This window comes from Pinus tabuliformis, chromosome J (genome assembly GCF_031772625.1).
Source record: "Pinus tabuliformis cultivar Carrire ecotype Pingquan chromosome J, CPIR1, whole genome shotgun sequence".
NCBI lineage: Eukaryota > Viridiplantae > Streptophyta > Pinopsida > Pinales > Pinaceae > Pinus > Pinus tabuliformis.
Window position 1 is genome coordinate 116,383,202 of NC_142295.1, and position 72,089 is coordinate 116,455,290.

At 35.7% G+C, this 72,089-nt stretch overlaps 2 protein-coding genes and 1 pseudogene across 2 annotated transcripts; 1 reads left to right on the forward strand and 2 right to left on the reverse strand.

The window, feature by feature from the left end:
* Positions 1 to 37,843: 37,843 nt before the first annotated feature.
* Positions 37,844 to 40,739, reverse strand: LOC149225815 (amino acid transporter AVT6A-like). Its single transcript, XM_089380022.1, has 6 exons — positions 40,670 to 40,739; positions 40,386 to 40,526; positions 39,174 to 39,368; positions 38,657 to 38,860; positions 38,076 to 38,541; positions 37,844 to 37,988 (listed from the first exon to the last, which is right to left on the reverse strand). Exons 1-6 carry the CDS (start codon positions 40,737 to 40,739, stop codon positions 37,844 to 37,846), a joined length of 1,221 nt encoding a protein of 406 aa, XP_089236148.1.
* LOC149225816 (pentatricopeptide repeat-containing protein At1g73710-like) lies at positions 39,290 to 45,080 on the reverse strand. Its single transcript, XM_089377320.1, has 3 exons — positions 40,670 to 45,080; positions 40,335 to 40,526; positions 39,290 to 39,326 (listed from the first exon to the last, which is right to left on the reverse strand). The coding sequence occupies exon 1, from the start codon at positions 43,791 to 43,793 to the stop codon at positions 41,382 to 41,384; it is 2,412 nt and encodes an 803-aa protein (XP_089233446.1). The 5' UTR covers positions 43,794 to 45,080; the 3' UTR covers positions 39,290 to 39,326; positions 40,335 to 40,526; positions 40,670 to 41,381.
* Positions 45,081 to 48,096: 3,016 nt separating this feature from the next.
* LOC149225817 (putative aspartic proteinase GIP2 pseudogene) lies at positions 48,097 to 49,845 on the forward strand (annotated as a pseudogene).
* Positions 49,846 to 72,089: the final 22,244 nt, after the last annotated feature.

The following is a 72,089-nucleotide window of genomic DNA, read 5'->3' on the forward strand; positions in this document are numbered from 1 at the left end:
GTCCCTAACCCCATTTCCCTATTCATTGATCAGTTGAGAGGTACTTCCTATAAGTCCCAGACTGCATGGGTAGGATGCCTCAACAGGAGAGCTAGTCATCCTGTCCACAAGAGAATGAATCATCCTGTCCCATAGTCGCCATGGGAGAAATAATCATCCCGACCCACAGGAGAAATAATCATCCTATTCCACAAGAGAACTAATCATCCTGTCCCAAAATCGCCTTGGGGTATCACAAGGGTAGGCTGAGCTATTCACCCTATACATAGCGCACCACTAGGGGAGGGTGAGTCACCCTATGGTCATGCGTTGCTCCAGTAAGTACCCGAAGCCCCCCAGAGCTCCCAGAGCTGAATGCATGCAACATGTAGGACCCTTATATGAAGGCCTCTCAATGACTCCAAGTCATTCAGGAAAGTCACAAATTTGACCTTTCCCCGGGGCTTTGACAACATGTCTGTGACCTGTACATCAGTCTCAATGTGATGGAGCCTCCTCGCTCATCAACTTACCATATCCTAGACAATGTAGTATCTGATGTCTATCCGCTAGAGTAATCATCGAATATGGGATACCTCAACAATCAAATCCCCCTTGGTTGTGACATGGAATCACAATGGTATTCATCATGTGTACAAAAACCTCACTGAAAAGCTTCCATAACCAGGCAGCTTCAAATGAGATCATACTCATATGTATTCGGTTTCATCGGTGCTCAAAGCAACCGTATTCTGCTTCCTGCTCATCCAGGATATCGAATCAGAACCCAAAGAGAACCAGCACTGAGAAGTGCTCTTGTGAGCCTCCACACTGCTGATCAGGAGCTCAAGACCAAGTGTCAAAAAATGCTCAAATTTGAAAGTGCTAAGAACTGGTTCGAACCTGAATGACCAGATAGATCTCGTCCTCCTGATTCCGGTGCCGTGAATGGTTCAAAAAATGGTCTCTGTATGCAGAAGTTATGCCAAAAAGAAAATCGCCCAATAACCCTTAATTTTTGAATTTTTTCAAAAAAATAAAATAAAATAGAATATTATGTAGAATATTCCATGGAATATTCCAAGAATATTCTCGAAATATTCATTTTAGGCATCCAATGGAGAGATGCCACGTGGCAAGCTCAGTGGCCGCCACGCGGCCCCAAGGTTGGACGAATTGGCATATGTTTAAAAGTTTTGGAGGACCAATGGATTGAACACGAGACCTCCCACATATCAGCGCAATGCTTTACCATTTAACCACTGAGTTGTTCATTGTAATGCATACGAACTAAACTATAGTTAAAGGTTTAAAAAGGTTTGGGCAGGGCCTGTAGGGGGCCAACCCCCTTATCATATGCCCTCACGCCCCAAACCTTGGGCCAACCACAACTGGCGGTCAACGAAATGTAATGGTTAATGCGAAATTAAAAGTGTGGTCACATTCATGGCGGAAACCACGGTTATATAACCGTTACCCCAAACCACTGGCGCGTACTCCGAGGTTGACCACCAAGCCCAAAATCTGGTCACATGCAGTTAATGCAACTAACATTTAGTCGGCAGTTAAGGTTAAGATGGCAGAGATTCTGGCGGTGGCGCCAATTTTGGCAGCCCCGCCAACTTTGGCGGGCCTAACTGGCCACCAACTAAAGTTAACTGGAGTTTTTTCAGGGCAAACAGGAAGTTCAATGAATGAGCCATAAATTTGGCTAGGAAAGTCCTTTTTGGATGAATTATTTTTTGATCTTGGGTCTCTTCGACCTTCTGAAGCCATTGGCACAGGTTTCACAGCCAATAGAGGTCATTTATAGGTGGTTTTACTTCATGGAAGTTCTAGGAGCCACGAGGGCCATATCAATTTGGGAGCTACATTAGGATGTGTGCAGCCATTGAATGTGGAAAAAAGGTCATTTATGAATGAATTCAGTGTTTTGATTCCATTTCTACAGCTCGTTTTGCCTGTTGAGGCATTTTTCTCACTGTTTAGCTTCAGGGAAGCTTTCAAGGCCACTAGGGCCATTTCAGTGTTTGAGCTTCGCTGGGATAGATTCATCTGTTTGAGGTGAAACAAAAGCCTATTTCTGTTGTAATGAACCTCTGAAATCCAATGAAGGTGTTTTCATAACCATCTGGAGACTTCTAAAGGCCGAGATGCTGAAGGGAAGTTTCAGGCAGCCTAGAGCCATCCATGAAGGAAGGCCTAGATCGGGGATTCAGTGCTCATTTTGAGCAAATGAACAGTAATTTGTTTATTTCAGATATGTGCTGAAGACATTAGAAGAGGTTTCAGAGACATTTGAAGAATTCTGAAGGAGTTTGTGCCATTAAGAAGCTCAGGGAAGCTTAGTGCACCTACTGAAGGAATTAAGTCCAAGGAAGCCTAAATCTGCTTGCACAAAGAGGACAGCCATGACAGAGATGTATATGGTTTTTCTAAACCCATAGGTTCAATCAGTAACCTTTTGGAGTTGAGTGTGGAACTTGTAAAAGAATTCAAGCCATAATCCCAAAGAGCCAAGTCTAGTTGACTAGAGCTCACAGGAGACGTAGCCCACGAGATTGGGGTGAACTCCTTATTAAATTTGTTGTTATGTGTGATGTTTATTTGCTGCCTTATATGTCTGATATATATGTTTAATATCAGCTGAAACAAATCAAGTTAAAACACATAAACAGAAGAAAATACATACACCTCTTTCAAGCTAAAATTCTGCATAACGTCAAGTTCAAGCAAGGTCTTTTTTTAATTAAATCTGAGTGTTTACTTCTCTTATTTCTTTAGGCAGAGTCTGTAGAGGGCTAGGTAGCTTCTGGATCTCATCCTCTCTTTAGAGGTGACATATCCAGTAAATGCCCCTACAGTCTATCTCTGTATTAGAAATAAGAAGTTCTCACATTTTCATATTTAAACTTGGAGTATGTGTGCACTCATTTACATAAATGAAAATGGATACCTTGCACCCTTTTTCAAGTACATTCCATTTTCAGATCAGGTTGGTATCATAGCACTTTGTTTTGCTTGATTGTATAGCTTGAAAGGTGTTTAAAGTAGTGTAGAAGATTGACTGCTTTACTATTTTTCAAACTACATGTTCTTTGAGTTTGCTTGAGCTCATTTTGGGATAGCTAGTGTTAAACCACTCCAAGATTTTCACTTGATTTGTGTATTGTTGGCTGCTTGAATATGTGATGGTTGTAAAGACATTTGGGTGAAAAAGCTTTGTCATTTTTTTTTTAAAGCTTTAAGAACATTGTTGAAGTTAATTTGTTCATTGCCATTATAATGACAACTTCATCAAGTGAAGATTCCTCCTTCACAAGGTTCTTCGATGAGGATATGAAGCATGAATTCCTTATCTTGAAGGATATGGTGCAGATCCTATTTGAGGATAGAAGAGAAAGCACAGTACTTCATGAGAAATTCTTGGCCATGAAGCAGGAGAAGGAAGAAATTCTTCAAAGATTGCATGATATGGAGTTGCAGCTTCATCAAGCCCAAGAGGCTTTTACCAAGAACATGCGTGAGAAAGACGTAATCCATTCTGATTTGTCTTCAATTTCCTCTTTAGAAAGATGTGTTGGATCTTTCGAAAAGCATACAAGGGGAGTAGGATCCAAGTTAATGATTAAGATGGGTTATGAAGGCAAAGGATTAGGAAAACATGCTCAAGGCATGATTGAACCCCTTTCTGTTGAGGAACAACCCAAGAATCTTGGACTTAGTTATGTGCAATCTAATGGCGAAGACTCAAAAGCCATGAAGGCGTGTGAGGTTAATTCAAAGAGAACTTTTCTTCCAAGTTCCATGAGGCAAATGTGTCAAATTTGTTTCAAAGATGATTGTCATTGCTTTAAGCCTTTGTTGCAGCAAGAAGATGGTAGACATGTAGCTTATGGCAAGCATGCAATTTTAGGCAATTTTCAAGACAAGAAAGATGATGTTATTTTGCAATTGAAAGTTGGAGCCTCTACTAGTTCATCTCCTCATGGAGGAAAAAAGGATGAACATGCAAAGAAACACAAGAGGTATACATCTTCTCATGATCAATTTGATTGTGTTTCTGTAGGGCGTGATAATTTTACATGCTTTAATGGAAGAAAGATTTGTTGTACATATTGTGGTCAATTTAACCATCATGTTTCAAGATGCTGGATGAGGAAGAAAGCACATAGGAAATAGATGAAGAAAAGACTACCTTCAAAGAAGGTGTATAAGATTTGCACTTTTTGCCAAAAAAAGGGACATGTTGTCTCTCATTGTTGGACTTTACATCCAACTCGTCATCCCACACACATGCAGCAAGAGGACAAGAAGATTGGCAAAGGTGGAACCATAGATTCCATTATTGATGTGGAAAGGGAAGTTTCACATGAAGAAAAGTTGCAGCAGCAAAAGTTGCCATGGAAGTGGCTTGGTGAGAAATGGATGGACTTCTTGACACAGTAAGACGTACTCCTTTTGTACATATGTAAATTTTGGATGTATGCATGTATTCTATGTTGTAATATCTTGTTTGTTTGAGCCACCTTAGATCATTGATCAAGGCAGTGTTGTTCAGTTTCATTCTATAATTTTCTTGCCGGAAAATTTCTGTGTGAGTGCAAGAAAGACAGTTGTGCACAGGAGGACAAGCGCATTCAGAAAGGGAAATGTCAATTTCATTCCATGTGTGGTTCAAAGTCATTTGCCATGCAAAGAAAATGTTTGAAGGGTTGAAGTGAACATGATATTTATTCTCTCATTGTCTATACTATAGTTCAGTTCAGCATTTTAGTGAGCTTTTGGGTTCCAAAAGCCTCTATTTTGGGAGGTGTGATCAGGAGCTCAAGACCAAGTGTCGAAAAATGCTCAAATTTGAAAGTGCTCAGAACTGGTTCAAACCTAAATGAATAGATAGAGCTCATCCTCTTGATTCCAGCGCTGCAAACATTTCAAAAATTGGTCTCTGTATACAGAAGTTATGCCAAAAAGAAAATCGCCCAATAACCCTTAATTTTTGAAAATTTTCAAAAAAAATTTAAATAGAATATTCCATAGAATATTCCTTTTGAACATCCAATGGAGGGGTGCCACATGGCCCCAAGTTGAACGAATTGGCATATAAGTATTCCTTTTGGGCATCCAATGGAGGGGTGCCACGTGGCAAGCCCAGAGGCCACCACATGGCCCCAAGGTTGAAGGAATTGGCATATCTTTAAAAGTTTTGGAGGACCAATGGATTGAACACAAGACCTCCCACAAATAATTGCAGCACTTTACCATTTAACCATCGGGCTATTCATTGTAATGGATACGAACTAAACTATGGTTAAAGATTTAAAAAGGTTTGGGTGGGGCCCGTAAGGGGCCAACCCCCTTATCATATGCCCTCACGCTCCAAACCCTAGGCCAACCACAACCGGTGGTCAACGAAATGTAATGGTTAATGCGAAATTAAAAGTGTGGTCACATTCACGGCGAAAACCATGGTTATATAACCGTTACCCCAAACCACCGGTGCGTACTCCGAGGTTGACCACCAAGCCCAAAATCCAATCACATGTAGTTAATGCAACTAACAGTTAGATGGCAATTAAGGTTAATATGGCGGAGATTCTGGCGGTGGCCACCAACTAAAGTTAACTAGAGTTTTTTCAGGGGCAAACAAGCAGTTCAATGAATGAGCCATAACTTTGGCTAGGAAAGTCCTTTTTGGATGATTTTTTAATTTATTTTGGGTCTCTTCGACCTTCTAAAGCCATTGGAATAGGCTTCACAGCCAACAGAGGTCATTTGCAGGTGGTTTTACTTCGTGGAAGTTCCAGGAGCCATTAGGGCCATATCAGTTTTGGAGCTGCATTGGGATGTGTGCAGCCATTAAATGTGGAACGAAGGTAATTTCTGAATTAATTTAGTGCTCTGAGTCCATTTCTACAACTCGTTTTCCCTGTTGAGGCATTCTTCTCACTGTTTAGCTTCAGGGAAGCTTTCAGGGCCATCTGGGCCATTTCAGTGTTTGAGCTGTGCTGGGCTAGATTCATCTGTTTGAGGTGAAACAAAAGCCTATTTCTACTGTAATGAACCTTCTGAAATCCAATGAAGATGTTTTCAGAACCATTTGGACGCTTCTAAAGGCCATGATGCTGAAGGGAAGTTTCAGGCAGCCCAAAGCCATCCATGAAGGAAGGCCTAGATCGGGGATGCAAAGCTCATTTTGAGAAAATGAACAGTCATTTGTTTATGTTAGATATGTGATGGAGACATTAGAAGAGGTTTCAAAGAGATTTGAAGCATTCTGAAGGAGTTTGTGCCATTAAGAAGCTCAGGGAAGCTTAGTGCACCTACTGAAGGAATCAAGTCCAAGGAAGCCTAGATCTGCCTGCACAAAGAGGACAGCCATGACAGGGATGTATATGGTTTTTCTAAACCCATAGGTTTAGTCAGTAACCTTTTGGAGTTGAGCGTGGAACTTGTAAAATAATTCAAGCCATAATCCCAAAGAGCCAAGTCTAGTTAACTAGAGTTCACTGGAGATGTAGCCCACAAGATTGGGTGAACTCCTTATTAAAATTGCTGTTATGTGTGATGTTTATTTTCTACCTTATATGTCTGATATATATCTTTAATATCAGCTGAAACAAATCAAATTAAAACACATAAACAAAAGAAAAGACATACACCTCTTTCAAGCTAAAATTCCGCATAATGTCAAGTTCAAGCAAGGTCTTTTTTTTAATTAAACCTGAGTGTTTACTTCTCTTATTTCTATAGGTAGAGTCTGTAGAGGGCCAGGTATCTTCTGGATCTCATCCTCTCTTTAGAGGTGACATATCCAGTAAATGCCCCTACAGTCTATCTCTATATTAGAAATAATAAGTTCTCACATTTTCAAATTTAAACTTGGAGTATGTGTGTGCTCATTTACATAAATGAAAATGGATACCTTGCACCCTTTTTCAAGTACATTCCATTTTCAGATCAACTGCCTACCTAGTCAGCATTTGAATAATCATGTAGTTTCACATTTCCGGCAGTTTATCTCAATCCATGAGAGATTGTGCCCCGAAGCTATCTCAGAAGATTCTTGGCACCAATCCAGTGAGGCTCAACCATGTATGAGCTCATCATTCTAACTGCAGAACATATGTCCAGACAGAAGTTCACCAAGAACATCAATGCGCATGAGTTTATGAAACTCCGAGGAATTTCCAAAATCTGTTCTGAAATTACTATCACATAACTTCTAAAAGTTAATCTCCATTGAGGTAGTCACGAGCTTGTAGTTTACCATTCCAAATCTGGAATCCAACTGCCTCTTACGTCTGCAAATGAGAGGGTTTGCACCTGTCAAAAAGAGGCCATCCTCAGAAGTTGTCGGTATGAGAGGTCTATCATCCACAACCTTCAAGCAAAGGTTTGGATCAGCTTCACTCCTAGTGAATCTCAACTTCATCAGACAGCTATCAATCCTCTCATACTATGCCCGGGGTGTTTTTCTTCAAGCCAAGAGGGCTTTCTTCCATCTGTGTACATGAGATTCCTAATCACGAATCTCAAAAATCCTTGGGTTGTTCCAAACCTGTGGACCTAATATATGAGGGGAATGGTCCCATTATAGGATTTTCCTTTAGTACATTTTAGACATGTACCTTCATGCTCTTCTTGAATCTAGGCATCCCTGTCACCATTTGACTCACATTGGGTAGGGCCCCATAATAAGTAGACCTATGGTGCTATAGATGTGACAACTGACATGGTCCTCAATGGACCATCCTCCAACTTGATACAAATTTCCAACCCTGAACTCAAAAGCATCTTTGAAAATTCCATTTTCAAACACGTACCTTTCCATCAATGAATGCCACCCTGAAACCTTTGACTTCCATTGCCAAAATGCACACCAGGTCCTTCTTGCGATCAGGTACATAAAAGAGATTCTCTAAACAAAACGAGTCACCCTCTTTCACTTGAGGGGTAACATTCCCTACACCCTTTCCAGGATTGGTGGCCTTGACTCCAAGTATAATCCCACCATTATTTCCATCTCTACCAGTTTAGAGAGAGCACCCTACTATTCGATGAAGTTCCTTGAAGCACTACAATCAATAAGCCAGATTCCCAAAGAGTTTGAAGGAGAGGGCCAATACAAGATAACGCTTCTTTATCTTATCTAAAACAACATTTGATTCTTCATACCTAGGGTACCTTGCTTTCTTTGAAGAGTTGACTATTTCCTTGATGACCTACATTAGCTGTCATTCCTCCAATCATTGAAGATGTCCCTGGAATTATTTTTATCATCATCAAGTGATGTGTCCCTACCATTTGGACACTCCTTCGCATAATGGCTAAACTTATTACAAACAAGGAATTTTCCTTTCCTTCCACCCTTAGATCTAAACTTCCAATTGAAGTGATCTTTAGGTGATCAGAAACTTCCATTGTACCATTCTGATAATATTCTCTGCTTTGACTTCACCCTCGGTGAAGTTGAAGAGGGATGAAGAATACATTGATCCTTTTGTCCTTTCGCAACTGTCTTTGGTGATTGATCTTTCAATCTTACTTGGGCTTTGTGTTTACCTCAGCTCTGATACCATGTTAAGTTTAGGTATGTTCTATGCTAGAGCAATTTATTTCAATTTTCACAGTTAGCTCAATATCTTTTCCATATTAGCAATCACATCAGCATTAAAGTAAACTGCAGATAGAACATAAATATAAATTGCAAAAGACAAGCCAAGACAAGAGGACACAAGAAGTGGCGCTAGCTAGGGACAAACCCCAATGTGGGGAAACCCTTGATAAATGCTTCGTATATGTTCTTCAATAGTTCAGTAGAGAGAGAGATAGTACATCTACATTAGAAGTCAATCCTTTGACTTATCTAAATAAGAGCAATGATCTTCTCTAAGAAGATAACATATAAGGTAGCTGATATGAGATGAGTAGAAGGCATACTACTTTCACTGATCCAAGGTGACTCCATCACCATGCTACTCACATCATACTGTTGCACCTTATCATCATGCTACACCTATCATTGTGCTACACTCAATCACTGAGTTTCTCTCATCATAGTGCTACTTCCATCACTAAGCTGCACCCAATGTTGCATCCATCATGTTGCATCCATCATGGCGTCCAATATGCTGCAACCATTATCCCATTGCGCTCACCAATCTTAGTTGCTTGCTATGTCTTATAGCCTAGCAGAGCACCTAGACTCCTTTAAAAGGTCTAAATTGCAGTCTCCTAAGAGTCCTTAAAATCTGCCCAAATTTGACTACAATTGATCTCCAAGAAATATCATTTCCTTTACAATTCAGAGTAGCCTTCAAGCCCTAAACAATGACTGAACTATGTCTATGCTCACTTCTTATCCAAGTGGCATACAACAATCCTTAGAACATGATTATGAAAACCTATAGAGTGGTTGATATCCTTCCAGAAAGAGCTCACTCAAAGCTCCTACTAGCAAGCAGTTCATCCCTTTAATTTGACCCCTGAAACAACTCTCAAATGTACACGCTGATCAATCTCTTTCTTGCTGTGGTTGAGGTTATTTTGACTGCTAAAATAGGCCTCCTATGACTGCGATCAGACTTTCCTTTCACAACAGCTATACCTCTCCCTTAATGGCTGTTATGACTTTCCTTCTACTGCCGCTAGAACATATTTTAAGGACAGCGTTTAGGGCTGCCATGATTTAGATCAGCAGTTTAGGCAATAGGGCTTCCTCATGACAATGAAGTATTTTAAAAGTTAAGACCTCATTTGACTATGTCCTTGATTATTTTAGCATAGTGGATGAGGGCATGGCATATCCCTCTTAACAGTGTCCATAGGGCTACAAATGTCCTCCTAATTTCTGTGGCTAGGGCTTCCTTTATGGTTCATTGGATAGCATTGAAACTCCCTTAGACAGAAGACCCTTTTCTTGGCTGTGTTGAGGGCTTACACTTTTACTGCCCCTCTTGACTATGGCTAGGGCACGTCCAAGACTCTAGCTTCCCATGGCATCATTTAGATCTAGGGCATGCCTTCTTCCATGACATCGTTAAGTTAGGGCATCCTCTCCATGACTTATTTTTGGGGCATCATCTCCATTACTGCATTTTATGGCATTTTCTCCATTAGGGAAGCATTGTCTTCTTGGGATCTCTCCTCCCAGCAAAACCCAAGACAAGTGGAGAGGAAGAGATCACAATAAGTGTGTGTACAAATGACCTTCAAGGCACCTCTATTGATACTAAAACGTTGAGCACAAGTGGAGGCAATTTGGTTTCTCACCGACCTTGAAAAATTGTCCCATAAAAAAAAAATCATATCTAAATGAATACTTTTCGGAATCGGTCCATCGGATGATATTTAGATCAATACTACACCTCATATCAGCTGCCATTAATAAGATGACCCACATGTAGTTTGGCCCTAGTTGCCAATATGAACACTCTCCCCTCCCTATGTCCACCTCTCATATCCTTCCCTCCCTCATTCACTCTCTCTCTCTCTCGCTCACTAAGCCATAACCCCTCTCTACTCCTTTCCCTATCCCTTTAAATCTCTCCCCCTCTGGCCCATCCTACTTTTTATCTCTCCCTCCCTTTTCGTATTCCCCGCACTCTCCTTTTTCCTTTTCCCATATCTCTCTTCCTTTCCTCATCTCTTCCTTTTCCCATATCACTCTCTCTCCCCCATCTCCCTCCTCTTTCTCCTTCCCAATCCCCTTTCTCTTCCTTTCCCAGTCTCCCTCTCTCTCTCTCTCTCTCCCCCGCCTTGTATGTCTTTTTCATGTATCCTACCCCCTCTCTTTCCCTCCCTTCCTATATGCTCCCTCCTATATCCCACCCTTTACTCCCCTCTCTCTCTCTCTCTCTCTCTCTCTCTCTCTCCATATTCCCTTATCTATTTCTCTCCTCCCTCCCTCAGCCTTTCCCTATCCCTCTTTCTCTCTCCCATTTTTTTCTCCCTCTATGTATCCCTCCTATGTCCAATTTTTTCTCTCTTTCCCTGAGCATCCCTATCTCACTACCCCTTTTCCTATCCATTTTTATCTCTCCCCCTTATCCCTATCCCTCTTTCTATCTCTCTCCCTTTCCATGCCCACCCATCTCTATTTTTCCCCATTACATGTTGTCTCTAAAACACAATCACTCTCTTGAATCTTGCTCTCTCTTTCCCTCTATCTCCCTTTGTCTCTCCCTATCTCTCCCTCCCTCTACCCCCCTCCCTCCTTTTCCCTCTCTCCATATCAATCTCTCTGTATCTCCCCACTTCCCTAAGCCCCCCTCTCTCTCCCCCTCTAATTCCCCACTCACTCTCTCTCCCCCTCACCCTATCCTTTCCTCTCTCTATGTTTTCCTCTTATATCCCTCTCTTTTTCTCCTTATGTCTACCTCTTATATCCATCTCTTTTTCTCCCTATGTCCACCTCTTGTATCCTTGCTCTCCCTACCTCCCTATGTTTTCCTATTATAATGCTTTCTCTCTTTCACTCTCACTAAACCACCTCTCTCCCTGTTTCCCTATCCCTTTCTCTCTCTATCTCTTTCTCCTTATATTTCCCTCTTTCTATCTCTCTTTCCTTTCCATATTCCCTTATCTCTCTTTCTCTCCCTCTCCCTCACCCTTCCCCTATTCCCTTGTCTCTATCTCTCTTTCTTCCTTTCTCCATGTCTTCTTCCTCATTTTCCCTCTCTCTTTCTCTCTATAAGTTTCCCTCTGATAGTTCAATAAGATCAAAGCTAAAAAAACAGGAACATTCTCACATTTATGTGTATGCGTTCTTGAAATTTTTATGCTTGCATGCTCCTATTGCACCAAAATTGGTAGCATTGTTGTGTGGGCACCCTTTACTATGTATTTAAAATTACATATTTTGCATTTGGCATATCTTTTATTTTATATAACAATAACGATTAAATATGAATGATTTTGTAAATTTTTAAAAATAGTTGATTAATTAATAAAAACCTACAATTGAATACGAATGATTTAATAAATTAAAAACAAAAATAGTTAATTAATTAAAAAAATCGTTAATTAATTAACATAAATAGTTAATTAATAACATTTATGTTAAAATTTTAAAATTGTTAATCATTTTTTTTAAGATGTTGATATTTATTATAATTTAATTGTAATTATTAATGATGAAAATAATTATTATTGGTCAAGTCACAATTTAACTTATCGATAAAATGAATTTCTCCATTGGAATTCCACTATATAATTTTAAGCAAATTTGTGATTTTTTGTTATTTAAAATCAAATAGTCTATAAGTGCGACTTTTTGGAAATTTTACCAATTTAATTTCTGATATTATTTGTCTAGAATTCAATAGAGATTCATTGAAATCACAATTTTGACAGGTGAATTCTTCACAATCGAAGTGCCCCAAGGGTTTTTGAGGGTGTTGAATCCGTAGAAGAAGAGGGAGAAACCATTTTAACATCCACAAGGCTAAAGATAGCCCATGGGACAGATTGTTTTGCCATCTGATTCATGTATTTAGCCCTTTTCCTATGAAGCCTCACAATAAATGCTCCAACTTCTCTACAAACCCCTTGATGAATAAATTATCCCAAGAGATACATGCCATAATATTTGCATAACTTTCCTTCTTGCTATGAAACCAGCTCACAAAAAGATATAAAATATAGATAAAAGCCTTCAAAATAAGCCTCTTCGAGGGGGCAACCTCCTTTACATTACACAAATGAACAATTCTTGGATGATACAAATGACAATACCTCCTTTCTATATATAGGAGTCTACGGGGTCATAATATAATCAAAATCGACATAACAATAATAATGTAAGGGCACAATAATAACAATAGTGGGCTTCTATGGGGAACAACAATAATAATATGGGGACTAAATGGGCACAAAAATATAATAAGGGGGCTGCACTAATAACAATAAGGGGTTACACTAGTAGTATAGGGACCTAACATGCCCCTCTCCTTCAAAAAGTGTTGTCCTCAACGCTTGAGTAGTTCTTGATGCTTCTGTATAAAATTCTTGTCCTCCCTTGTGGAATCTTTAGTGGGTAAGTTCTTCCACTTGATGAGATACTCTGAAATTGATCGATTTCGTAGCTGTCAGTTTCTTGTTTCTGTGACTGCTCTAGGTTCCAATAAGATTTTTCCTTCCTTGTCAAGTTCTAGCAATATTGTTTGAACTGGGATCTTCTCATTATGTAAGGTTGCCATTTCTTAAGTGCATGCAGTCTTGCCGATGTTTCCTTCTCATAAATAGCTTTGTGTAAATACTTTCCTTTGATTGGACGACTTTTGAAAGAAATGGGTCTTTCTTCTTGCGTTAAAACATCACCAATTCCATTTCCTGATGCATCATATTCCACAATAAAGGTTTTTGTGAAGTCTGGTGTAGCTAAGACCAATGCTTGGCACATTGCCTCTTTAAGATGTTCAAAGGCCTTCGTTGCTTTTGGAGTCCATGAAAATGCATCTTTCTTCAATAATGTTGTTTTCAGAATGTCTTCAGTCTTCATTCTTATTTGATGATATCCTGAATGAAGATCCAACTTGGTGAAGTAAATTAATCCATGCAATTCATCCAATAATTCATCAATGACAGGAATGGGAAATTTATCTTTAATAGTGAGTTTGTTGAGCTCTCTATAATCTGGACACATGTGCCATGACCCATCCTTCTTGTGCATCAATACTACTAGAGTAGAGAAAGAACTTTGACTAGGTTGAATTATACCAGCCTCTAGCATTTTTGCAACCATATGTTCAATTTCACGAATAGGTGGGAGGTCTTTGGAAGTCTCAAATACTTTTGAATGATTGTCCAAGACTTTTTGGGGATTTGGAGAAATAGATGACTTCGATGTGGGAACCTCTAGCGAACATAATTGTGCAATTATGCCTCATTTTACTTTCTTTAGAAGCTTTGTCATTCCGTTAGAGCTGATTATCTTTCTTGATTTCCCTGTGATACCCCTTAATTCAACTTCATTTCCTTTCGAAAAAATTTCATGAAAAGTTCTTGAAAATTAAAATCTATTGTACCTAAGGATTGTAGCCATTGGACTCCCAGTACAACATCAAAAACACCAATTAGAATGGAAAGAATTGGGCTATTCAATACATATTCTCCCATGGATAGCTTGATATTATGGCACTTTCCAGAGCAATTTATGGTTCCTCCACTTGCAACCATCACTTGACACTGTAGTGCTGGATATAGGAAGCAATTCAATTCTTTGGCTATCTTACAATGAATAAAATTATGTGTACTACCCAAATCAATCAACACTATTACCTTTTTCTTCTTGATATGTCCTTCTATCTTGATAATTTGAGGAGTGCTAATTTTGGCCAATGCATTGCAATATATGGTCAGATTCATTTCTTCTTTCTCGATGTGATCTTTCACTTCTTTAACCTTTTTCTTCTTGATATGTCCTTCTATCTCGAGAGTTTGAGGAGTGGTAATTCTTGCCAATGATTTCCAAGATATGGTCGGATTAATTTCTTTTTTCTATGGGGTTGGTTCCTAGTGTATATCCTCTTCTTTTAATGTTTCTTAATCCTTTTCTTCCTCCTCTTCACAATCTATGTAAAATAATTTCTTCTTAGCACACTTAAGACCTTTAGCGTATTTTCTATCATAAATGTAACAAAGCCTTTTTCTCTTTTTTCTTCAAACTGTTGTGGTGTAAACCTTGTAGGTTGTGGAAGGTTAGGATAAAAAACGCTTCCATATTTATAGTTGTGAGTGGTGGGATTCCTTGTTCCCATAATTCCTCTTTCAATTTTTCTTGCCAACCTGAATGCCTTCTCCAATGAATCAAGTTCCCAAAGATGAACCTCATGCTGAATGCTATCCTTTAAAGTCCCTATAAAGACATCAATCCTTTGCTTCTTTGGAATATCATTTACCCTTATATTCAATTTTTGAAAGCCCTCAATGTGCTCTGCCATTGAAACCTTTTGTTTGAGATTTATCAATTGGCTAAAGAAGGTGTTCTCTTTGTATCCTCATAATGTGCTATCATTTCCTCTATGAAAATTTCCCACGCGACAAGTCATTTACGAGAACAAAGCCCTTCATACCATAAAAATTGATTCGGTTCTAAATATAAAGATGCAATACATACCTTTTGTAATAGTTTCACCTCATGTAGATCAAAATATTGCTCCATCTGTAGTATCCAATTTACCGGATCCTTGCCATCAAACTTTCTCATATCGCCTTTTCTTGATTTTAGAATATCAATGTTGAAATGATTGTAACTATGTAACCTCGGATCTCCTAGTTCTAAAATTACAACCTGCGGTAGTCCTCTGCATCCTCTTTCCAATTCCACCAGGCCGATCACAATTGGATTCTCCAAGAAATATTTATGCACAATCTCCCAAGATGACCGAATTATATACCTTCTCAGCGGAGCGAACTTGTACGAAGTGTCACTTGTCACTGTTTCAACCTTCATAGCTTAAACTAATACACAGAAATCTACAGGCCGTCTTCTTTTTGTAACTTCTTACGAAACTTGAATCTGATGCTCAGAAGGAAAGTTATGATGATTGTCCCAAGGTCACATATTTGGGATGTAATTCAGGATATTACAAAAACCATAAATTGCTTGGACTGTATCTCTGAACATATAGCGAAACAAGAATTGCAATTCGAGCCCGAGCTTCACCACGATCTCAACTCAAATGGGTTTTAATTTCTGAATCTAAACCTTCGTAGAAAACAAATTATAGCGAAAATTCCACGATGACCTATTTGAGATGGAATTATAGAGCTTGCAAAAACCCTATCATATCTTATCTTCGAAAATTTAGCGTAACAAGATGTGAAATTCGGACCCAAGGTTCAGTGCAATTTCGTCTCAAATGGGTTTGTTTTTGAGCTTCTGAAACATTGCAAAAAAAAGTTATAAGCAAAATTCCATGATTACCTGTTTGGAGTAGCGAAACCCTAGAATCCAAACCTCTCATACCAAATGTTATGAAATCGGCTCACAAAAAAATAGAAAAGATAGATAAATGCCTTCAAAATAAGCCTCTTTGAGGGGGAAACCTCCTTTACATTACACAAATGAACAATTATTTGATGATACAAATAACAATACCTCCTTTCTATATATAGGAGTCTAAGGGGTCATAATATAGTCAAAGCCGACATAACAATAATAATGTAAGGGCACAATAATAACAATAGTGGGCTTCTATGGGGCAAAATAATAACAATATGGGGACTAGACGGGCACAAGAATATAATAAGGTGACCGTTGCACTAATAACAATAAGGGGTTACAAGTGCTAATAACAATAACGGGTTACACTAGTAGTATAGGGACCTAACACTTGTTGTCTTTGAAGGCCTTACATTCTAAAATGAAATTCTTTTCTGTTTCCACTTTTCCGAAAGAACAAAAAATACATACTCTTTGTTCCCACACTACTTTCGGCCTTTTCCAAAACTCTGTTTCAAAACGGAGTTGATGAGAATTAGTTCTTAACGAAGAAATAAGAATTTTGGCTCTCCAAGAAATATTTACCCCTATGTTTGCTTTTTGTTGATGATTATGAGTGGGATTAAACTCTTCAATCTAGTACTTTTTATTTCTCCCTAGCTCCTTATCCCAAGTACGCTTGTGGAACTTATCCATAACAAAAGCTTTAATCTCTTTACTATTTTTGGGACACATGTTGAAGTAAATACCCCATTTACTGAACCATTTGTTATTTTTCCGCATCCAAGTCTTCTTTCGTTTGCACAATATGTCATTCAAGATAACCTTAGGTCATCTACCCTCTTCCATTTTATCAAATTTTTTTAAATACCTTAGGCCCCGCACTATAACAATTGCTTCAATACGAGCATCCCTCATCTCTTTCACTTAACAAGATTGCATAAGAAACTGCACTTTTAATTTTGAATTTGTTTGTAATCAAGCGCTTCTGAATTTTATCAATTTGTTTCCACTGCATGTCAGATGTACTGTTGGCTCACAATTCATAATCGTAGAGAATCACCTGAATTAATAAAATCCCAAATATAGTTTGAGTGGTTTTCCAGTTCCATAACTCTGCCTCTCTACACCTATTTTGAATAAAATGCTTTCCAACCCCCCAAAGTTCTTTTATCTCTACAACCATCCTGGCTTAGATTTCCGTTGAAGTCAATTAAGAGGTATTTGTAATCCACAACTTCTTCCAGAGTGTTTCCTTCAAAATATAACTTATGTTGGTTATCTTTTCTTCTGTTAGAGAAAACCACTACTTTCGTTTTGCTAATATTGACTTGCATCCCCACACTTCTACAAAAACGCTCAAGGGAAAGTAAGTGCTCTTGTAAACTAAGAGAGAATTTAGCGATCCAAAATAATGTCATCTGCATACAAAAGAATCCTTATAACAAACTCGCCTAAATGGATACCGTCACCCCCTTGCTAATTTAGACACTCTTCAAGCTTATCGATATATAAACCAAAAAGGGTAGGAGACAATGGGCAACCTCGCTTGAACTTGATATCATTTCTAAAACTTTCACAAATTTTCATTGAAGTTCTAATTTTGACTTTCACCTCTTCATATAGCCTATGTGTAACTGCTCTCAATGTTGGCATAATGATTCAAGTGTTGTCCTTGATGGCAACTCACTCAGAGGTATGATGCAGGTGATGGCAACTCACTCAGAGGTATGATGCAGGTGATGGCAACTCACTCAGAGGACAAATATAGTGCAGCAGGTAAAGAGAGAGATATACGTAGGTTGATCGTGATAAAAGTGCATATATACGTGGGTGCGCTGAGCAAAAGGCGCGTACACATACACACGTAGGTTCACAGAAGGAAAGGCGCGTACATGTCGGAAACCATGGTTTTGGTCCATGGTATTTTGGTATTGGTCCATGGTATTTGGTCCGATGTGACGAACCTAGGTATTGGGTCCAAGGTATTAGTTCTATGTGGTTTTGGACCATGGTATTGAGAAAAGTCTAAACCTATATAAGGAGAAGATCATTAGGCCAAGAGGGGTGCAAGAGTGAGGAAGTGATGAACATTTGATGAAGCGTGAGATCTAGATGTTGGTTATGGGTTGGTGATGCCTTGCTTGATCTGAACCAAGGAGGCACTCATGTGAAGGATGATGAACGATGGATCGTGATCTTAAGGCTTGGAATGATTATCATTATATGGTTTGATTATGGATAGACTAGATCTATTAACGCATGTTTATTGTATGAATGTTATGATCTGGGTATGACTGATGTTTGGAACAGCTGCAATGTTATGAGTAAATATTTGCAGATCTGTACGCAGTTTGGCTTTAGTAAAAGCGCGTATGTACACGGGTTTGGTTCATCATAGTAGTGTATACATTATATTTGAAGTTGCAGTTGGATCTGGTTATTGTGGTAGACTTCTGTTGTCTGTTCTATGTTCTGGTGACTGTATTGTTGACAGGTTTTCAATGTTTCAGTATTGGGTGATTCAGAGAGTGGTGATTCAGATTATGATGTTGTGCTTCATGGATCGAGTATGAAAATTAATGAAACGTGGTCCCGGGAAGATTGTAGAGTTCAGTAGGTTGGCGCCTACGTACTGGTAAATGGATCGGCTAGTACAAAAGCTAAGGGGGTTGTAGCTCCCTTCCAGGAGAGGTTGGAAAACGAGTGAAGGTTGGAGCCTTCAGTAGGCCAGCGCCTACGTACTAGTAAATGGATCGGCTAGTACAAAAGATAAGAAGGTTGTAGCCTTCTGCAGGTAGAAGCTTGCGTACTGGTATAAGACTGCACCAGTACTATTGTAAAAGAAGTTTCTTATTAAAGGAATATAGAGACGAATTGCAGCAGGTGGTTTTCACCCACATTGGGTTTCCACCTTATATCATGGTGTTCATGTGTGTGGCTTATGTGTGATGATCTGTTCTGTTATACTGCTCCTGTTTACTGTTAATATGGTTCATAATGTACTGATGCATTCACTAAAGATAAACTAACTGAATCATAAGGTTACTGTATGTATGCTAGTTGCATTTAACGTGCAGTCGCGTATATACGCGGATATCCTGAACTGAAGTAGGGTATATGAATCTGAGTATTGAAATGAAAAAGTGTTTGATTTGCTAATACTGATTCACCCCCCCCAACCCTCTCAGTATTATTTCCAACAATTGGTATCAGAGCAGGTCCTTTGGTAGAAGCTTGATCGCTTGAAGGAGATCCGTAGAACAATGGGAAAGAAAGCACGTCAAAAGAAGAAGATAGCTCAAAGGAACAATGACAGCCTGCCGGTGAGTGAAAGTAAGTATTTAGATTCTGAATCACCTCAGATTGAAGATGGACAAGCAAATGAAGCATCAGATAAAATCATAGATCAACAAGATCTACCTAGCAAAAGGGAGAGTGACCTCAAGGAAGAAATTATCAGCTTAAAAGCTCAGCTGGAATGTGCCTTCAGAGTTCGTCAAATGCTGCAAGTGCTGAATGAAGAACAAGAAAAAGAGATTCTCAAATTAAGGCAACAAGTGGAAGAAGGAAGGAAGTCTGAAGAAATCTTGAAGAAGCAATGCATGGAAAAGGAAGAACAACATCAGGTTGAGGTAAATATCTTGAAAGATAAATTAGAAGAAAAGGATAAACTATTACGATTTCAAGATAGTACTAAGATTTTGGATGATATTCTTAGTAGTCAACGGTCTCCTGCTGTCAAAACTGGTCTTGGTTTTCATGAATCTATTGAAGGTGAATCTAGTTCACAAAGTAAGACAAGGAACTCTAATGAAAAATCTGAAATCCCCAACAAGAAGATGAGAGGTCAATCCCATCAGCATCCAAGGAAAGAAATTCCTCAAAGAAAATCTTTTGCTCCTAATTATGGAAGTGATAGACGATTATTTCCTCCGATGAATAATGTTGAATGTTATGTATGTCATAATCTTGGACATGTTGTAGCCAGATGCAGAAGAAGAATGGTTCAAGACCATCACACAGAAAGATCATCACATTCCAGGTACTTTAAGGGATATTGCTTTGCTTGCAATATGTTCGGTCACAAAGCTATTGATTGCTACGGAAGGAATAAGAAACATGTAAGATGTTATGCATGTAACTAGCTTGGACACATAGCAAAGGAATGCAGGAGAAGATTTTGGGCACCATACCAAAAGGAGAAAACATCATCACAGATGAAGATATGGAAGAAAAAGGAAGTACAGCCAGAAAGAGGTGGCATAGCAGAGTACACAGACATGACAGACTCAGAGGAAGCTGAAAATGTGGAACCTCTGTGTTCTAAATCTCATACGCGTGTTTCATGAAGACAAGTCGCGTATATACGCGAGTTAGACGCTGCACAATCGTGTATATGATGTTCTGAAAGAAAGAAGAAGTACAGAATTCTGATATGGTTCAGTCACTATTTGATGATGGCATGACACAGGTTCAGGGGGAGAGTATACTTAAATAATGCATTGTTGGCATTTTTGATGAGAAGTCTTTGGTGATGATGCTTATGTAGCTAAATGATACATCTTGCTACTTATTGTTGGTCGGTCAAAAGAATGGTATTGCAGGTTACAGGTCTGGATGCTAATGACAGATGCTTAGAGTGCAGATCATATGGTGTATGATAATTGCTAATAACTATCATGATTGTGTTTAGGTCCTTGAGAGTCATATGATGTATTGTGTTACCCCACTATGCATGGGATGGATGATGTAATGGTTCTTGTTGTTGAGTCATGTATATGTACTTGGTTGTCATATGTAAATGATTGGTATATCCCCACTTAGTTGGATGGATGAGTTTAAAATTCCCACTTGGTTGGGAGCATGATGTATGTATAGAGTCATGTTATGCTTTTGCAGACCTTGCATGTGCTCAGGGGGAGCATGGATAGATTGGTACATCTCGGCATATACAAAGGGGGAGCTCAATCAGAGATTTCAGCAGGTACTCAGGGGGAGTATGGACAACAGATGGAGATCAAAGAAGAGAATATCTTGGTCTGCCCTTTGCCCTTGATGTCAAAGGGGGAGAGTGACTTGGCGTCATTGTTTCCATCAAGTCCAAAGGGGGAGATTGTTGGCATTATGATTCAAGTGTTGTCCTTGATGGCAACTCACTCAGAGGTATGATGCAGGTGATGGCAACTCACTCAGAGGACAGATATAGTGCAGCAGGTAAAGAGAGAGATATACGTAGGTTGATCGTGATAAAAGTGCATATATACGTGGGTGAGCTGAGCAAAAGGCGCGTACACATACACACGCAGGTTCACAGAAGGAAAGGCGCGTACATGTCGGAAACCATGGTTTTGGTCCATGGTATTTTGGTATTGGTCCATGGTATTTGGTCCGATGTGACGAACCTAGGTATTGGGTCCAAGGTATTAGTTCTATGTGGTTTTGGACCATGGTATTGAGAAAAGTCTAAACCTATATAAGGAGAAGATCATTAGGCCAAGAGGGGTGCAAGAGTGAGGAAGTGATGAACATTTGATGAAGCGTGAGATCTAGATGTTGGTTATGGGTTGGTGATGCCTTGCTTGATCTGAACCAAGGAGGCACTCATGTGAAGGATGATAAACGATGGATCGGGATCTTAAGGCTTGGAATGATTATCATTATATGGTTTGATTATGGATAGACTAGATCTATTGACGCATTTTTATTGTATGAATGTTATGATCTGGGTATGACTGATGTTTGGAACAGCTGCAATGTTATGAGTAAATATTTGCAGATCTGTACGCGGGTTGGCTTTAGTAAAAGTGCGTATGTACGCGGGTTTGGTTCATCATAGTAGCGTATACATTATATTTGAAGTTGCAGTTGGATCTGGTTATTGTGGCAGACTTCTGTTGTCTGTTCTATGTTCTGGTGACTGTATTGTTGACAGGTTTTCAGTGTTTCAGTATTGGGTGATTCAGAGAGTGGTGATTCAAATTATGATGTTGTGCTTCATGGATCGAGTATGAAAATTAATGAAACGTGGTCCCGGGAAGATTGTAGAGTTCAGTAGGCCGGCGCCTACGTACTGGTAAATGGATTGGCCAGTACAAAAGCTAAGGGGGTTGTAGCTCCCTTCCAGGAGAGGTTGGAAAACGAGTGAAGGTTGGAGCCTTCAGTAGGCTGGTGCCTACGTACTAGTAAATGGATCAGCTAGTACAAAAGCTAAGAAGGTTCTAGCCTTCTGCAGGTAGAAGCATGCGTACTTGTATAAGACTGCACCAGTACTATTGTAAAAGAAGTTTCTTATTAAAGGAAGATAAAGACGAATTGCAGCAGGTAGTTTTCACCCACATTGGGTTTCCACCTTATATCATGGTGTTCATGTGTGTGGCTTATGTGTGATGATCTGTTCTGTTATACTGCTCCTGTTTACTGTTAATATGGTTCATAATGTACTGATGCATTCACTGAAGATAAACTAACTGGATCATAAGATTACTGTATCTACGCTAGTTGTAGTTAACACAGTCGTGTATATACGCAGATATCCTGAACTGAAGTAGCGTATATGAATCTGAGTATGAAAATGAAAAAGTGTCTGATTTTCTAATACTGATTCACCCCCCCCCCCCCCCCCCCTCTCAGTATTATTTCCAACCCTCAAATGCCTAGGGAACCCCAAGTTCCTCCATTTTGTGCCAAAGCTTGTCCCTAGGAACCTTGTCAAAGCCTTTTCTGAAATCAACAAAGGAACATAATACTTCTTCCTTTTTCTCCCAAAATTTTTCAACGATGTTCCTTAAAGTTATACCATGATCAACTATGGAGTGTTTAGGTCTAAAACATGTTTTCTCTTTAGCACATTTATCTCTTTCTTCCGCACACTTGTTGATATTATTTTCTAGCATGCTTCCAAATAACTTTGCAAACAAGGGTAGCATTATGGTCTTATAATTGGAGGGATTATTGACGTCGCCACTCTTGAAAAGGCATATTTCTAGACTAGTTGTCTACTTTGTGGGGAACCCCTGTTGTATGATGTTGTTGAATTTTTTTGTAAATGAGGTGCAAGAATTTTAAGCCACAATTTAGATACTCTACTTGGAGTTCATCTAAGTCTTTTGCTTTTCTAATACCCAACTTCTTGATATGTCAAAAAACTAGTTTAAACAACACAAATCAAGATTTGGCCACAAATATTTTCACTGGATTCCGACCAGAAATCCACAAGAAACTCCAAAGAGTCACACTTAAAATTACTTCATTTAAAATACATTTTTAAATGCATAATTGGATTCAACACCCTTAAAAAAAATCATCGTGCACTAAAATTCAAGAATTTAAAACTCTCTACCGGATTTTGGTTAAAATTAATAAGAAAATATGCTCCAAAAAAGTCATTTTGTCTTTTAATTAAACTACATAATTAGTTAATATTTGTAAAACAAAATTGACTCTTAGTATACATTGTTGCAACATTATTTTTCCAAAAAACCACACCTTTAAATAAACATAATTATAAAATACGAGGGATAGGTTTTCATTATTTTCAAATACATTTTAATCAAATAAAAACAGTTTTAAAAGGTATTTTAAAATTAAAAGGAAATTAATATTATTTACGAGCAAAAATATTATTTAAGTTTATGTATTTTAAATAATGTTTATTCCTAAAATTAAATGCTAATTTAAATAAAATTTAACCTAATTTATTAATTAACATATAAATAACATATTGAATTTATTAATTAAATATTTATATAATTTTTTTGAAAATAATATATATTTTAATTTATTATTAAGAAATGAAATTAATTTTTAAAAAGGGTGATATATATATATATATATATATATATATATATATATATATATATATATATATATATATATATATATATATATATATATATATAATTATTATTATTTTGGAATTTCAAGCTCTATTTAATATATAATTTTAAAATATGTTTATTAAAAATATTTACAAATTATATATATAATGTGATTAAGGACATTGTTAATTGTATCAATGTCTTACACATAATAAATATAATCAAAATTCTTCCCCATCCAATCTCCATTTGTAATCCCAATATTATTAATGACATATTTTTATGTAAATGTTCTAATAATTTTACTTCAAACTTCACTTTTACAAATTATATATATATATATATATAATTTGATTAAGGACATTGTTAATTGTATCAATGTCTTACACATAATAAATACAATCAAAATTCTTCACCATCCAATCTCCATTTGTAATCCCAATATTATTAATGACATATTTTTATGTAAATGTTTCAATAATTTTACTTCAAACTTCACTTTTACCATTTGTGACACCTCCCATTGACTAGTAACACCTTCCCTGGTCCGTGACAAAGAACGTCCATCTTAACATTTTTTTGCTTCATATATGGTATATTAATGGTGTTCATTGTGGAAATGATGCACATAAATTGTTAAATAAAATATCAAAGACTTCACATAAATTGTTACATGAAATATCAAAATCTCCAAATAGAAACAATTAAAAGTCCACATAAATTGTTAAATGAAACATCAAAAACTTCAAATAAAAACAACTAAAAGAGTTATTAACAAATCTTTTCACTCAAATTATGATTACATATATTAAATACTGCTATTATTTTGGGATTTTATGCCTTCCATAAAGCATTGTAGTTTGGAGCACTAGCCAATATATAATTTTAAAATGTATTTGTTAAAAGAAAAATTACAATGTAAATTATTTTACAATTTAGAGGAGCCTTTTATTTATTCTAGTACATATGTATGAAGTATCACTCTAGTACATATGTATGAAGCATCATTATTATTTTGGAAGTCTATACATTCCATAAAATCTTTGTGGTTTCATTGGGGGCACTACCCAATGTCTCAATCTCTTACACATGATAAATACAATGACAACTCCTCCAAATCCAATCCCTATTCCTATCCCTAATGCTATTAATGACATATTTTCATCCACATGTTTTAGCCATCCCTCTTTAGTTTTATGTTTACCATTGGCAACACCTCCAAGTGGAACACTACCACCTTCCACTTGGCATGGTGACAAAGGAAGTCCACATAAACATTTATTTCCTTCAAATGAAGTTTCATTGAATGTACTAAATTGTGTTCCTCTTGGGATTGATCCACATAAGTTGTTAAATGAAACATCAAAAACACCCAATGAGAACAATTGAGAGAGCTCCTGAGGAATCTTTCCACTCAAATTATTCTTTGCCAAGTCCAACTGCTCCAAAGTAGATATGTTACTAAGTGATGCAGGTATTTGCCCTTCTAATTGATTGTTAGATAAATTCAACAATCTCATGCTGCTCAAACTTTCAATGCTTGTAGGAATTTCCCCTATAAGATGATTATTGGACAAATCAAGTATAGTGTTTGTAGCTAGCACATATGTCAAAGTAGACTCAAATCCTTTCATTTCGATTGTAATATCTTCATATAATGTAGTGACATCTAGATTTGAAGATGCATTAACTCTAAATCCCTCAAGGTTCTCAAGATTAAAAGGTATTTTTCCACTAAATTTATTGTTGGATAAATCCAACACTTCCAAATTGGTTAAATTTGTGATCCATTGAGGAATACTACCTTCCAAATTATTATAACTCAGACTTAATACTCTTAATATACTTAAGCTGGTTAAATATATAGGAAGTTCACCTGTAAATCTATTTCTACTTAAATCCAATAACTGGAGCTGACTATTATTAACCAAAGATATGGGCAAAGCTCCATAAAAGAGAATAGAACTCGCAGATAAAATCTGCAGAGAAAAAGGAATGTTCAAATCCCCACTGAATGAGTTCTTGGAAACCTTCAACCTTTGCAGAGAAGTACAGTTGATTATATTGTTAGGAATTGATCCTTCAAAATTGTTTTCTGATATATCTAAATAATTAAGTAAATCCAAACTACCTATAGTTTCAGGAATGCCTCCAGACATATTGTTATTATATATGGCTAACCTTTGGAGATTGTTTAACTGGCCTATGCTATATGGTATAGTTCCATTTAAGTTGTTTGTGTGCAGATATAAATCCACAAGATATCGAAGTTTTCCTATGGCTTTAGGAATTGTACCTGTGAGATTGTTTGCATGGAGGTAAAGGTATTCAATGTAGCTCCAATTTCCAATGCTTTCAGGTATGCCACCAGTGAGTTGATTTGAGCTAAGATCAAGATTCCAGAGGGGAAGCTGAAAAATACTCATCGGTAGGGATCCCTGAATTCTGTTTCCTGCTAATTGCAAAGAGGCGAGATTGCTGCAATTTCCTATTTCAGAAGGGATAGGACCTGAAATATTACCCCGTGTACTCTCTTGAATATCCATTGGCCCAGCAGAACGTGAGGGCGATATTGACAATACAGAAAGCTTTTTCAAATTACCCAATTGAGATGGTATACTCCCTGACAATCTGTTGTCTCCCAAATATAAAATCTGAAGGGAAGAACAGTTTCCCAAAGCCGGAGGAATGGAACCCTCTATTCTGTTAGACTCTAGATCCAAGTTCTCCAAATTATGGAGAAACCCCAGTTCTTCTGGAATACCTCCAGTCAAGAGATTGCTATAAAAGTAGATAGAAGAAAGCCGAGAACAGTTGCCAAGAGCTGCAGGTATCTCACCACTTAGAGAGTTGTATGAAAAGTCGAGTTCAGATAGGCGTGTCCGACACAAAACCGAAGGAATTGCACCACTGAGATTGTTGTTTCGAATCCACAATTCTCGAAGAGATGTGCAGTTGCCCAGAGAATTTGGAATACCTCCAGTCAGAGCATTTAAGTACAAGCCCAGATGTTCCAGCTTGATTAGACGACCAAATTCTGTCGGTATCATGCCTGTCAAACTGTTCCCTGAAAGATCGATTGATAGAAGTTGTGTGCAATTAGACAATGTTGGTGGAATAGTACCCGACAACTCATTAGAGCTAAGGTCAAGTTTGCTCAGTGCTCTAGCCTGCCCAATCTCTGGTGGAATTCTTCCTGTCAATAAATTTCCAGAAAGATCCAAGGTGCGCAATAAAGAGAGGCTGCCCAGAGATGGCGAAATGGTGCCTTGCAATCCTAATCCAGGAAGGATTATGGCAACTACTCTTTCAGTGTTTCTTCGACACCAAATTCCATTCCAGGAGCATACGTTTTTTGAGTTATCAGTCGTCCAGTTGGACAGCGATCCACCATCTGATGTGATGGCCTCTCTGAAGGCCAAAAGAGCCTCCACGTCCCTTTCATCACGATCGGCCATTGATGATAGGAACTGGTATCGAGCTTGCTCCAGCATATTACGCCTATTCAAATAATCAGAATCATCAGGCTGAAGAGAACTTGACCCACCCATCTGGTCATACAGATACAAACCATTTTCCCTATCAATCTGGGAATATGAGCGCTGCTTCTTTGAGCAACTAACAGTTGTTGCACCAGTGGTTGCTGCTATTGGGAATAACATTGCAAATAACAAAAGCATCGCAACAACTCGAGTATCCATGATTTCTCTTCGTCTCACCCCAGTGTGTTGTGTGTTCTGGTCTACACTCTGTAGACGCTTATATATTAAAAAAAGGGGGAGAATACAGAATCTTTCATGGAAAGTCATGGGGAGCATGCCGTGTGACTTAGGAAATTGCGAGGCAATACCGAGAAAAGTCATTGACAGAAAAGCTCTGGGCCCCTTGTGGGATTTCATGTATAGATTGGGAAATTAAAGGGAAACAAATTCAATACATTGGAGTGTTGATTTGGTCTAGTAGATGACTTTTAAGATTATTAGAACGTGTGCTTGACCACATGTGTTTGACCAAGTAAAACCATTGAAAATAAGGAGGTTGCTAACGGGCATTAATGTCCATTGAAAATCTGTATATTTGTTGCCATGTTTGACCAAGTAAAACTATTGAAAATAAACAAGTTGCTAATGGGTATTAATGTCCATTGAAAATCTGTGTATTTGTTGTCATATTTGATCAAGTAAAATTATTGAAAATAAATAAGTTGCTAATGGGTATTAATGTCCATTGAAAATCTGTGTATTTGTTGTCATATTTGACCAAGTAAAACGATTGAAAATAAGTAGGTTGCTGATGGGCATTAATGCCCATTGTTGAATTTTGACAGGTTAGTTATGTAATGCCCATTGAAAATCTGTATATTTGTTGCCAAGTTGCGCCAAGTTGCCAAGTAAAACTGGTCGGATCAGGTGGTGGTCGCCGTGACTTTTCAACACTGCAGGTGACGCTGGGATTATAATATAGAGATGTAATGCTAAGGGATAAGATGAAGTGACGCAAGTATGATATGGATAATTATCTGAAGATTTTATCAATTGGAATATTTTATTGTTTTAAAATTGTTTAAATTTTTAAAAAATTGGTCAAGTTTTTGAAAGTCAAAGTTACAACGTGGAGGTTCATCAACTAACGAAAATGAATCAATACAAATTAATATTGAGTTTTTTATTAATTAATTTTTTAATTTTATATTTAAATTGTTGTACTATTAAATATTAAATTATAAAATTAAATATTAATTTATATATAATTAATTTTAAAATTAGTTATTTTTAAAAAATATATTATTAATAAATATAAGAGTAGTTTTTAAGTGAGTTTTTTTAGAGTTTTCCAAACAATTTTGTTAGAATTTGGTAAAAATTTGTGGCTAACTCTTGATTTGTGTTGTTTAAAGTGAGTTTTTGGCTATATGTATGGATTCAACATCCTAAAAACCCTTGCGACACTTAGGTTGTGAAGAGTTCTTTTGGCAAACTTGTGATTTCAATGAATCCATGCTAGATTATAGACCAATTAGATCGGAAAATAAATAGGAAATTTTCCAAAACATGACACTTAAAGACTACTAGATAAATATATTATAAACATTTTTATTTTTACATCTAAATAATACAGATAAAAAGAAAGATTAATACTTTTGTTGTTTCAAACCTAACCAAAAAAATTTCAATGCAACAAATGTTATAGTTATTAGATTACTTTGAATTTGAAGATTGATAAGACAATTTTTATTTTTTTTGAATAAAAGAGGAGATCCTCTTGCAAAATAAGTGTAATATGCAACGTTGTTGTTTAGTATCTACCTTTTATGATATATATATATATATATATATATATATATATATAATATTAAAAACTAATATAAAATTTGACATAATAAGAGTTTCTTCATAAAAATGTTATAAAATAAATTATTTTGATTTTGAAATGAGTTATGGTTTTTGGGCAAATACTGGTAAGCCATGGCACTCACCCATGGTACTGGCCCAAACTATTATAAACAAGCCTATTTACGAGTTAATTTCCAAAAAGTGGCACCTAAAGATTACTCAATAAATATATTAGAAATATTTTTATTTTCACATCTAAATGATATAGATAAAAAGAAAATTGGATACTTTTGTTGTCTCAAATATAACCAAAACAATGTTAATGCAACAAATGCTATAGTTATTAGATTATTTAAAGTAAAGTATAGAACAAATTCTATTAATAGTTTTTGGAATGAGCACTTTGAATTTGAAGATTGATAAGATATTTATTTATTTATTTTTATATCTTTATGAAAAATAAGTGTAATATGCAACTTAGCTGACTTTTATGCAAAAAGTAATATATATATATATAATTGAAATAATAGAGTTTTTTCATAAAAATGTTATAAAATAAAATATTTTGATTTTGAAATGAATTATAGTTTTTGGATATGTGGTATTGAGAAGGCATATGGTGCTGTAACAAAGGCTAAATTATTATGACACTTGACCAATAAATATTATATTTTATATTTATTCAATTTAACACCACATAAAAAAACCAAATAAAAATTGTGATCAACGGATTAGATAACACCAATTTACATTCTAAAAACAAATTTTGTTTTTTCAAATTTTCAAAATTTTAATAAACTTGTATTAATATAACCAGTGTAAAAAATTCAAAACTAATTGAAATTTAAATCTTTTTGACCAAAATAAAAACCAATATAAATATAATATTAAAAATATTATTACTTCCAAATTTAAAGAAAAGTTATGGAGTAATGAAGAGTTAGAGGGAAAAAGAGAACTAAGATCTTATAAAGAGGTGATGAACCCCAAACTTGATAACCAAAATTAATTTATGGAGTCACAAAGAGTTAGAGGGGAAAAATAACTAAGATATTATAAAGAGGTGATCAACCCCAATCTTGATAACCAAAATTAAGTTATAGAGTAATAACGAGTTAGAGGGAAAAATGAACTAAGATATTATAAAGAGGTGATCAACCCCAAACTTGATAACCAAGATTAAGTTATGGAGTCACAAAGAGTTAGAGGGACAAGGTAACTAAGATATTATATAGAGGTGATCAACCCCAATCTTGATAACCAAAATTAAGTTATAGAGTAATAACGAGTTAGAGGGAAAAAGGAAGTAAGATATTATAAAGAGGCAATCAACCCCAATCTTGATAACCAAAATTATTTTTCTATCTTGACTAGTGTTAAGAAGAAAATAAGAAGAGCTTCCATAATCATTTATCTCTTTTGATGAACATTGCTAAAATAAGAAAAGTCTCATAGTAAAACTGTGCATTGGTCTACTTTATTTAGTTTTCCCAATACTCAAATCCAACAACCTTCTTGACCTATTAAGGCAACAAAACTATGGTGATCACCCATCTCTCACTTCTCTTCAAGCATAGAAATAATATGTTAAAAAATTTGGATTAATTTTGGATAAACCATATTAATCTTAGTGGATGTTAAGTATCATCATTATTACTAAAATTTAATTTAAATTGTAAATATATAATTAAATTAGAAAAATATTTTATTTTTTCAAAACATTTTTAATTAAATAATAATTTAATTATGTTTTTTTTTTTTCTTTTTTAAATAAAATGATGAAAATATGTGTTACTGCCCAAAAAGAAAATTTGAATTTATTTTTTTAACTCATTTTGATATATTCATTTGATATGAGTGTTATTTCAATTGGTAGAAGTCCCATTACTAAAGCACTTTGCCATTGGGAGGTTCTGGGTTCAATTTTCCTTGAAGCCTTTTGGGTTAGGTATTGAAAATGAAATTAACTCAGACAAATAGATAAAAACCAGACACAAAAGGTATTGAAAATGAAATTAACTCAGACAAATAGATAAAAACCAGACACAAAATATTGGCCAAAACAGGTTGAAGCCTCATGCTTCCTCAGGTATTCTCTCTCTCATTTTCATTCATCAAATAATTGAATATAGTGTTACAAATAAATAGATGAGAGTGTGTGAAGCCTCATGCTTCCTCAGGTATTCTCTCTCTCATTTTCATTCATCAAATAATTGAATATAGTGTTACAAATAAATAGATGAGAGACAGTGTTCTCAAGATAGTGCGTGAAGCCTCATGCTTCCTCAGGTATTCTCTCTCTCATTTTCATTCATCAAATAATTGAATATAGTGTTACAAATAAATAGATGAGAGACAGTGTTCTCAAGATAGTGCGTGCTATCTTAGACACTTTTGTTTGAGATAATTTCTCCTTTCGTTGAGATAATTTCTCACCAGACACACACCATTATAGGAGTTACCTAAACTAACTCCTATCTTAGAGGAACAACCCAAGAGTTAGGCACAAATTTCTAACTTGGAATATTTAATTAATTTATTTATTTTTGGATTTATTATTGTTTTATAAGAGAGACTAACATTAGGCTCACATGGAGAATAAGGATAGTATCAAAAATACTATTATCTCCAAATTTAAGAATGGAGAATAAGGATAGTTTCAAAAAAACTATTATCTCCAAATTTAAGGATAAATTGTGGGAGGATAAGGAGCTAGAAGGAAAAAAAAGAGGTATTATAAGAAGATCATCAACCCTACCCCTTGGTAACCAAAACCAAAATTAAGAAAACTATAGTAATGTTGGAACACTTCTTTCCTTTCTTTTTTATCATAAAAATAAAATAAAAATTATTCAATATATACATTTATCATCTCTCTTAAAATAAAAAATAAAAACTAAATATTTATAAAATAAATCTCCACATCATTAAAAAAAATTCATAAATACCTAAAAACCCAACTAAAAGAAATAAAGTTTCTTTAAACCATTCTTATTAAACTCAAAATAAGCTTCAACCATCATCAATGGCGAGAAAGAATCAACTCCTAATTTTAATTATAAAATTATCTATATAATAAAATATTTAATTGAATAATTCTTAATTTTAAAATAATTTTTTAAATATGTGAAAAAAATATATTTCAAAATATATGTTTATTAAAATAAGATACTTCTAGATATAAAATTACTAATTCAATTGCTCACATTAAAGTGATATATTAGATATGATAAAATATATTCTACCAAACTTTATATATATCTATTTATATATATTATTTTTTATATTTTATTTTAAAAAAAATGGTCACTCCATTTAAAATATCTAAAATGTTAAATTAAAAAAAATATATATTAAAATATCTCAATATGTCTCCATAAATAAATAAAATAAAATAAAAAATAAATTGAATGATTCTTCGGTCTTCATTTTATAAACATTATGTCTTTCATTTAACATGTCACTGATTTGCAGATTTTCGTGAATAAGAAAATGAGAGAAATTTTTTATGTTTCCTTTTATAAAATATCATGGGTACCTTTCACAAATATTAACTGTGGATCGTAGACTTTGTATTGCTGGCGAGAGATGTAAAGATAAAGACTGCATGGTCGTCTCATTTGATTAATTCAACACACTAATCATTTTAATATTATACTTTGGAAGTTGTCAATATTATACTTGTGATTATTGCAGTGTATCAGATATTGATATTTATGGTTATTTCACTGCGTCAAGCAACGTAACCTTGATAAGGTGTTGTGTCTGGGATTTGTTGACTTTTCAACACTGCAGCTGACGCTGGGATTATAATATAGAGATGTAATGCTAAGGGATAAGATGAAGTGACGCAAGTAGGATATGGATAATTATCTGAAGATTTTATCAATTGGAATATTTTATTGTTTTAAAATGGTTTAAATTTTTTAAAAATTGCTCAAGTTTTTGAAAGTCAAAGTTACAACGTCGAGGTTCATCAACTAACGAAAACAAATTAATACAAATTAATATTGATTTTTTTATTAATCAATTTTTTAATTTTATATTTAAAATTGTTGTATTATTAAATATTAAATTATAAAATTAAATATTAATTTATATATAACTAATTTTAAAATTAGTTATTTTTAAATAATATATTATTAATAAATATAAGAGTAGTTTTTAAGTGATTTTTTAGAGTTTTCTAAATAATTTTGTCAGAATTTGGTAAAAAAATTTGTGGTTAACTCTTGATTTGTGTTGTTTAAAGTGAGTTTTTGGCTACATATATGGATTCAACATCCTCAAAAACCCTTGAAACACTTAGATTGTGAAGAGTTCTTTTGGCAAACTTGTGATTTCAATGAATCCATGCCAGATTATAGACAAATTAGTTCTTTTGGCTCAAACTATTATAAACAAGCCTATTTACGAATTAATTTCCAAAAAGTGGCACCTAAAGATTACTCAATAAACATATTATAAATATTTTTATTTTCACATGTAAATGATATAGATAAAAAGGGAATTGGATGCTTTTGTTGTCTCAAATATAACCAAAACAATGTTAATGCAACAAATGCTATAGTTATTAGATTATTTAAAGTAAAGTATACAATAAATTCTATTAATAGTTTTTGGATTGAGCACTTTGAATTTGAAGACTGATAAGATATTTATTTATTTTTATATCTTTATGAAAAATAAGTGTAATATGCAACTTAGCTGACTTTTATGCAAAAAGTACTAGCATTTGCACCAAATGTTGCAAAGGAAACGACGTAAGGCATAAATTGACAAAAGCAAATAGAGCAAAAAATACTTTGATAAAGAATAAAAATATATTAAACATTGAAATCAATGCCCCATTAACTGGAATCACTTTAGTATATTGCTGGTTTTACCCATAAATTGCAGGCTTCACAAGCTGAAGATCAGATTAAACTTTGGGGAGGTTCAGTAGATTCAATTAAAGACAGTTTAAGGAAGGTAGATAAAGCAAACCCTTTATAATTTACTATGTGATATCTTGTATTATACAGAGATGTTTATTGTTCAGAAGATTAATCCTCTCATGTTATATAGAGATGTTTATTCACAAGATTAATCTTGTGGCAGGACACTGAAAGAGATGATAGAGAGCAGTTATCTTCTGAAGTATGAAATGAGGATTGCTACACTGTTACTCTGAAGTGATGCATGTACTCTAATCCATCCACATCACCAGTTTCGGCAGATAATAGGCATTTTTAAGTGTATTTGAAGAGGACAATGACTTCATGGTGAATTTGATTATGGTGTCTTCTTCCACAATCAAGGACAACAAAAGTCATTTTTTCAAGCTGCATTCAATTGTCTAGACAAATTTTTAATTCCCTCATTCGTTGTTTTCGTGGAATCACCCTGTTCTTTTATTGCAAGCTTTGACTTTTATAAATGCTGATTAATGGTACTCTATTTTCCATAACATCATGTGATTATCAGGTGATGTTGAAAAATATACAATCTTCTACCACATTCAAGGGCATGGAGAGTCATTTTGTCAAGCTGCACTGACTTGTCTAGGAAATTGTTTAGTTCCCTCATTCATTATCTTCATGGAACCACCCTGTTCTTTTATTGGAGACTGACTTTTACAAATGCTGATTAATGGTTTTCTATTTTCCCTAGCATTACGGGACTATCAAGTGATGTTGAAAAATATACAAATAGAAGGAAAACTTCACCATGTTTATGTAAATTTAAAGCACAGGACATATTTAAATGTGAAAATTATTTTTGTTTGTTTGTAGGGTTTAATCTTTATCAGGCTCTAGGTTTAAATTTCTTGGTGAAGGGTTGAGGATTGAAACTCTCCTATGGAACATCCAAACTCGATCAAACATTAAATACTTTTAATGACAACATCACACAATTGAATAGATTATTCTTCCATCCAACATAAAGCTAAACCGGACATGAAACTAGCCCAACCTAAACTCAACCTTCAACTTAATAAAAATATAAATAACAAAATTCAGATAGCTAAGAAGAAAAGGACTACTAAAGAGTGTATAAATAAAAAGGTATTAAAACTCTATAAACTCTATTCAAATAGTGTCTATATTCTAACTTCAAATAGCAAAGTAGCATAATTAATCTGTTCACGTACCTTGGTATCGTTTCTTGCCTCTTGGTTGATTCTTCGGCTTTTACGTTGTGTGGGGGCACATTCGTTGATGTTGTTCACCACATCTACTCTCCTTTCTACTTGACTCGAACCTATGTCTGATGAAATCTTCCTCTATTGGCGTTTTATCTTCTTGAAAGATCTTAGTTATCTTGTTTTTCCCCTAGGGCTTGAATTGTTGGACAGATCTTTTCCAAACGAATCCAATCTCATGTTTCTTCCCACATTGTTGGACAGATCTTCTCTAGATATAATCAATGTCATGTTTTTTTTGCTAAATTGTATTCTAATAGCGTCTTCGAGCCTTCCAATATCATGTTCTTGATTAATGGAAACATCTTTGGCAAATGATTTCATGGGTTTGCTTTTCATAAATCTCGGAATTTTATCTCTCTAAATCTTGTGAATAGTCATATGCTTGTCTGGAAGATTAATCCATGCACATCTACATATTAACCAATTCAGACTTTCAAACTCTAAAACTGTGGATGGCTAATAAGATCCAGTCTGATCACAATGCTTTGAATCTAATCAGATTTCCCTACAGACAAGCCACCTCTTCAGTCTTAAATAAGTGCCGAACATATCTTCTTTAGACAAATCCGATGTCATGTTTCTTCCTAGATTGCCTTACAGATCTTTTCTAGACAATCCAATGTCATGTTTCTTCATATTTCTTACCACACACAAGGCACCTCTATATATTTAAATAGATTCAGTGGGTAGTTATAAGTCAAGGAAAAGTGTGTTGAGCTCAGGATAAATAGTATTCAAACTGCCCTATTTTCCTGAGTAAATTTGGCCTTAAATCTAGTTTGAATTATGACGGAAGTCAGAGTTCTGTTTATTGAAGGTGAACTTTCCCTGTGGAATTTATTTTTGGAGTTCTGGCTGATTATCTCTTTTCAAATAAACAATAATAAAGAGTGGAACTTTTGACTCGTGGAAAAACAAAACTCACCAAAAATGAGGCGATATGAGTGCTGGATATCAAACATGGATCTCAATATAATTTCATTGCATCGACCTAGTTGTTAAGTTACCAATGCTGTGATTCTGTACACGTTTCTCGTTTATTGGTAAATAATACATTTCTCCACCAACCTCTTTTTGTTGTCAATGAAACCATAATGTTTCTTGGAGAAATAATCTCTGTTACCTACCTGAGATAAAAAAAAATTAAACCCAGATTTGGCCACTGCAACAAAGTAAGTCATTTTCCCTTAATGTTATTGTATTCTCTAATTATCATTTGTTTTTGGTTAATTTCTTTTCAGGTTGTTGCATTTGTCAACTAGGTTCATTTGTTGAGAGGATTAGAAATATATCATTTTTTTATCAGAGTATTGATTTAGGCTTGTTTCTTCATTAAATTTTATTTATTTCTAAGCTAATTGGATCACTCACTAGTTTTTTTTTTAATGAAGTTCAGATTTGCTTCCTTTGGAGTATACCTTCCCACCTAGATCTAGATTGGCACTCTCTCCTCAGTCTACCTATTTCAATTTTGAATTGATTTGGAACCCTTGTTTCAATAAAAAGACTTCATCGGATCTAATCCATGGATCTCGGCATTCCCACTAAAAGATTTCACTGAATTTCTTTCAGGTCAGTTGGTTTTGTATTAGTTCTATTTTTTAACATTCATTTGTCTCTTACCTCACAACTTTTTAGCTTTGTTATTCTCTTCCATTACTAGCTTTCTTGAACCCAACATCCACTTTTCTCTACGATTTAGCCTATCACTGGCCACATTACCCCTCTATCGATGCTCCTGCAGATCAAGATCTTATGCTGTTCACGGTATCTAAAAGTACAGGTCATGCAGGAAGTCAGATTGGGTAAGTAATGTTGATTCTTTTACAATTATATGCAATTTGTTGTGCTACCTCTTCTTTCTCACTTTAACTTGAATGTTGGCAGACCTTGTACTCTGTTTCTCTGGGTCTGTATGTGTATGCTTGTTTTTGTGTGCATGTGTGTACTCAATGGCTTGGAGTTTGACTGGTACTTATGCATGTCATGTAAGGTATGTATATTTCAAATGGGTCTATCTGTCTGTTGAAGTAGAGACATCAATGAATGGTGGAACTGAGTTGATGTCTCTACTTTAAATGGTTGAAATGAAAATACTTGGCAAAATGGACTAATTACTCTTACTCTGGCCGTCTGTATCAATGCAACATTTGCAGGGCTAAAATGTGAAGGAAAGGAGGATGAAGATTGTGAGAAGTTATTGAAGAGCAATGGAATCATCACACACAGTGGGATGCATTTTGGTGCACCTCAAACTTATGTGAGGTTGAGTATTATTGACAGAAACCAGACCTTCAATCTTCTGCTTGACAGGCTCTCAACTATTCATGGATGATTAGTTGAATCGCTCAATCATTGATGCGAGATCAACTATATTCCTTTTCAATGTTTACAACTACAAATACAGTAGTATCTTTAACTAGAAGGCCGAGCGACCATGGCAGGATGATACAAGGCTTTACAAAAGTTTATCCACCAATTCTATAAGCAAATTCCCAAATCAGCGTTCTTTTCTCGGTTCTGTTCCAAATAATCTTTATATGTATGTGCACCACCTGCTCATAAAAAATCATTCTCAAGATCGTGGAGGGCCTTCCTCCTCTTTGTTGAACAAAGAATTAATGTCACTCACTATAGCAATTGAACTTGAAACCACTGCCAGAAAAATCATGAACAATGCAATAAATATGTCCTTCCTGGTTGAGATTCCATGGGTGTCTCTGCAATTAAAAAATAATTGAGGTTAGAAGTTACATACAAGCAAGGTGAAAGACGAAACCAGAAATGAAAAACAACTTTTTTTCTACCTGAGAGCAACGGGAGCTGGGAAGATGAACCCAATACAAACTGCTGCTGTGGCCCCTGTGAATTGAAATGCATCCCAGATACTTGGTATGAATGATGCCCCAAGGAAAACGATTCCAATTAACCCAGCAGTGATCAAAATGAACCTCTTATTATCCAAAACAAGATGCTTTTTCGCTGGAAAGACAAGCCCATCAAGATTAAGTCCCAGGGCAAAAAAAATGAGAGGAAAGACCAGCATCAGATGTACAACATAGGTCACACGAACAATGTCATTCAGCACAACACTGTAGGGAACTCCCAAGTTGGTGTCAAAATTGGCCAGGACATCATCCATGGTCTGGTCTCCAAATAGAAGAAAGCCAAAAAAGCTTGTACTTATGTATACAATTGAGCACGATGCCAATGTTGTGCGAACAATGGGCTGCATTTCTGAAGGGTCCTCAAGTTCATTGTATATGGAATGAACTGCATGGCGCAAAGACATCACAATTCATTATAACATAATTTTAAATGCAAATTCAACTAATGAACTCTAAGATACTACACTGCAGGACCAGAGATGGAGGAAAATAATCCATACCATTGTAATGACAGATGTAAGCAGTCACAATAACTGGTACCACAGTGAAAAGCTTCAAGAACGAAGTAAAATCCACAATATCTGGTAACAATCTTGGTGCTTTGACGGTGCCACTGAACAACTTTACAATCACAATACCAGCCATAATCACAACAAATACAACAGCAAGTGCAACTGATAATGAAGAAGTGAATTTCAAAGAATCTGCAAATTCATGGAAATGAACACATCAATATAGGCATGAAGATTTGAACATCACAACTCCTAAGGAATAACCCATGATCCACATCCTTGAATGTATATGCCATATGCCATTTCTAACAGGGCAACATGAAAAGTCAGACAAATCGTTAAGAAGATGCCATCAGTATGTGACATTCGCAAGATATGTTGAATCCCCTCATATAATTACAACAGTTTCTAGACATTCAAATCCCTGAAAAGGCCCAAATGAAATATGATATATCTGAAAATCAGTGCTAAAAAATGCTTATCAGGATGAGCAAAGCAGACTTACCCACTCTCTTGAAAGACACCAACGGAGCTAAAATAAGGACTATGGTGAGAACTAGGATCGGAACACGTCCATTCCACCAATGAAATCCAAACCATTCTTCAAGTATACCTGCATGATGCATGCCATTTGATGATGTTCCAGATAGCACATCGCCTGCCCAAATCAAGAAAACGCCTCCATCAGACATAGAGATTTCTAATTCAAAGCCATATATAAGATAGGAATCATGCCCAAAGTAATATAAAAGTGGCACCAGATAATTGACCATTCAAACAAAAATGAAAGGAATCTAAGAAAAAAGAGACACTAATAAAGCATGTCAAGTCATGTATGCTTCATAGAAAACTTCAACTTTGTTAAACAGAAACAAGTTGTTAGTGTTTCAGCTTGCTAAACTTTTCACAATGCAAAAATTGGGTTGAAGTTTCAATTCAAGCAGTACTTTTAAAATACTCTAGTTGTAACATACATGCTTAAATATTTCCACACGATAAACTATTTGTCCTTGGATATTACCCTCAAAACTGGGCTAATTCAGCCTGCGACCTAAAATGCATAACCTACAATGTTTAGATTGAATTACTTTTCAATTCATCTTATCTTGATTCCTTTCTAACAGAAGCCTGTAAAAAAAATATCAACGGACTGCTTCTAAATCAATGATTGCAAATAGTTAAACTCTTCACAAGGTACGAGGGTCTCCCTCGATCTCCAACATATTAAACACGATGCAATTATGATCTAGAGTCAGATGAACAGAAACCCACTCAAGTTCAAACACTGGATTCAGTGATTAAAAGCAAGGGACTATCACATATTTACCAAGATTCAACTTGGGAAATATCACTGAATAAAGGCAGTGATAAACTGGTAATTCACCTTATGTTGAATCCCTTTCCATAATCTTCCAACAAATTGGTCTCCTCAAACAGAAAATACTGATTATGATCGATTGTTCTAACAACAAAGGGAGTGAGATTTTTTCAAAAGACATCAGAAGCAGGAAACAAATAACAGAGGAGAAATAAATAATTTGTTCCCAGTACATGATTTTGTAATCAAATAAAAAGACTTTTTCAACTCACAAGGACTGAAAGATGACTCGATTTCAGAACTTTATCCAGATCTTTAGCATTCAAAATGCAACCAAACAAAAAGTACCTTAGTTTTTGTACTTGATACCTTGAACATCACTAAAAAATTATCTCCTACTCTGCCAAGTTTTAGCCTTTAGGCGGGTATCCCAATTCTGTGGTAAGACTTTTGCCTGGAAAGGAAGTTGATCATTTCTCATCTTAGTCAATCCTCGGAACCATTTTGCTGCTTTGCTTGTGCCAAACAGGACATTACAGTCTGCACATTTATCACAAAACTAACATAATCAATAACATGAACACATCTGAAATAAAAAGGGGTTATATACTCTAACATGCAGCAATGTTGTTAAAACTGAAAAAATAAATAAATAAAAGCTGTCCAGAGACAGAGCAAGTTACCTGATGACCCTGATTGATCTTCTGAAACAACAATAATAGCATCCATAATGCGCTCCTCTGCTTTTGTCATACAAATTAAAAAATCAAAACCCTGAATACCCTTCCTGTTGTGAAGCAGAAACATCAAAACTTTCCACTTCAAAACCCCATAGCTTGCAGACTGCCTTCAAAGCCTTAATCTATACTGAACGAAGCCATTAGTGGGAAATGCTTTATGCTAAATAAGATGTAACTAATCTCTGACCAGAATATGAAGAGAAAAATTGACAGATTCAGTATCTGTCGAATACAAGTGCCTATCTATCTGGTGAAACAACAATAGTAGCATCCATAATGCCCATATTTTCTCTTGTCATACAAAATAAAATATCAAAACCCTAATTACTCTTATTATTGTGAAGCGGAAATATCAAAACTTCCCACTTCAAAAACCCAAAGCTTGCAGTCTGTTTTCAAAGCCTTAATTTATATTGGAGGAGGGAATGACCAATGTCTTTTTATTTGCATTTTTGTTATACACTAAAAGAACTACTAGTACCCTTTTATCCACAATTTCTCTATACAAGGAGCATAGATTTAAATTTCCCAAAAAAATAACCTGTTACAATTTTACAAAATGTTAAAAGACACAACAGCATGAATACAGGATATGCCAGCTTCCTTTTAAAAGCTTTGCACATGAAATGGAGCTCGAAATCCGATCTGCATAATCTTATGTAACGTGACCATGATCTTGCCACTGATGCATGAACTCCCTCTCCTGGGTAACAAATCTGGCTAGAGAAAACTTCCTAGCACTTTTATAGGCATCTATAACTGCCTTGAACGTGAATTCGTTTGGCTGAAAACCCTTCTGTTTCATTTTGTAAAACATTCTCCTAACACCGTCTACCAATCCTAGCTTCCCATAGCTAATTATCATACTTGCATAAGTAATTGTATCTGGTTCAAGACCTTTGGTGTGCATGATCATGAACATCTTGTAAGCTTCATTAATCCTCCCAGCACTACCAAGTGCATATATAACAGCATTGTAAGAAGACACATCAAAATCCAACCCAGAAGCTCTCAGTTCATCACAAGCTTCCAAAGCTTCAGCATGCATCCCCACTGCAGAAAAGATTGTCATTCTCAAGGCCTGAATACCATGTGGAAGCCCACTTTTACATGCAACATCGAGTTGCTCTACTGCCTCTCTTGGAATGCCTCCTCTCTTCAGAAGAATGCCCAGTGTTTTGTATGTATTCTCATTGGGTGAAGCCTTTAGTTTTAACATTTGATGAAAAACTTCAGCAACCTCTCTCAATCTTCCATCTGCAATGAACAGGCTAATGACACTATTAAAAGAAAGAACGTTAGTAAGAAATCCCGATTCTAACATTTCCTTTGCAATTTCAGTGGCTTCATTAAGCCTTCCATTCTTTTTGTATAAGGACAACATCATGGAAAAAGAAAATTCATTTGCCTGCTGCTTTCCCTTCAAGACTTTGAACACTTCTTGTGCTTCAGTCACCATATCAGTGCGAGCATAAAGGTCAAGCATACAGCCTGATAAAAAGGCATCTGGCTCAACACCCAATTCCTGTATGCGTTTGTACGTTTCTTGTCCTTCCTTCAAAAGACCACGTTTACTATAAACCTTAATCAAAGAACTATACACCACAGAGTTCCCTGCAAAACCAACATTTTGCATTATTTGAAAGTAACGTACAGCTTCTTCCACACATCCAGCTTCAGCAAATGAATTTATCAAGGCACCATAAACAAAAACATCTGGCTCCACACCTGCTTTAACCATCTTTTCAAACGTCTTCTCTGCCTCTGCAGCGCGACCCAATCTTCCATAGGCGGCAATAACAGCACAAAATGATGAACAGTTAGGCACAAACCCTGCTTCCTGCATTTTGGTAATAAAGTGTTTTGATTCATCTAGAAGTCCTGAACTTGCAAATGTCTGAATGACAGAAGCATATGTACATCTGTCAGGCAAAACCCCTTGAACTTCCATTCTTTCAAACAACTTCAGAACCTTGTCATGGACTTTTGCAATCCCATAGGCCTTAATCATGACATTAAATTCTAATACAGTTTGACCCTCGCCTCTTTCTTGACTGCGCTTAAACACCTTTTCAGCTTCTAACCAATAACCCTGTTCCCCATATGCATCAATATTGGCAGCATAGCATTCACAGCTCATTCCTCCAGCAAGATGGAACCTTTCAAACCATGCCCATGCTTTCTCAAGCATCCCCAGATCTATATACATCCTAATAACAGCTGATTCGGAGTACTCATCCACATGAATGCCCAATCCATCCATCTCCCTGACAACAGCTTCTACTTCACTGACCATGTGTTTAATACAAAATGCATATAAAATAGTTCGACAACCCACAGTATCAGGAACGAGTCCTGCTTCCTTCATCTTTGTGAAGTAACAAAATGCTTTATCAATATTGTCATTTTGAGCATGTAATGCTATAAGAGTGTTATACGTCCTTGTGTCAGGCAAGCAATGAAGCTCTTCCATTTTCACCATAAGGGCATCTGCTTCGTCAAGATATCCATAAGATCCACAGATGTGAATCATGGTATTGAATGTTACAACATTTGGGCCTATTCCTTCTTTTAACATCTCAGAAAATAACTTGGAAGCTTCTTTTAGGCGGCCTGCCTTCCCATAAGTATCAATTAATGTATTATACATGTAAGAACTGCGTGGCCTCTGAACTTGATCATTCTCTCTGCAAGGATCCATGCACTTATCATCTAATAACCCTTTAATGAGCACTCCTTCAGGAAAATTATTTGGAGAGCAGTCCCTTTTACCCAGTGGGTCCTCAAAATGATTTTTTACTTCACACCGACGACTAATATAGAAGAAATCCTTCGGTTGCTGTCGATCAGGCTCTGATTTAGATGAACAAACATTTGTAGTATTTCCTAGAAAGATTTTCCCAGAAGACCAGTCCCTGAAGAACTGTTCAGCTTTCTCAAATTCCCTTGTCTTCAGTCCTGCCCTCGAACCATTTCCCAACCCTGCCCACCACATCGGAACAGCACTTAAACCCCTGCAAAGCCCTTCCCTCCACCCCAAACTGTGTCGTGTCACTCTTCGAATCATCTGTGGTTCCTAATCCATCCTTATGTCGAACACCATCTGTTTGGGTTTCTGAAAGATTACTAAATTCCTCATATAACAAATCCTGGTTTTCGTCTAATTGGCCTGACACTAAGCACTCATTACTTCTATTCTCCATGACTTCTTCGTTTGAGGGTTTGCCACCATGATTCTGAAATGGATATGCGTCATTTTCGATGGAAGAGGAACGTAATCTCATGGGTTTGTACTCAGAATGAAATGTTGACGCCCCTTTACAACTGTCACAAGAAATAAAAAATGATCTGGGAGTTACAGTACCTGGAGAAACATGTACAGATTGAAAATGTTGCTTGTATTTCTGTTTCGACATCCCTTCCATGCATTCAATGCCTCTGCAGACATGCGCATCAAAAAACTCTGCCACGCCAACAGGCTTCAAGAGGCGGTGGACACCTTCAAGCATCTGCCTTCAGCTGAATCTAAATACATCCCCTCTCTCATGACCTGCAACCTTTTGTTAAGTACCCTAGTCCGACAAAGTCGACATGAATCAGCGCTGTCCGTTTACAGACTTATGGGTGAAAAAGAGATTGTTCCAGATCTGATAACTTTGAACATTATCATCAATTCTCACTGTCAAACAGGTAGACTGGATCATGCATTCAAAGTGTTTGAAGGAATAGAAACACATGGCTATATTCCAGATGTTATAACCTTCAGTACCCTCATCAAAGGGCTTTGCAGGAAGGGCAAGATGGAGGACGCTGTCAAACTTTTCAAAGAAATGGTGGGCAAACAACAGGTTCCCGATCTTTTTACATATAGTAGCCTAATAGACGGGCTCTGCAAGATCGGGAAAACCTACGAGGCGTTCGGGTTGTTAGCTGTGATGCTGCAGAAGGGTTATGAGCCGGACACAATCACATTTACTGCCCTCATGGATCGACTGTGTAAAGAAGGTAAGCTCCGAGAGGCCAAGAAACTGCTGTATCAGATGCTAAACGAAGGGCATAACCCTGATGTTATTGCATTTACTGCTCTGATGGACGGTCTTTGCAAAGAAGGGAAGTTGGACGAGGGTATGGAGCTCTTCTATAAAATGTCCAACAGAAACATATGCCCTGATGTGCATAACGAAAGTGTTCAGGTAGGGAATGACAGGGTTAGTGGGACGCATGTAGCACTAGAGCCCGGTTCAGCTGCCTGGATGAAACTATTCGATCCGATGCCAAATGAAACGCCCAAACCGTTTGGGCAACCCTTTTGAATCAACGATCAATGGCTGAAATTGTTGCAATCGTCTAACATATAATCGTGTGGCTTACAAGATGACAGGTAGGCAGAGAGGGGAGTTGATTTCAGAGGGAAACGCCTTACGACGTATATATATATATATATATATATATATATATATATATATATATAGATATATATATATATATATATATATATATAGATAGATATATATATATATATATATATATATATATATATATATATATATATATATATATATATATATATATATATATATATAGATAGATAGATAGATAGATAGATATATATATATATATATATATATATATATATATATATATATATATAATTGACATAATAGAGTTTTTTCATAAAAATGTTATAAAATAAAATATTTTGATTTTGAAATGAATTATAGTTTTTGGATATGTGGTATTGAGAAGGCATATGATGTTGTAACAAAGGCTAAATTATTATGACACTTGGCCAATAAATATTATATTTTATATTTATTCAATTTAAAACCACATAAAAAAACCAAATACAAATCGTGATCAACCGATTAGATAACACCAATTTACATTCTAAAAACAAATTTTGTTTTTTCAAAATTTCAAAATTTTAATAAACTTGTATTAATATAAGCAGTGTAAACATTTCAAAACTAATTGAAATTTAAATCCTTTTGACCAAAATAAAAACCAATATAAAGATAATACTAAAAATATTATTACTTCCAAATTTGAAGAGAAGTTATGGAGTAATAAAGAGTTAGGGGAAAAAGAGAACAAAGATGTTATAAAGAGGTGATGAACCCCAAACTTGATAACCAAATTTAAGTTATGGAGTCACAAAGAGTTAGAGGGAAAAAATAACTAAGACATTATAAAGAGGTGATCAACCCCAATCTTGATAACCAAAATTAAGTTATAGAGTAATAACGAGTTAGAGGGAAAAATGAACTAAGATATTATAAAGAGGTGATCAACCCCAAAATTGATAACCAAAATTAAGTTATGGAGTCATAAAGAGTTAGAGGGAAAAGGTAACTAAGATATTATATAGAGGTGATCAACCCCAATCTTGATAACCAAAATTAAGTTATAGAGTAATAACGAGTTAGAGGGAAAAAGGAAGTAAGATATTATAAAGAGGCAATCAACCCCAATCTTGATAACCAAAATTATTTTTCTATCTTGACTAGTGTTAAGAAGAAAATAAGAAGAGCTTCCATAATCATTTATCTCTTTTGACGAGTGTTAAGGAGAAAATGAACATTGCTAAAATAAGAAAAGTCTCATAGTAAAATTGTGCATTGGTCTACTTTATTTAGTTTTCCCAATACTCAAATCCAATAACCTTCTTGACCTATTAAGGCAACAAAACTATGGTGATCACCCATCTCTCACTTCTCTTCAAGCATAGAAATAATATGTTAAAAAATGGATTAATTTTGGATAGACCATATTAATCTTAGTGGATGTTAAGTATCATCATTATTACTAAAATTTAATTTAAATTGTAAATATATAATTAAATTAACAAAATATTTTGTTTTTTCAAAACATTTCTAATTAAATAATAATTTAATTATGTTTTTTTTTTTCTTTTTTAAATAAAAAGATGAAAATATGTGTTACTACCCAAAAAGAAAATTTGAATTTATTTTTTTAACTTATTTTGATATATTCATTTGATATGTGGGTTATTTCAATTGGTAGAAGTCCCATTACTAAAGCACCTTGTTATTGGGAGGTTATGGGTTCAATTTTCCTTGAAGCTTTTTGGGTTAGGCTCACATGGAGAATAAGGATAATATCAAAAATACTATTATCTCCAAATTTAAGAATGGAGAATACGGATAGTTTCAAAAAGACTATTATCTCCAAATTTAAAGATAAATTGTGGGAGGATAAGGAGATAGAAGGAAAAAAAGAGTATTATAAGAAGATCATCAACCCTACCCCTTGGTAACCAAAACCAAAATTAAGAAAACTATAGTAATATTGGAACACTTCTTTCCTTTATTTTTTATCATAAAAATAAAAACAAATTATTCAATATATACATTTATCATCTCTCTTAAAATATAAAATAAAAACTAAATATTTATAAAATAAATCTCCACATCATTAAAAAAATTCATAAATACCTAAAAACCCAACTAGAAGAAATAAAGTTTCTTTAAACCATTCTTATTAAACTCAAAATAAGCTTCAACCATCATCAATGACAAAGAAAGAATCAACTCCTAGTTTTAATTATAAAATTATCTATATAATAAAATATGTAATTGAATAATTCTTAATTTTTAAATATGTAAAAAAATATATTTTAAAAATATAAATTTATTCAAGTAAGATACTCCTAAATATAAAATTACTAATTCAATTGTTCCAGATTAAAGTGATATATTAGATATAATAAAAATATATTCCTACCAAACTTTATATATATCTATCTCTATATATATTATTTTTTATATTTTATTTAAAAAAAATTATCACTCCATTTAAAATATCTAAAATGTTAAATTAAAAAAATATATATATATTAAAATATCTCAATATCTCTCCATAAATAAATAAAATAAAATAAAAAATAAATTGAAGGATTCTTCGGTCTTCATTTTATAAACATTATCTCCTTCATTTAACATGTCACTGATTTTTAGATTTTCGTAAGAAAATGAGAGAAATTTTTTATGTTTCCTTTTATAAAATATTATGGGTGCCTTTCACAAATATTAACTGTGGATAGTAGACTTTGTATTGCTGGCGAGAGATGTAAAGATAAAGACTGCATGATCGTCTCATTTGATTAATTCAACACACTAATCATTTTAATATTATACTTTGGAACTTGTCAATATTATACTTGTGATTATTGCAGTGTATCAGATATTGATATTTATGGTTATTTCACTGCGTCAACCAACGTAATGTAGATTTGATTACGATGTAAACTAGCCACGGTTGAATCGAACCCCGCGTCAACCACAAGGGGATTTGTTTGTTTCATATTTTTTTCGAGAGGGTTTTGTTTGAAGTCAATGCTGAAGGCCTTACACCTCACGGCAAGCCAGGGATCGAATCGCCCCTGCCTCCGCCTGTCCATACCCAAATTCCATTTATCCCAATATCACCAGCTCTACCGAATCGAACCAATGGCGTCGCTCCAACTTCGTCTCGTTCTGATGGCCATCGCCATCGTCTGCTTCTTTCAATTGCCTGCAAATGCTTCGACGCAGAGGCGCACGAGGGCTCTTGTTACTCAGATCACCCAAGACCCTGCGACACTGCTCTATACCGTCGAAATCCGGCAGAGAACACCTGTGCGGATTCAGCGTTTAGTGGTAGACATCGAGCAGGACTACATGTGGGTACGATGTGACAAGAAAAGCTACAGATCTTCCACTTACACCCCGGTGGCCTGCAGTGCGCAGCTGTGCAAATCTTATTTGTATTCGGGCTGTGGCACCTGTTATGCCCCCCATGGCCCCGGCTGCAACAACGATACATGCGTCGTGCCCGGCCTAGGTACCCACAGTTTCGAACTCGGGCAGGATGTCGCGGCTCTTCCTAGCACCGACGGTTCGAATCCCGGCCCCCTCGTCAGGTTCCCAGACCTGGCCTTCGCCTGCGCTAGCAAAGGAGACCTCTCCGGTTTGCCAAGCGGGGCGGCTGGCGTCACCGGAATGAGCTCGTCCACGCTGGCACTGCCAGCTCAGCTCTCCGCTGCGGCAGGCTTTGGCCGCAAGTTTGCCATGTGTCTGCCAAGTTCCAATGCACCGGGTGCTCTCTTCTTTGGCGACGGGCCGCTCGTCTTCCTTCCGCCGCCTGGCAGAGACCTCTCGCTCGGGCTCATCCAAACTCCCTTCATCAAGAATCCCGTCTACAGCAGCGCCTTTTACATCGAGGTGCAGGGAATAATAGTGGGCGGTGTCCATCTGCCAATCGACAAGGAGAAGTTACGAATCGACTCGAGGGGCCGTGGCGGCACCAAGCTGAGCACCGTGGCGCCCTACACGCAACTCGCCACACCTATCTATAACTCCCTCGTGGGCGTCTTCACCAGCTTGATGAGGCAACGGAATGTATCGCGCGTTGCCTCTGTGATTCCTTTCGGTGCGTGTTTTGACTCGAGCGTTGAGGGGACCGTCGGTGTTGGGCCCAACGGTGTCCAGACAAGCGGGGTGGGGTCCACTCGCGCGGGGCCCGGAGTGCCAGAGATCGACCTTGTGTTACAGGGCGATGCTACCATTTGGATGATCTTTGGAGCTAACTCCATGGTGAGTGTCAGTAATAATGTGTTGTGTCTGGGATTTGTTGATGCAGGGGAGGATCCGGTGACATCAATTGTGATAGGGACGTATCAGATGCAGGACAATCTGCTCCAATTCGATGTGGCCAACTCCACACTCGGCTTCTCCTCCTCTCTGCTCGGCGGACAAACAACGTGTTCCAACTTCAATTTCACAACATCCACATGATGAGTCAGTTTTATGTGCTCATGGTTTACGTTTGCCAATATCAATGTCCACCCATGCAAAGAAAGAGCATAGCTGCAATGTATGAGACCATGAATAACAGAGGAGGGAAAACAGAAGAAATAATAACTAAAGTCAATATTGGGTTAGTTTCATAAATTCAAAGAGATGGTCATATTGCTGGCCTTTGTTTAACTAGATCTATGTACATAGAAATTGGATTAGTTTCATAAATTCAAAGAGATGGTCATATTGCTGGCCTTTGTTTAACTAGATCTATGTAAATAGAAATTGGATTAGTTTCATAAATTCAAAGAGATGGTCATATTGCTGGCCTTTGTTTAACTAGATCTATGTACATAGAAATTGGATTAGTTTCATAAATTCAAAGAGATGGTCATATTGCTGGCCTTTGTTTAACTAGATCTATGTATATAGAAATTGGATTAGTTTCATACATTCAAAGAGATGGTCATATTGCTGGCCTTTGTTTAATTAGATCTATGTACATAGAAATTGGATTAGTTTCATAAATTCAAAGAGATGGTCATATTGCTGGCCTTTGTTTAACTAGATTTATGTACATAGAAATTGGATTAGTTTCATAAATTCAAAGAGATGGTCATATTGCTGGCCTTTGTTTAACTAGATCTATGTATATAGAAAATTCTTAAGCTAATTTATCCTAGTGTCCATTTTCAACTCTATTTCTAACATCACTAATGACATAAAGCATGTTAGCAACATCATAATATCATTATAATCATTAATTTTTAGTTTTATCTATTTGTGATGTACTTAAATCTAAATTATCATGAGTGTGGATTTTATTATAAGTTATTATAAATATTGATTTTTTTCAACATCAATATTAAATTATTAATAAGTATGGATTGTATTATAGGTTAATATAAATATTAATTTTCTTCTACATTAATTTTAAATAGTAAAATGAATTTATTTTTAGTAGGTAATAAGGGTTTAATGGGAAAGATTAATAGATTAGATAGGCTTTTATCCTATAAAAATTGTATGCAAATCTTTTGAATAGATAAATATTGAATTTTCACAAATTTTATAAATGGCAAATTCTGAAATGCCAAGAAAGTTGTAAAATAGTAAGAGGTAGCCTTGTCAAAGGCTAGGCCTTGAAAGTCTTACTAAAATAATATAGCGTTTCAAAAAAGTAAATTCTTTAGATTTGCAAGTGATAAAGTTTGAAATATAGCAAATAAAAAAGAGACAATGGTAGAGTAGGGTAAGAATAAGCACATTTGTGAATTACGTGATTTTTATTCAAGGTTTGATGATATAAACCTTGTATCATTATTGTAAGGTACTAGAGGATCTTTTCATAATTAACCTTGGATTAGCAAAGACAAAAAAGTATTAAAACTAACCCTTATAAAGCAAGATCCCAAGCAAGTTTTGGTTTCGAGACACATCTAGTGGTGCTCGTCATTAATCCAACTTGATCCACGAATATGAAACTAGACAATGGATTGATGTTTTTTTAGCATTCAAAGCACACACAATTTAGTGAAAGCATTCTAACAAAAATGATACTATATAACCATAACCTCGTATTTAAAAAAAATAAACCATTAATAATAATAACGATCCCATGAAAATATCCTAAAATTTTAAATAACAATTTTGCATTAGAGATTTCAAATAATTAACTATACACCATTAACAATTTTTTCTTGGTTTAACTATTATGCAAATAATGTAAGCTACTTGATTAGGTAGAAAACATCACAATAATATCTTCTATTGAACCTTCAATATCAATGCTTTTGATTTTATCAATAAAATGATCTTTTTTTGCCTTTTAATTCATGTCTTGTGCAAAGATTTGGTATGCAAATGCTCGTGCAACAATGCACTTGATCTATAGTGAAATGAGGTATTGGACAATTCCTAAAACATCGTGGGTTGAAAGAATTTTTCAACTTTGTGACACTTAGAAGATGAAAACCACTTTCTCTTAAAATGCCCCATATACACCCACATTAAATCAAATTTCAAAATATTTTTTTACAATACTAATATTTCAAACCTTTTAACTCATCAAACTTGTGGTAATTTAGGAATACTTTTCTTAAATTTGTTTGACCATGGAATGAATTGTAAATCAAATCAAGTGATTCATTTCGTTTCTTAGGGTGTTGTTAACCAAATTTGATCTTAGTGCACATTAAGCATAGTCACCATAACATAACATTCCACATTTAGTTATTTTATTGATTTTTTAAGATTATTAATTTTTATAGAAAAATAATAATCTAGGAAGGCTAACTTGTGAAAGCCCCATAACCATAAATGTGAGTGCAACGAATGAAAATTTATTGGCCTTAGAAGGATTGATTGTGAGCATTAGCAAGGACTAAAAACTACATGTAACATCACAGCTGTGTTGGAAAGAAACTCATTGGAATCATAAAGGGAGATCCCTTTCTAGTTCTTTTGGAATCAAAAGCAACTTGAATATGCTTTTTCTAGCCATTCAATTAAGCCTTGGTTTTGAAATTGAGTTCGATTTAGTGGCCATTGTGGGAAGAAATACACTCTTTTTTGGGAAAATCTCCTAATGTGATTGATTTGGGTCTTCTTCTCACAACAAGTCTCTAAATAACATTAATTTCCCACACACATAATAAGTCATCTTCTTTCTTGTGTAGGTAGCTCTGCCTACTCACTTGAATGCAGTGTTCAAAGGACCGAACTGGATCGATCGGTTCAGACTAGTCTGAGGCAAAAACAAGTTCGAACTGGTGACTTGAATTGTTTTTTTCTCGGTTCGATATGGTAAAACCAATTAGAGCGCAACAAGTGGGGCCTGTTTTGTTTTTTTTTCTTTTACTTTTTGTCTTAGTTGGGTGCTAGCCTAGAGTAGGTGCCTAATATTAAAGCATATAACCCCACTATTGCTATGCATTTCATGGTAATCTTAAAAATTTAAGTAAAAGGATGAAAATGAAAGATAAAGGAGAATATCACTTTTTTTTTAGAATTTAGCATTAACATGAAATGACTCGGGGTGTTTGAGAGTGGTTTTGACCTCATAGATCTCACTCAAAATCTAGCAGGCTTAATAGTTTTCCAAGATTTTAGGATTGGGGGGGTTACAATGCTACATTGGATTTTCTCATGTACAAGGGTATGTAACTAGTATTTAATCAAGAGCACCAAGCCATCTATGTATCTTGATGTTATTGGCATTGGTTGTTGAACTCCTCTATCAAGAGGCTACTAAAAAAATACCAATCATTCAAACAAAATCTTGACTTGACATGCTACGATTTTTCTATCTTATTCTAATGCTTAGAGGGTGATATTGATGATGAAGATCCCAATATAGGTAATGGTTTTATTGATATGTAGATATTTGTTGTATCATAATTTTTTTGGATGCTAGAGGCCATGTGGAGCTTGTTTGCTGATACATTTTCAGTTTGTAGGTGGATTGCACTTGATGCTGTTTTGGTCGTGTGCACCCTTACATGCTATATAAATGAGAAATTTTTATTATTTGTGTGTAAATGGTTTGGATTGATATGGATGCACATGAATATATATGTTTTTATTTAAACTTTGAATATTATGAATTTTTGGTTGACCGGTATTTTGGTCTGATTTTTTTACGGGTTTTCGTACACTTCTAGCCAGTTCCTAGTCTAGGGGCCCTACTGGTTCAATAACCAGTTTGATTTTGATAACCATGCTTGAATGATTGATACCCCACACTTTACGCAATGGTCAAGGGTTAGACTAGAGGAGGAAAACCAAAAAAATGGTTTTGATTCATAATGAGTAATTGTTGTGAGGTCATTCATGAATCTTATTAAACTTAGAAACTTACAACCCTAGGGTTGTGGTATGGTTATAAGCTACAATTGGAAAATTTTGGGGAATAGATGTAAATACATGAGTGAATCACCTTAGGGTCATGAAATAATGGAAGGATCACTACAAAACGATCGGATTCATAAACAAAGACAACTTGAGGGTTGTGAAATTTTAATGAAAGGGTGACAATAGAAGGTCAGGAGTTACAAAGTGTTGTAATTTTTAGTGGAAATGTTTGATAAATCCAAGGTTACACAACAATGAATATCTTAAGAAAAATGTTACGAAGAACCAAAAACCCATGAGTAAGGTTTTGTTCATTCATCGTATCCTTTTTTTTCACATCCACCTAGATTTTATGGATCCGAATTGGATCCATAAAATATTTTCAAAGAACCATGACTGTATCAAGCCGGGACAAATCTCTAAAGAATTCCAAAACAACAATGAAAAACACCCCTGAACTAGTGGCAATGGCAGCCAGCGTGGAACAATGAGGACCTCAGCCAAAGCGCGCTGACCAAGGCCCATGGAGACTGCGCAGGAGGTCAAAGTAGCCCCTGGGAGACCCGGATCGGGAAAAGGAGGTGGATTTTCACTGGGGAAATAGGGCCGAAATGGAGGAAGCTCGAGCACTCGTTAGCGTTGGGAGCCGGAGAGCCGCGGGCGGAAAAGGAAAAAGCGCTAAAAGTACAAAGGCGGGACCTGCACTTTGGAAACCAGCGGTATTGATCGGGGTGCCCTCAAACGGTAAAAGGCTTTGGACGAGAGCGGAGCAATTCCACACATCGATGGACGTGTGGCAAGCAGAGGTGAGAGAAAACCGTTGTTGATCGCGCACTATTGATCGAGCAGGTCAACTGCACGGGACGTGCGTATGACGTTGGATTTGGGGGACCTAGATTGGACAGCTGAGATTGCGCCCGATGGAGGAAGCGAAATCGACAAAGGATTAAGCCGTGTTTGTAAGGATTTGAGGTTAGTTTGACTGCCACGGTGGAAGAAAGACTTCATCCACGATGTAATTGAAGAAACGAACCGACGAAGTAGGTTGGCGTCGTTTAAAGGAGGACACGTGGCCACTCCCCGAGCGTTCATGCTGACGCCAAACAGGGAACTCCAAGTGCAGTTGCAGAAGGTGAATTGACAGAGGCAGAAGAGGAACCGAACGTGCATGGAAACGAATGGCTAAAAGCCATGAATAGGGACAGAATACACAAAGAGATAGTCTGAGAGACGAAAAAAAGATAGAGAGACCAGAATCCCGAGAGGAGGACAGAATACACAGAGAAAGAAGACAGTGAAGCAAAAGCAGAAAGAGATAGAGGGCCAAGCTGACCAGCGGCAGCGTCGAGCACCAGAGCTTGAGAGATTCAAGCCATCCCATAGAGGAATCTGTCCGGACTGAGCACCACATTTGGCTCTTTCCATTGTAGACCAGAAGGTCACAGAGCTGGTAGGAAGAAGAAGAGTCTGTGTACTCTAGTGGCTTGGGGAATCCAAGAACCACCCTGCCAAGCAAAACTGCTTCAGGAGAACTCACATTGAGTCCTTGCATTGTAATTCTCTGCTTAAAGACACAATAAAACAAGGCCACCACTGAAAGCTGGACTAGAGATGTAGCCCAGGAGAATAGGGTGAACTCCTTATTAAAAATTCTTGTGTCTTAGTGTTTTCTTACTTTATTTCTCTGCTGTCTTTCCATTTAAATGTCTGTGTATTGGAAATCTAATCGATCCGTTGCTTAAATAACATAGAACACACACCAGCACATGAGTCTGTAATACCTTTGTTTAATAAATCTTCAACTGATGCCACTCATAGGGCGATTATCAGATCAAATGGTATCAGAGCTTTAGGTTGTAAGTTTAGACAAGCTTGTGTTGGTTTAGCTGTCAATGTTCACTAGATCAATGCTCAAATTAGGAGAAGGAGAGTTGGTGGAAACTAATCCTGAAATTGGGAGAGTCTATTCTCGGAAGACAATGTTAGAGGAAGGTTCTATGGGGCCAGACCCTCAATTCATAGAGAGTTTCCTAGCTATAAAGTCTATGGTAGAAGAAATGTATAAGGACTTTAGAAAGCACAAGGATGAAGATTCATCAGGATCTAAACAAGATAAAGAAGAAGATGAGTTTCATTCCCATGACCACTCCAAAGGAAAGGGGAAAGAGGAAAGCTTTTTCACACCTCCTAATAGCCCTTTGCATAATAAGAAAGCATCTTTGATTAAACTAGATGTTAAATTTGATTTTCTTATATATGATGGAGAGATAAATGCTGAAAAGTTGGACAATTGGATTAGACAAATTGATGTGTATTGCAGGGTACACAACATAGGCTCATACAAGAGTAAGATTCAACTGGCAAGCCTATGCCTAGGAGGCACTTCCTTGGTTTGGTGGGAAGGTAGAACCCAAGCTGATATGAAAAGATATGGTAAGACCATCTCTGTCTGGAGTGAATTTGTTGCTGTAATAAAAAAGAAGTTCTATCCATTGGCCTACATGCAACAAGCCATGATAAGTTGGCAAACTCTTCAGCAGTTGAAAGGGAAAAGTGTGCAAGGGTATACTCAAGATTTCAGAAAGAGAGCATTGATGTTGGGTATCTCATTAGACTCACCAGAGACTCTTTTGAAATACATTGGTGGTCTACACAGCTACATGAGGCATACCATCCTCATGTTTAATCCCACTAGTATAGATGAGGTATCTGTACAAGCTACTCATCTAGAAGCTAGAGGAAAGAATGGAAATCCAGAAGTTGGGGGACCATCCCAACCCACTGTAAGCAAGAGTAAGGAGAAAAGAAAGCAGAAGTGGAAAGCAAGGAAGGCTAACACTGCATAGAAAGGAAAAGCTTCATGCACTCACTGTAAAAAGGAGGGGCATGGTGATGAACACTGTTGGATTCTGCATCCAGAGCTGAGACCTAAGAAGTCCGAGGGCAAGAAGAAGAAGATTGCTGCAGCTATTCAGAAATATTTGGGGTCAGACTTGGGAGATGAAACAATCATTTCAGCCACAGGTATAAAAGGTAAGAATTCTGAAGCATCTACTAGTAATTCTGTTCAATCTGTTATTGATGACGAACATGAGAGAAAAAGACATGAGCTTTTCCATATTCGAGTTATTTCCAAAAATCAAAAGATTGATACTCTGTTTGATAGTGGCTCACAAGTAAATCTAATCTCTGAAGCAATTGTAAAGAAATTGGGATTAGCAACTACACCTCATAAGAAACCATACCCATTAGGATGGTTGAATGATAAAGCACAACTACAAGTGACTAGACAGTGCAAACTCAAGTTTTCTTTTGGGTCAACATTTGTAGATGAGGTTGAGTTAGATATAATTCCTTTGGATATACGTGGAATTGTTTTGGGAAGCCCTTACTTGTATGATAGAAAGGCTATTTTATATAGAGATGAGAACAAGTATCTAGTTGTTAAAGATGGAATCAAATACTTTGTAAGAGCTCATAAGCTCAAGAATAATTATACTCTCATAAACTCAGGACAGATGAAAAGAATGATAAATTCATGTAAACAGTTCTTACTGATGGTTGTAAAGGAAAAGAAACCTGATAAAACCAATGTATTTGAAGGTTGTAATGCTGATCAGAAAGCTGATATAAAAAATATTGTTTCAGAGTATGACGTATTGTTTCAAGAACCTAAAGGTCTGCCACCCAAAAAGGGAATAGTACATGATATTATTTTGCAACAAGATGTTCCATTGCCTAACATTAGGATGTACAGGTTGTTTGCTTTAGAGAATGCTGAAATCAAGAAGCAGGTGCAGGAGTTGATCGAAAAGGGTTCATCGGGCCTAGCACGTCACCATGTGGGTCACCAATCGTTTTGGTGAGAAAGAAATATGGCTCATGGAGAATGTGCATTGACTACCGAGCACTGTATCCCCTTCTTCGCATAGATGATCTTTTAGATCAATTAAAAGAAACTGCTTATTTCACCAAGCTGGATTTGCATAGTGGATACCATCAGGTCAGAGTTGCAGAGCAAGGTGCATGGAAGAGTGCTTTCAAAACAAAGCAGGGATTGTATGAATGGCTGGTTATGCCTTTTGGCTTAACTAATGCTCCTGCTACTTTCATGAGATTAATGAATGATGTACTCAGACCTTTTCTTGATGATTTTGTTATTGTGTATCTGGATGACATTCTAATTTTTAGTAAAATGTGGGAAGAACATTTAAAGCATGTTAGACAGACATTAGATGTTATGAAAAGAGAAAAACTTTATGTTAAACTCTCAAAATGTTAATTTGGCAAGACATCTCTAAACTACTTGGGTCATATAGTAGGGGGAGGTGAATCGAAAATAGACCCCTCTAAAGTGGCAGTCATTGTGAACTGGCCTAAACCCAGGTCTGCTACAGAAGTGAGAAGCTTCTTAGGAGCAGCACAGTATTGGAGGAAGTTCATTTCTAACTTTTCCTCAATTGCAGCTCCCTTACATGCTTTAACAAGATTGAACAAGGTGTTTCAGTGGGGAGGAAAACATCAAAAAGCCTTCGACACCTTGAAAGAAAAGATTAGTACAACACTTTTATTAGCACTGCCAGATCTAAAAAGACCATTTGAGATCCAAATTGATGCCAGTGACTATGCCATGGCAGCAGTGTTGACACAGCACGGTAAACCCATATGTTATCATTCTGAGACTTTTAATCCTGCAGTAGTTAACTATCCTACATATGATAAAGAAGTGTATGCATTAGTTCAGAGTGTGAAAAAGTGGAAACATTACTTAATGGGAAAAGAGACAGTAATACATACTGATCATCAACCACTTCAATACTTACACTCCCAAACTAAGTTGAAGCAATCAAGACATTACAGATGGATGGGTTTTCTATAATAGTTTCATTTATTCATCAGATATAAAAAGGGCATACATAACAAGGTTGCAGACATGTTATCCAGACCCTTATAAATGCATCTACCATACTTAAGCATAATTTTGTGCTACATGAAAGCTACATAGAATAATATGCTCAAGATATGGACTTTAAAGATGTATATGCAACTTTGAGTCAAGGCAAAAAAGGAGAAGAATTGGACTATCATGTGAAGGACTGACTCTTATACCATTGTGGGAAACTTTGCATTCCACAAACTAAGAGAGTAAAGATAATTAGGGAAGCACACACTTCTCTGATGTCAGGTCACTTCTGGGTAAGTAAAATAGTTGCACAGCTGCAAATATTATGCTATTGGCTGAAATTGAATGAGACCGTTTCTAGATATGTAAGAGGGTGTGCCATGTGTGTGAAAAGCAAGCCCAGCAATAGAAAACTAGGCTTGTACACCCCATTTCCAGTTCCTTCTCACCCTTGGGAAAGTGTTTCCATAGATTTTCTTGGAGGACTACCCAAATCTAGGAAAGGTCATGATTATCTATATGTTATTGTGGATAGGTTCAACGAAATTTGTATTTTGATACATTGTAGTAAAAAAATTACAACTGAACAAACTGCAAAATTGTTCTTTGAACATGTATGGGTTCATTTTGGAATACCCACTTCCATTATATTTGATCGAGACACCCGATTTGTGGGGAAGTTTCGGTCGAGTTTGTGGGAACTGATGGACACCAAATTAAAGAAAAACACTGCTTTTCATCCACAAACAGATGGCCATACAGAAGTAGTTAACAGGACAGTGATCGAGTTACTGAGAGGATATTGCAGCAAACATCCTAAGCTTTGGGATGAACACTTATGTTATGTGCAGCATGCTTAAAACAGAGCCAAACACTCTACTACACAGAGATCTCCTTTTGAGACATGTTTCAATTTCACACCAAGGTCTCCTTTGGATTTTGTCTTTGGTAAAGATATCATGGTTGATGGATACAGTGATATGGACAAGGCAACTAGGTTCATTGAACAGATCCAGGAGATCCACCAAGCAGTACAGGAACAACTTGAAAAGAGCCAGGCCAAGTACAAGGCTAGGCATGATAAGCATCGGATGGAGCATAGTTTTCAAGTTGGAGACCAAGTCTGGCTGTATATCAGCAAGGACAGGATGCAAGGTGAAGGTAAAAAGTTAAAACCTATAAGGTATGGACCCTTCAAGATACTTGAGAAGATTGGTGAAAATGATTTTCGACTTGATCTACCAACTTACATGCACATCTACTCTGTCGTAAATGCAGATTGCTTGAGGTTGTTTGAACCTTCAATGATTGAGGACCCTGAAGAGCAAAGTCAATTGCCTTCTGTTGATGACCTGCTACCTGAATATCTTAATGAATTGCAAGAAGACACAGTGTTGGACAAGAAGGTAAGGACGAAGTGCAGGGGAGACATGGAATACCTCAAGATTGGTCTCAGAGGTTCAAAGCTGAGCAACGTGAAGTGGATTGAGATTGGACAAGTGAGAAAGCAATACCATCACTTAGTTGATGCTTGAAAACCAACTTTTGGTGGTCCAAAAGCTTTTTTCAGTGGGAAGGCTGTGATCTGAATTGGATCCATAAAATACTGTCAAAGAACCATGACTGTATCAGGATGGGACAAATCTCTAGAGAATTCTAAAACAAAGATCAAAAACACCCCTGAACTAGTGGAAATGGCAGCCAGTGTGGAACGATGAGGACCTCGGCCAAAGCGCACTGACCGAGGCCCATGGAGATTGCGCAGGAGGTCAAAGTATCCCCTGGGAGCCCCGGATCAAGAAAAGGAGTTGGATTTTGATGCGCGATTAGTGCTTAGTGCTTAGCACTAATTGTCCATCGCTGGGAAAACAGGGCCGAAATGGAGGAAGCCCGAGCACTCGGTCGCGTTGGGAGCTAGAGAACCACGGGTGGAAAAGGAAAAAGTGCTAAACGTACAAAGGCAGGACCTGCACTCTGGAAACCAGTGGTATTGATCAGGGCGCCCTCAAACGGTAAGAGGTTTTGGACGAGAGCGGAGAAATTCCATACATCGATCGATGTGTGGCAAGCAGAGGTGAGAGAAAAGCGTCGTTGATCGCGTGCTATTGGTCGAGTAGGTCAACTGCGCGGGACGTGCGTATGACGTTGGATCTGGGGGACCCATATCAGACGGATGAGATTGTGCCCAATGGAGGAAGCAGAATCGATGAAGGATTAAGCCACGTTTGTAAAGATTTGAGGTCCGTTTGACCGCCACGATGGAAGAAAGACTTCATCCACAACGTAACTGAAGAAACAAACCGACGAAGCAGGCTGGCGCCATTTAAAGGAGGACACGTGGCCACTCCCTGAGCGTTCATGCTGACGCCGAACAGGGAACTCCAAGCACAGCTGCAGAAGGTGAATCGACAGAGGTGGAAGAGGAACTGAACAGGCATGGAAATGAATGGCTAAAAGCCATGAACAGGGATAGAATACACAAAGAGATAGTTCGAGAGATGAAAAAAAAGACAGAGAGACCAGAATCCCGAGAGGAGGATGGAATACACAGAGAAAGAAGACAATGAAGCAAAAGTAGAAAGAGAGAGAGGGTCGAGTTGACTAGCGGCAGCATCGAGCACCAAAGCTTGAGAGATTCAAGCCATCCCATAGAGGAATCTATCCAGACTGAGCACCACATTTGGCTCTTTCCACTGTAGACCAGAAGGTCACAGAGCTAGTAGGAAGAAGAATATTATGTTTACTCCAGTGGCTTGGGGAATCCAAGAACCACCTTGCCAAGAAAAACTGCTTCAGGAGAACTCATGTTGAGTCCCTGCATTGTAATTCTCTGCTTAAAGACACAATAAAACAAGGCCACCACTGAAAGTTGGATCGGAGATGTAGCCCAGGAGAATAGGGTGAACTCCTTACTAAAAATTCTTGTGTCTTAGTCTTTGCTTACTGTATTTCTCTGCTGTCTTTCCATTTAAATGTCTGTGTATTGGCAATCTGATCGATCCGTTGCTTAAATAACATAGAACACACACCATCACATGAGCCTGTAATATCTTTGTTTAATAAATCTTCAACTGATGTCACTCATAGTGTGATTATCAGATCAATGCTTGAACGATTGATACCCCACACTTTACCCAATCGTTAAGGGTTAGACTAGAGGAGGAAAACTAAAAAAATGGTTTTAATTCATAATGAGTAATTGTTGCGAGGTCATTCATGAATCTTATTAAACTTAGAAACTTACAACCCTACGGTTGTGGTATGGTTATAAGCTACAATTGGAAAATTTTGGGGAATAGATGTAAATCCACGAGTGAATCACCTCAGGGTCATGAAACAATGGAAGGATCACTACAAAAGGATCGCATTCATAAACAAAGACAACTTGAGGGTTGTGAAATTTTAATGAAAGGGTGACAAAAGAACATCAGGAGTTACAAAGTGTTGTAATTTTTAGTGGAAAAGTTTGATAAATCCAAGGTTACACAACAATGAATCTCCTAAGAAAAATGTTACGAAGAACCAAAAGCCCATGAGTAAGGTTTTGTTCATTCATCGTATCCTTTTTTATCATATCCACCTAGATTTTACACATTTCCATATTCCTCTTACTCTTACACTTCTAAAATCTAGTTACAATAGTTTCTCTAAATCCACGTACACTATTTTCTTCTACAAGATTCTTAATCTATTATCATTATGCAACCAATATGTATTTCTTATTTTTTTGAGGAAACACTAAATTCTTTGCTCTTGCATGGGAACGATGCAAGATTTAAACCCCTCTACCCAAAACCTATTATATATATATAGATATATAGATATAGATATATAATCATAATAATAATAATAATAATAATTTATAATAATAATAATAATAGTTTATAATATAATAATAATAATAAAATTAAATAATTTTTTTAAAAATAATGAAAATGTTAAAGGAAAAAAAATTCGTGTATTCTCTACATTTGTAAATTGAAATGTTTACTACCAAATTATTCAAAATTCTTTACATCACATTCTTATCTTTAACTTCCTTGATCCCATCATTATCTTAACTTCCTTGATCCCATCATTATTATCTATATTGACTAAAACTAATTTAATAATCATTAGTTTTTTTTTTTTTCATTTTTTAATTCTGGAGTATTCCCCTCACTAATATCTCATCATCTCCATTAGGACCAATATTGGAGTCTTCAACAAGTAAGTGGAGACTTGTGGATCTCATATGGTGGAAGTTATCTTAGTTTTAGTTTCAATTATATTTACCGTTCTAGTTTTATTTTAAAATATTTAATTACTTTTCCACCCACTTAATTTCAATTTTAATTTCATTAACTTTTTGTTGGTTGATATGGGGAGATATCCCAAGTCAATTATACTAGTTTACCTAGTAAAGTAATTTAATTAGACTTTTTCTCGATGCAACCTAATTATTGGTTGGTTCTTAATCTTTATCGATTATTCCCCAATTCACCATGGGTTTATTATGTTTATAGGCATGTCTGTTTTGGAATAGGGCTTCCAAAATTTTACTTTAATTATAAATAATTATTAGGTGGATCTTAGGTATTCAACCTGCATAGAATATTCTTAGTAGTATACGCAAATCAAAGACCAAGATTTATTTATGAAGTAGTTATTCATTTTTTCCCCTTTTAATTAAATTCATTAATTAAAAAAATGTCATATGAAATTAGTCAAGTTTTTTTGGGCATGTGGAATTGATAAGCGATGGTATTGTAACAAATCATATTTATAGATTAAGAATGTCCATGATATAGTGGGGTTGAATCTCATAGTTTTTTTCTTTTAATAGAAACAAATAGATATTTGTATTATTAAAAGAATTAGATTATAAGGCCAAAACCTTTACCTATTACAATCATCCATGTAGGTTTGAAATTGAGAATAAAGGCTCAATCCAAACCCTCAAGAGAATTCCCCATGACACAAAAATTTTGGCCCCTTTCCAACTAATTTTTTTATAAAAAACCCCAATATCTAGACACATTTACATTCCATTATTCACTATTGTTGTTTTGATTTATTCTGACTTTTTGTTTTTCTTAGAGAAGTACTTTTTCCTCTCTTCCTAACTTGAGTCCAATCGTCCGTGTTTTCTGCATATTTCAACAGGTCATTCTTCATCAAGTGCAAGTTGTTGTTCTTGAAGTCTCCCTCATTTTCCTGATCTGTCCAAGAGGTGACCTTTCCAACATTGTTCCTTGTGGTTTATAGAGGGGATCCATTTTCCATGAGGGTTGGTTACTTTTCCACTTTTCACGAGTCCTAAGAATCCTCAGTAGAATGCAAATTTTCTTGATTGAATTTTGATGCCTCTGAAGCATTTTATTTGGAAACATCAATTCCTGGTTTATCTTCTGGTACTTTCTTATCTTGAGACTCTTTCTCTTTGTATACCATATAGTGATCACTCTGAGCTCCTTCCCACCATTTAGAGCTTTTGTATTTTTTCTGATCTTTGTTTCTCTAATGTTTGAGGCAATTTTCTTTATTACATGTCTTGTTTCATATCACACTCTACACTGGAATGAAACATTTTCATTGTCAAGATTTTGGACCCAAAAATAATTTGGGGTTGTCAAATTGATCTCAATGAGAAACCTTACGGAAGTCCATCTCCACACAAATTAGAGCATAAGTAGTTTTATAACAATTTCTTGTATCTGGGCTATGGAAATAAAACTTTCCAAGATAATTCCCAATAAAGGATAATCATTGGAGATTCCAAATATGCTAGGGTAGGTTGAGAATCTTTACTCAAAATGGAGTTGTGGATATTGTTTCCATTACTGGATCAAAAGTGGGAGACTAGGGCTGCATGAAGAAACCGAAACTACCCCAGAACCATGACCCGAATTTGCAAATGGTATTCTTGTCCTCAATATTGTTGAAAACAACAACAAAAAAATTCCAAGCCATGGAATAAATATCCAGTCATCCACTAAATGAATTTTCCATGTCTCAAAGATCTATTTATGCAAATTCATCAGTTGTGTCCAAAATCCACTAAACTGCAAACCAAACTTTACTCCAAAAAAAACATCTCCTAGATAAAAGCTTCCCCATCTAAAGGAAAATTGAGGGAAGGAACTTCTTGAACTACCAGGAGGTTAGATCCAAATTTCATAATGAAACTATATGAAACTAGAGAAGAGATTGCTTGTCCGACAACCATTACTGCAAAAGAAATTGTCTTCATCGTTGAATTACTAAGATTCACTAATGAGCAGACTACCACAAAGATCTACAAAGAAATATACATAATATAAGCATAAATTAGTCGGCTAGGGAAAAAATGTAGCTGCCACAAGGTTTTTAGAGCTTTGTCCGTCTCCTACATTTAATATATTAATTATAATATTGATCTTAGAAACGTGGGGATGAATCTCCATAGTTATCAATCTTGTTACATGTTTTTTTTTTAATTAAATAATGTATATGTTTAAATTATATATATATATATATATATATATATATATAGATATATATGTTCTATTTTTTATTTTTATCATTAATAATAATAATTTTAAATAAAGTCATAATTTAGTTATTTCTTATGGTTTTTTTGGCAACTTGAATTGTATGATGAAGTAATTATATTAATCTTTATTATCAGTTGATGCTTATCAAAATTTTCCAAACATCTAATTTATATGGTTGCATTAGTTATGTTTTAAATTAGAGCAACTAATATGTGTATGCAAGATGTAATTAAATTAATTCTAATATAACTTAGCTAGCGTATTTATTTTTGCTAACTAAAGCATGTATTATTAAATAAATTTAACATAAAATGAACCAAAATACTAGCCCATGAATCTATTATTGACATCAATCCTTGGATACGCTGAAGCCCTAGGTCATGAAGATAATGCATTATTAACATCAAAATGTTACATATATATTCAAAATAGACACGCAAAGAGCAAGGAGAATAGTCCACCTCTATTATTATTTAGAGTATAATGCAAGTTTGCTTTGAAAATACAAGACAACCTATGAATATGGAGAGTTACATCCAACAAGTTACCAATGTGCATGATAAATAAGATTAAACATAGTGATAAACAAAATGTGCATAAGCCGCAACTTTCACAAGACACAATATCCATCTTAACGGCACCAAAACAAGTGGTGACTGGTGAAAATACTCCATGACCCTTGATAAATTCACAAGACAATACCACCATATTCAAAAAATGAAGATAGCTTACAATGCCAAATGGGGACATTTATATAAAATCCCTTTGAGTTTTGACTTTCTATCTAGCTAAGTCTCGGTATTCCACTTTCATGGCTTTTAGTTTTCCTATTTACTTGGATAAGTTATTTTACAATTTTATTCTAATACCAAATAGAATGAAGTGAGACATCTTTACAATAAAATAGTTAAAGCTACAATTTACCCAAATACTATTTCCTCTCAAATTGTCTTCTATGCTTGCAATTATAGTTAGTGACTTTCACTTGAAGACTTTCTCTCACGTTTTTGGAACTCGGTCAATTCTTTTTTGTAGGTTAATTTTCCTTGATAGAGATGGTTTGGTTGTAGTATTTCTTCCTTTCTTGGTTTGTTTAAATTAATTTTCAATGTTTTTTTATATTTTATAAAAATGTTTTTTTCGGTTGTGTTAAAAACTTACAATCTGGGTTTTACTTTTTTATTCTTTTGAGTTCAATACCTCTAACTAAATGAAAATAAATATATAAAATGTTTGTTTGTGTGTATATACATATCAACAATTAGGTTCTTGTAAGGAGTCAATTCCAATCATTACCACTATAATCTAACTAAATGAAAATAAATATATAAAATGTTTGTTTGTTTGTATATATATATATATCAACAATTAGATTGTTCTTGTAAGGGGTCAATTCCAATCATTACCACTATAATCTCTATGCACATATGAATGCCTATTCCCCAGGAAAAAATAAATCGATAAAATTTAAACCTAAAACCTCTTTACACATAATACTTTTATTTCACTTCCATTCCCATAACTCTATATTTTATATATAAATATAAATATTTTTTTTCCACTTCACTAAAAAAATCTGCAATCTTGCTTCCACTACTTTGATGCCTCCAACCAAATGAAAAGAAATATGCAAATTGAGGTCGTCAATCATGATCTATAATTCTTTTATCCACCTCTCTCCTTTCATATGCAACTAATACCTTGGATTTAGTGAAAATTGTGCATAGTGGAAATGATAAAAGAACCTTTTTTCACTGTTCATTATGCAAAGGCTCATGGAGTATGACTGATATTGAAGAGGTGATATAATTGTTTTATGAATCAGACTTAAAATAAAAAGTCACTCATTCCCTTGAACAAAGTTTCCGGTGTTTTTCCATTGCTATGAAATTTTCATTAAATTCAAATATGTCAGTTTTTCAACTCTACACAAAGACAAGCTTTGCATATTACTCTGGTATATTTCCTTGTCCGCTTGCTTGATTGAAATACAAAGGAAAATTCATCATTTTTCCTTGATAAAACCTCCAATATGAAAAACAACACACAAGTGGTTTATAAGTAAAAATTTTTACTGGGTATTCTTCAACTAAAAGAAAGTTTTGGAAGTATGAAGGATGTCTTTGGCATAAATCTATACGTGAAACCTTCAGCCTACAACCATCAAATGACAAAAATACATGTTGGTAATTAATAGTTGGTTGAAAAAGGAGCCATGAGAAAGCGAATGCTAAGTCAACTCAATAAGAAATTTCAAAGTTCCTTCATTTTGATTCGAGAAAGAATACTTAAAACCCCAACTCATAGACATTAAAATTTATTTATTTTTCACTCCAAACACTGCTCTTGGATTCAAAACGCATTGGTTTACTCAATTCTTCCATTATTCGGCAATCTTGAAGCAATGGAAAATATGCCAAACAAATTTCAATGATTGAAGAACAAATTTGGGCATTTAAATAATGAGCATTTCCTCTAGGGTGGATAACACATCGTGTAAGTTTTTTTTTTTTTAAATAATGAGCGTTTCCTCGGTGGAGAACATATTGTGTAAGCGTATTTTTCATTCATATGATAATTTGTAAGTTGTTATTGAACTTTAAATGTTTTTGGAGTTTTTAAGTTGGAATTTGGCTAAAAAGTTTAGTTCAAATCTTGGTTTTTTTTATATTTAAACTGGATTTTTGACTACATACATGGATTTAAACAACATTTTGAAGATTTCGTGGGGCACTCAAATTGTAGAGAGTTCACAAATCAAATTTGTGATTCGAACAAGTTCTTGTTAAATTAAGGACAAATTAAAATGGAAACTAAACCAAAAATAACTCCAAACATCTAACCGATAAAATACCACTTAAACTCTCAAACAAACACACTTTGACATGTTAGAAGTATCCACATATATTTCCAAAAGCTATGCACTATTCCCCATGTCCTCTTCAGTTTACAATTTAATTGAATGATAGATACAAGTGAATTTTAATGGCTACCATGGCTTTGGTCATGTGTAGGCATGCAAAACATAAGAAAATATGAGAAACAATCATCAATGGAATAAAATAAAGGATAGAAGCAAAACATGAAGAAATGTGGAAGATAGGGATGTTTTCTACCTCGTTATAACCAAGTGCTTTAATTCCCAAGTGTTAGCACTTCGTAATTCCTCTAGGCTGAGGAAGGGAACCCAAAGGTAGCCACAAACCACTTTAAAACTAGAATCTAGCCCTTCCAGCTTCAAAGAGGTTTCTCTCTATATTGATCTACAGTCACTTAGATCTCAAGCTAGGTATTAAGATCATGGGAATAGGTTTAATAGTTCAATGGAAGGGAAGAGGGAAAATCCATTGGGCATGGATTCATTTGGAGTCAATGATCTTCAGTGATATGATGGGGAAAATGAGGAATCCTTAGACAGGTAATCCTTATGATGCTTTTTCAAATTTCGTTGTTGAGAGGTGAGCGGAGGAGTAGTGGAATTGATCAAATCTAAAGCATCTAGCTGAAGAGGAATTTTATATATTACAATGGGGAAAAAACACTAAAATGTTCAGTTAGTCATAATATAGCACTTAAAAGTGAATTCTGAAATAAATTTTGCTTAACTAAACATTGAAGACATGGCATTTAACATGGAAATAACATAAGATAATGAAACAAAAACATGAGATAAACATCACCATAAGAGACTGTCACATGAATCCTTGAACAAGTAGACTTCAACCTTCATCATTCATTGAACCTTTTTAATGGAAATGTACAATGCTCAATGTCTTCTCTATCAAACCCTAACCAACCAACCCTTTGCTTAATAAGAATTACATCATATATAGATAAAAAAATAATAAGCTCTTTCCTTAAGGAACCAAATTCCCTAAAAAAGATTGAGTTTTCGCCTTCAACAACAAATGTAGAACTACTCTCTAAAAACTAGGGAACTGTTTTGACTAAGAATTTCCATGAATAGATTACATGAAATACATGAAAAAAAATGAGTTTCGAACCTCTAAAACACCTCAATAAATATACCATTTCCATAAAAGAGAATACATAAAGTTTAGATATGAAATTCATGGTCAAAGCGTTGACTGTGTGGAAGCACAATGCATTTTCCCCGTTATTCCCTTTTTCAATAGAAACAAAGCAGAAAGCACAACGATTTGATGGTTTGAAAGCTTTTGATCATTCTCTATACTTCTTGATGTGCCCAAAAAGTAAAAAACAACCCCCACATCATCATACACCCTTTAAATAACCTCTTTTCATACTGCAAACCCCCCATCCTTAAAAACATCACCTACAACAAAAACATTGTGCATTTTCACCTACATAGGTTGGACTAGGCACTGGGGTCTCTAAACAAAGAAAATAGCTTTCTAATGATGCCGACATTCTTAACAACCTCCTTGAGACTCAATACACAGGAAATGGTAGCAACACCCTTATCTTTTCATCAAATTTTATTATTTTGGTAGTAGCACATCAACTTTGTTGCTTTACTGTTTCATCTGCCCTTTTACAAAAAAATTCCCAAATTTGCAAAGGATGTGGTTATATAGGCTAATGTACTTAAAAAAATGAAAAAAAAATTGTGTTAATTTCTTGTACAAATTCAAACCTTTTCTGCCTCAGCCAACAAGTCCAAATTTCCTCTTGCTTCTTTCTGATTTTCTTGCAATTGTTGCTTTGCTGCCCTCAGCTTATTCAAGGTTATATTTTTGTTGCAACCATTCTTGAGTTGTCTATGCAAGGGTAAAGTTCTCTTCAGTATATACTTGGCCTCAAACAATGATGGCTCAGAGATGTTCAAATGGTCATGTATCTTTTGGTTAGCTCTTTCATCATGTTTTCTTAGCCCAGTGATTTCATTTTTTTCTTTCTTCAAATGCTTCCTCAACCTATGAAAAATGTGTTTCCCATCATCCAACTCAACCTTATTCTCTTCGTGCACTAACTCTTCTTTATGTAGCTGCAACTTCCTGATTGAAGATCTTGTTACAAGAATTCTTGTTGATGAAGTCTCTAGCTCTTGAATGTTCTCTATTGTTGCCTTTTCTTTACCTTTTGAATTAGTGGTAGATGGAGTTGTTTTCATCACTTGTTCTACTTCATCAACTTTAGGTGTCTTCTCCAAAACATTGTTCTTCAACTCCATATTGTCATGTTGTAGATGGGCAATGACTAAGTGAGCCCGTTTTAGTTGTTCTTGCAATTCTACAATCTCTTTACCCTTGTTATCTAAAACAACATCCTCTGGTATGGTATCTAGAACCTTGATTGGTTGTTCATGTGTTTTCTCCATGGGAAATTTCTTCGTAGAAACTCTTGCAATTGGTTTCTTAGAAACCTCTACTACCTCAGGAGAAAAATGAAGTTTCTTACCCTTTTTATTGTATGGTGGGTTGACTAAAGTTGATGGCCTTTTTACTGAGCTCTCCACTCGTCATTGAACATCCTTTGCCACCGATGAAGGTGTATCCTTTTTACTATAAGGGCTATTTGGAAACTCAACTATCAACTTGGAATAATCTAAGAAGGCTTACCTGCATGACTAATTCTTCTTTCTTAGTTCTTCCAACACTAACAGTTTAGTAAGAGAAAAATGAAAGAGACTGGGCTCTACTTGAGTTTTCTTACCTTGAACCTTATCTGCCATCTTACCAAGGCTTTTGAACAGGTAGAAAGGAAGACTTAAAGGGATTTTTCTTGTGAAATGGATCAATAGCCTAAAATGATACTGATAAACTCTCCCAAATCTTCCTTCACAAGTGAAATATCTCTGGATGACCTTAAGAAGTTTGTTGTATGGTTCTAAAAAATATTTCGTTGGCACAATAGCTCCATATTCCTTGTTTTTGTACTTTGGCTTTAAGAAATCCTTGTAGTTGACTATGTCTAGAGGCATGCCCTTGAACCACTGTTCTCCTTGTAGAGGGATTTCTGTAGCAGCTGAAATGGTGACATCTGACACTGGAAAACTCAACTCTCCAATTTTAGCATCTACCTCGATGAAATTCAAAGCAAACCCTTTGGTCAGCTGAGCACTATAACCCTGTATCTTATCACAAAACTTGATGCAACCAGTTTGTTAAAAAAAACTGTAATTATTGGATCTGATTTTATCAAGGCAATATATTGAGGCTCAAACCTAACTATGTATCCCCTTTTATGCTTCTTCCTATCTGGAGTTGTCACGACTCATAATAAAGGTGAATTATAGGGTTTTAAAATGCAATTACAATTTTTAACAACTAGCCAGGGAAAATTTTAAGAACCCCCCCTAAATTTATAAATATAATAAATGGGCGAATCTCCATGGTATATAGGAAAAATGAAAGGCGATTTTATCAATAATATAATATGTATATATAATTTTTGGCGAATCTCTCACCAGGCATGGCGAATATTTTACTCAATTATAAAATCTTGTAAGATCTTGGCAAGTCTTTCACTAAATAATAAAACTTTGTAAAGTCCTAGTGAATCTTAGCATAGGCTACATGCTGGTTTAATTCCCCCATTTAAATAGGCTACATTCCAGGTGAATACCATGGGTCAATACCATGTGCCATTTTTATTTTTATTAATTCTAATATTAGGGTTAATAACGGTTTTTGCATGGTATTAATAACAATCTAGTCCATGGTATTTGTCCCATAGTATTTTGGCCATAGGTTTCACCTAAATATAACCCATTTTTTGAGTGTTCGTAAATATAATGTGACTTATGGAGTAAATATAAAGAAATGTTTTATTTGTTTACCATACCTCTCGTTTATTTATATTTTTATTAATTTACCATACCTCTTTTACAAAAATGGTATTTGGCCCATAGGATTCACTTAAATAAAACCTCTTTCTTGAGCCTTCATAAATAGAATGAGGGTTATGGACTGAATATAAAAAGAGGTTTTATTTATTTTATTTATATTTTTATTTATTTACCATACCTTTTGAGTAAGTATAAAAAGACGTTTTATTTATTTACCATACCTCCACTTTACTTATATTTTTATTTGTTTACACCCTTACATGTATATCAGGTGACTTATGGAGTAAATATAAAAAATGTTTTATTTATTTACCATACCTCTCATTTATTTAATTTTTTATTAATTTACCATACCTCTTTTATAAATATGGTATCTGGCCCATAGGATTCACTTAAATAAAACCTATTCTTGAAAATGAGTGAATGGATTCACTTAAATAAAACCTATTCTTGAAAATGGGCGAATGGAAGGTTGTAAGTCCTAATTTCAAGGGCTAAATTTACCTTTTTTACCCTCTCCCTT

Excerpts from the sequence above, each read along its gene's own strand:
- LOC149225816 (XM_089377320.1), bottom strand. The coding sequence starts at position 43,793 with ATGATTCGAAGAGTGACACGACACAGTTTGGGGTGGAGGGAAGGGCTT.
- LOC149225815 (XM_089380022.1), bottom strand. The coding sequence starts at position 40,739 with ATGACAAAAGCAGAGGAGCGCATTATGGATGCTATTATTGTTGTTTCA. Across the intron at positions 40,527-40,669 it reads AGATCAATCAGGGTCATCAG|ACTGTAATGTCCTGTTTGGC; the intron begins GTAACTTGCTCT and ends ATAAATGTGCAG. Across the intron at positions 38,861-39,173 it reads GGTGTCTTTCAAGAGAGTGG|ATTCTTTGAAATTCACTTCT; the intron begins GTAAGTCTGCTT and ends ATGAATTTGCAG.